The sequence below is a fragment of the Columba livia genome, chromosome 2 (assembly GCF_036013475.1).
Source record: "Columba livia isolate bColLiv1 breed racing homer chromosome 2, bColLiv1.pat.W.v2, whole genome shotgun sequence".
NCBI lineage: Eukaryota > Metazoa > Chordata > Aves > Columbiformes > Columbidae > Columba > Columba livia.
Genome location: NC_088603.1, coordinates 121,109,981 through 121,170,928, shown reverse-complemented (window position 1 = coordinate 121,170,928; position 60,948 = coordinate 121,109,981). Strand labels below are relative to the sequence as shown.

The 60,948-nt window shown below is 39.2% G+C and overlaps 1 protein-coding gene across 1 annotated transcript; it reads left to right on the top strand.

Moving 5' to 3' along the window:
- Positions 1 to 3,921: 3,921 nt before the first annotated feature.
- ATP6V1H (ATPase H+ transporting V1 subunit H) lies at positions 3,922 to 47,639 on the top strand. The gene is made up of 14 exons (XM_065053540.1): positions 3,922 to 4,159; positions 5,524 to 5,650; positions 13,603 to 13,705; positions 15,117 to 15,206; positions 18,986 to 19,099; positions 20,698 to 20,802; positions 23,776 to 23,829; positions 26,638 to 26,735; positions 28,232 to 28,424; positions 31,578 to 31,756; positions 32,585 to 32,710; positions 35,378 to 35,479; positions 39,831 to 39,944; positions 47,305 to 47,639. The coding sequence occupies exons 2-14, from the start codon at positions 5,547 to 5,549 to the stop codon at positions 47,363 to 47,365; spliced, it is 1,443 nt and encodes a 480-aa protein (XP_064909612.1). The 5' UTR covers positions 3,922 to 4,159; positions 5,524 to 5,546; the 3' UTR covers positions 47,366 to 47,639.
- Positions 47,640 to 60,948: the final 13,309 nt, after the last annotated feature.

Genomic DNA, 60,948 nt, shown 5'->3' with positions numbered 1-60,948 from the left:
AGATGTGGTCTCACCAGGGCGGAGTAGAGGGGAAGGAGGAGCTCTCTCGATCTACTAACCACCCCCCTTGTAATACACCCCAGGATGCCATTGGCCTTCCTGGCCACAAGGGCACAGTGCTGGCTCATGATCATCCTGTTGTCCACCAGGACCCCCAGGTCCCTTTCCCCTACACTGCTCCCTAATATGTAATTTCCCAACCTATACTGGAACGTGGGTTGTTCCTGCCCAGATGCAGGACTCTACACTTTCCCTTGTTAAATTTCATTAGGTTATTCCCCGCCCAACTCTCCAGCCTGTCCAGGTCCCACTGGATGGCAGCACAGCCCTCTGGCGTGTCAGCCACCCCTCCCAGCTTGGTGTCATCAGCAAACTTGCTGATAGTACACTCTATTCCCTCGTCCAAATCGTTAATGAATATATTGAATAATATTGGCCCCAGTACTGACCCCTAAGGCACTTCACTAGATACTGACCTCCAACTAGACTCCGCACCATTGACTACCACTCTCTGGCTTCTCTCCTTAAGTTCACCCAGAGTACTCGAGTACTGGTGCTTGGTAAAGCCAGAAGTGTGCTAAAGGGGTGGGGGAAATATGCTGTGCAAAGTAGACTGAAATTCGGTGTTTTTGGGTGGTTTCCTGGAAATAGGTGATCTCCAGCAGAAGAAACGGCTTTGCATGCCTAGGCAAGTATTATTTAATGCCAGGAAGATGTGCCAGGGGAGGTTTAAGTTGGACATAAGGAAAAGGTTCTTCACCCAGAGGGTGGTGGAGCACTGGAACAGGCTCCTCAGGGAGGCAGTCATGGCTCCAAGTCTGACAGTGTTCAAGAAGAGACTGGACAATGCCCTCAGACACATGGTGTGAAATGTGGAGTTGTCACATGCAGGGACAGGAATCCAACTTGATTATCCTTGTGGGTCCCTTCCAACTCAGGACATTCTATAATTCTATAATTTGGGCCATTACCCTGCTAGACACAGGGATGGGGAGAAACATTATTCGTGTTTGAAAACTGGTGGCTGGAACTGCACTTTTACAAGTGCTGATTCAGTTTCCATGGATTTACTAAACTCTGAGAACAGCTACTGGACTGAGCTTTGAAGGGTGAAGGTGGAAGAGTATCACATCTCTTTCAGGTAAGAGAAGGCAGCATTTTCAGTGTTGGGACATTTTGGGTTTCAGGCAGAAGTGTAATTTTGGACAACTGAGGACATTTAATGGAAGGAAAGCTTGAAGTGCCTCCAGGTGGGCTAAGGGCTGAAGGGTAGCTTGTAGCATCACTGTACAGGACTTGAATGCCATCATTCTGCAAGTCCCACTTTAAAAGCCTCAATCTTTGTTCAGATTAACTTGTAAACCCTTTGTGCTTTGGTTTCTTTATAAAATGGGTAGAATCATATGTATCATCATTGGTAATGTGATTTGGAATGATCGTAGAAAAAGTGACTACATTTATTCTAGGTGCCTGATGCCAGAACTCTAAAGATGAGCAGTGAGACATGCCATAAAAAGGACGAGCAGAAGCAGAAAATGCAGAATGCCATGGGACATGGGAGTGGAGAATCCCCCTTATGAGGAAAGGCTGAAGGAGTTGGGTCTCTTTAGCTTGCAGGAGACTGAGGGGTGGCCTCATTAATCTTTATAAATATGGAAAGGGTGAGTGTCATGAGGATGAAGCCAGGATCTTCTCGGTGACAACAAATGACAGGACAAGGGGCAGTGGGTACAAACTGGAACAAAGGAGGTTCCACTTAAATATGAGAAGAAACTTCTTGACAGTGAAGGTAACAGAGCACTGGAACAGGCTGCCCAGGGAGGTTGTGGAGTCTCCTTCTCTGGAGACATTCAAAACCCACCTAGACGCATTCCTGTGTAACTTCATCCGGGTGTTCCTGCTCCAGCAGGGGGATTGGACTAGATGATCTTTCGAGGTCCCTTCCAATCCCTAACATTCTGTGACTCTGTGACAGAAGTTAGCAACACTCATAAAAGAGGAACTGGTTAAATTAAGGCCTAATTATATTTCTCAGCTTTGAAACAAAAATCAGATTCAAATAAACTTTCAAACAAACAGATTTCTGTTCAGATTGTGTGGAGATTTCTATGCCAGTGATCAGGAGTTGTGCAAGCGTTTCTTGTCACTGTATGTAAGCAACCTGCAAGAATACAAATGTGTTAGACTAAACCTGAAAAACCCATGTGCTAGGTCATCTGCAGAATCACATTAACGGATGTGTTTCTTGCAGGCTAGACGACAGAGTGTGCACATGGCTTAGAGAGTTTCTTCTGATAAAGCATAAAGAAATGAAAATGCTGTTACTTGGACTGCGTCTGGGATTTCAGCTCAGTGGTCATGTTATTAAGAAATCAACAGTTTTATTGTGGTATGAAAAAGATCAATTTTAAAGGAAAAAAACTCTTATGGAGGAAGTATGATCAGTGGCACAGTAATGAAGACTCTCCTTGAGTTGAAAAACACTAACAGAGATACTGACCAGGTATCATTTAAAGAATAGTATATCCTCTAAATGGGAAATACAGAGACTCTAGAAAAATTAAAAGTTAACTGTAGACATATCTAAGCCAGCTTTAAATTGGCTGTTTTGATCTGCTCACACACAAAGTTCTCCAACCTATTCCTCTTTTCTCTGCCTTTACTCTTTATTTGTTAGCAGAATTCCTCCTCAGGGTCATTTCTGACTAGGAATGGTATGTCATCAAGTATGACTGGAAAACTTCACTCAGCAGCCAAAGAGAAGTTTTTTTCTCGGAAACATGGATATTTAAGCCTGTGGTTTCCAAAACACTTGAGTTTCCAGTCTGAAAACTTGCCTGCTCCTTTTGCTTATAGAGACAAAGCCCAACATGATACAGGCCATTTTTTTAAAAAAGTTGTGTAGTGTGTATCTCCCACCAAGATATGACTGGGAAGAACAAAATGTCATGCCCTCGGTGCACAGCCCAGAGCAGCTCACAAGGAGAGGGAAAGGTGTGACATGGCTGGCTGTGAGACCTGGCATAATGCAACGCGGCACAGGCAGTCAGACTTCTCCACCAGAACCCGGGGCCTAGGAACACCTTCCTGCTTTGCCTCTGTAGGAAAGAGTAAGCCTGAGCCACTGCCACAGGAGAGGCAGAAAGCGACAGAATGCTGGGCACTGGAAAAAAAACAGCATAGCTCACGGAGTCATTTCAACGCCAGGAGCACGGCCTGTTGTGTCCCTAGCCCTTTCCCCCGCCGGGGCTCTCTCCACAGCTTGGCAGTCTCTTGGCCTGGTGGGGCAGAAAGGGGAACCACAGGGGCTGCTCGGAGGCCTGGGTGGCCTTGCCCGGAGAGGGGCCTCTCAGCCCTTCCCAGCCAGGCTCCTGTTCTGGAAACGCTCTTGTCAGCAGACAGCATGGGTGGGCAACTACATGCTGTATGCTCCACTCGGTCTTCTCAGACGGGGTTAGATCCTCATAGAAAATCGTATCTCTGTGTGTTTATATATATTTCATAGAATCACAGAATCGTTTAGGTTGGAAGAGAGCTTTAAGATCACCAAGTCCAACCATAAACCTAACACTACCAAGTCCACCTCTACACCATGTCCGTAAGAACCTCGTATTTTAAACACCTCCAAGGAAGAAGATGCAACTGCTTCCCTGGGCAGCCTGTTCCAATGCCCGACAACCCTTTCTGTGAAGAATTTTTTCCTAATATCCAATCTAAACCTCCACGGCACAATTTGAGGCCATTTTTTCTCATCCTATTGCTTGTTACCTGAGGAAAAAGAACGGCGCCGCATATACAATTAAATACGTACAGCCACACGTATACGCAACTAACGTGTCCCTCAGCCCCGCCCCAACGGCCACCGGCTGCAACGGCCGCCGCGGCAGCCTCGCACTTGCCCCGCCCACCGCGCGGCGCTCGGTGGCGGCGGGGGCAGGGCGCGCTGGGGCTGACTTGTCCCTCGGAGGCCGCCGTCGCGCTCACGTGAGCGGCATCACATGACGGCGGCGGCAGCGGCTGTGGGGCTGTAGCGGAGAGCGGCGGAGCGGAGCGCAGCGCAGCGCTGGGGCCTTCGGGTGTGCGGGCTCCCCGGGGCTGCCGAGGGGCCTCCCGCAGCCCTCTGCCTCCCGCAGCCCTCGTCCGCCGGCGTGCCTGCGGGGTGAGTAAGAGCCGTTATGGGGATGGGGAGCTGGGAGGTCGCGGGGTGGGGTGGTTGTGCGGCCTGTCACGGGGGCTCTGTCGGGGCTGGGGGCGGCACGAAGGGCTCCACCAAAGCCACCGCCTGGCACTGCGGTTTCCCTGAGGGTTTGGGCGACCATGGCCCCCTCAGGAGGCGGCCGCGTCTGTGAGGCTGTGCGGGGAGTGGTAGGACGGCGTGTCTTCCTCTGTCCCAGGCGCCTCCCGGCTTCTTCCCTTGCTCTGTACAGCTGAAACCGCGGTCAGCGGGCCTGCCCTCCTCTGCGGCTCGAGGGGTGTTTGAATGGGGCTGGCTGGGTTATGAAACAGCGAGGGTATGTTCAGTGGTTGTTGGAGGACATTAGTAAACGATGCTATCTGTGTGGGTGTCTGCTCACAGAAGTATTTGCAAAAGGAGGATGGTTCTGCCGCTCTGCTTGGTCAGTTCCTTTTTTTTTTTTTTTTTTTTTGTTAGAATTACATTTTCGTTTAGTCATACAGCTGAGGTGTGCTTGTTAGGGATGGGGCAGAGTGTGCCAGTTTGTTCTTGCCTCTGTAAAGGGAGCCAGAAAAGTCCAGAAACGGGCTGCGTGGAGAGGCTCGATGCAGTTTAGTTTGTAAGGAATTCCTGCTGCAGACTCTGCAAACACACTTCTTGTTTTGGCATCAAAGTCAGGTGGAGATTAAACCATAAAGGAAGGACAAAGAAGTGGTGAAGGTCACTGTCTATGGTAACGTGGTATGTCTTGATGTAAGCTTCTGTTCATACTTATATTCATTTGCTTTCTGTACAGTGTTCATGTGAATTTTCTTGTTAGTGTATATAACATGTGTTTTAATTTATATAACTTTCTTTTTTTCTTAATTTGTAGCTTATGTATTTCTAATGTCTTTTAGACCAATACCTGAACTAAATTAGTCCTGAGGTGTGGAGGTGGAGAGGATACACACTGAATTTTAACCCTGATTTGGAAGGAAGACAGCTTCTGTTATCTGTAGGGCTATTTTGGCATTACAGAAGAGCAGTCTTTATTTAGATAACTTCATTTGACTGTTGAAGAATTTACAGGACTGGGAGTTATTTGGTAATGGCATATGTCTTTTATTTTAGCAAACTTGTGATTGGTTACAGTTTAGTGTGTAGGTATGACTTATTTTTGTTTGTTTCAGGGAAGTCACATTTTAGATGCTGTATAAAACTTTGATTTCTCAGAAGGTAGTGAGTGCAGTTGTAGGGAATGGAACACCTGTGAACAGATTTTCATTTTTATTTGTTTAAAATATCGGACAGATACTCTGTTCTGTAATACTTTAATAATATGTCTCAAATCTGACTTGTGTTTCTAGGTACGTTTTAATTATCACTTAAGATGGATATCCGAGGTGCTGTAGATGCTGCTGTCCCAACAAACATCATTGCTGCCAAAGCTGCTGAAGTTCGGGCAAACAAAGTAAACTGGCAGTCATATCTCCAGTAAGTAAAAACTGTCACACTTTTTTTTTTTTTTCTTTTCTTTCCCCTCTCTTAAGTGTTAGAACTATTGAGATTTTTGTATTACATTGGAACATTGAGTTACATTGGAACATTAGGTTACAGTGCGGAACGTTCTGTCTTGGTCCCATAGAAGTAGTTGGAAAAAGTCTGTGTTGAATGGAAGTGGTTGAGGAAAATTTTCTTATGACTTATTACCAGAAAGGGGACTCTACTTTTATGAATAAAAGTGGTAATAGCAGATAATGTAAGTTTGCACGAGTGTATGGTAAAACTATTTATTTTTTTTCTTGCCATTCAAATGCCATTCTCAATTTTAGCCTTATAAGAAAAGTTTACAGTAAGAAGAGTATTATATGTACGTATGTTATCTCTATTGCCGAAATGCCTTTTGCGTGAATGCAGATTGTACTAGCAAAACTGGACTGGACTGGTAGTCCAGGAAAATAAGCTGTACCTTAACTAAAGGAAGAACAGTGCTGGAGGGCAATTGAAGCAAGTAAATCGGGAAGTGAGCTGGAACAAATACTTCAGTCTTGGGAGAATTGTGCTGCTATTTCAGATAAGCTTAGTTGACTTTGGAACATTTATAATGGCACTAGAAGTAGTGGGAGCAATATTGTCCAAAGAGGGTACAGGAAAAGCTGAGGAAAATAGGTTTGTGAGTGAGGTGAGGAGCAGAGAGAGGAAACAGGCTTTTAGTAGTCCTCTGAAGTGAAATGAAAAATTGTTGAAGCCCTGGATTCCTCCTGACAAGTACCTATGAAGAATATTTGCAAAGCGTAAATTACTATTATCTCTTGATGGTCCGTGTATAATCGCAAATTACTTCCACGTTTGTTACTTAGTCACTGAAGCTGCAGAAATCTTGATGATGCTAGAACTATGAGCCATGCTGATGATGCTTTTTGATTATCAACATTACACCACTTTAGAAAAATAGCATTTTTCAAATTACTGAGATACATGCATAAATATATGCTATATATTAAAATGTTGCAAAACTGTACATGTGCAAGTGAGAAATGCTAACCCAGTAGAAGCTTATTAATGACTACCTGCTTTGCCTTTCTTTTTGTGGCTGCATGATAAATCTGGATTAAGGAACTGATCTGCTGAGGAAACTTCCTTTTTCTAGGCTGTTTTTCGATGAAGCAGTTCCTGATTCAGTGTATAGTGTGACGTTACCATGACTTTGCAGGTGAAAGAGGAAGGTTGATGTGTTAACTTGGTGGTGGCAACTACCAAGCACTTTTCAAACAGTCTAAGTGGATTTTGCTGTTACTGTGTGCCCTGTTGTCCATCCGATGGGAACTGTGCCCTGAGGAAGCCTGAGCAGCTGTTCCTGTGCTGTCCCAGTGGCAAGTGAACCACTTGTTTGCAGTTATTCTTCCCTTGCTGAAAGTGGGTGTACAATTGTTTGCTGTCATTGTAAGTGAATATGAGAATCTTTTTCACTGTTTCGCTAGTGGTTCAGACTACAGGGCTGGCGAGATTCGTCTTTTGCTTTTGTTAGTGTATGGGATGGTTCTGTTTGGCAATGAGTTGTATGTTGAATATGTGGGTAGTATTAATTGCTTGACTGTGCTTCGTGTGGTCTTCCACTTATAGTTTTCCTTCATTCCTGGGGTTCTCTGGTGCTAAGAAGGATGCGGGAGTTTTGTTTATCTATCCGTCAGCAAACTTCAATCAGTAACTTCTTCTGTCCAGGAGGCAGGGTTTTTTTGACTCTAGATGTAGAATTTGACTTTGTTTTGTTCTGGAATCTGTGAAAGAAGAATGTATGAGTTGTTTCATCTCTTTGGTGGATTAGCCAGTTTTTGGACGCTACTGTAGTGCATCTGGCTAGTGTTTGTAATCTGACTCTGAGACTCTTCAATGCTTGGTGCCCTCTGATGTCAATGACAGTGTGTCCTGTTTATTATTGCTCTGAAATAAATGTAATCTTTGTTTCTTGTCTTTACTGACAACAGCCTGGCTGTCTGGTTAAGGTAATATAGCTTTAAGGATGAATTTGAGTGGTGTCAGAGGGACTGTGGAACATTGAGAACTTAAATGTAGTTCCTTGGTTGAGTAGTTTGCTTATCATTAGTTGTTGGGAAATGCCAGCAGAAATTTTGGTGCTTCTAAAGAGGAAATAAAATTATACCTGGTTTTGGACATGTCCTTCCTATAATAGGCAGATTTGAACATGGTGTCTTTGAGGCTGATGCTTTAAGGGGTTTGTTGAAAAGTCTGCTAGTATAGCTTTGGTGACTAATTTATGGAATGAAGCACATTTAATAATGAGTGGAAGCTGCTTGCTTCTGGTGTATTTGTTAGAGGCAGGTTGGAGTGGTTTGTTCTGGTCTCTAGAGTAGAAGGAAGGTGGGTGCTGATGTTTTTTGAAGGACACTTCTCTTGCTTTCTTTTGAGCTCCTGTTCTGGCAGTCTGTGCATTTGGTGTGGTGAGTTTGCATATAAATATATGGAGGCGTACTTGAAGTCTTCAGGTGTTTTTACATTGGAGGAAAGATTTTTTGTTTGGTTTCTCCAAGTTAACATATCAACTCAGGCATGATATAATTTGTGTTATTTAATCTATAGATAGTATATAGTATGTATGTAGTTGGACTCTAAGAACTTCACCAGAAATTCTGATGAAGGTTTGTTTGTTTTAAACCTAGCTATGACAATTGTATGTGTATAAAGATGCTTTAAAGATTGCATCAGTTGCCACAACATTGAAGTCTGGATCAGATGGGAGTGCATTCTGAATGAAGTGTTTTTCTGCGCTCTCTGTTCTTCAGTGCAAAAGTAAAATGGCTTACCAATAGTTGGTTAGACTCTAGTAGCCTGACTTCTCTTGTACAGTCAGTTCAAGCTAAAGATTAACTGGTGTATTGTTTATTCCATCTCTGAAGGTTATAACTGTAAACTAAATGTCAAACTACACTAATATGCAGCTGCTGACTACTGATGTTTTCTCTATATACTGTTGGCACAAAAGTGAAATATTTAGGTATAACAACTGTACATATGACTGGTTTGCCATAGTGTTCACTGCTCACTTCAAAATTAGGCTGTAGAGAAAGAAATTTTTTTTTTTTTTTTTTTTTTAATGCTAGAATTTACACTTTCTTTGTGTTGAATTCTAGCTAGGATCTGTGTCTGAGGGAGAAGAAAGTAGCACAACTTGGAGCAGTGGAAGGTGATGTGCAGGTCTACCTACCTTCTGGAAACTAAATATAGTTGAGGTCTTTAGTTCTGTACAAACTTGCCTGCTGTTGGCTCTTGAGACTTGTAGCAGTTTAAACACATTGATGCTAGGTTGCTGTTGTGTGCTGTGTGGTTGCTTTCAGCATTTGCCTCAGGGTGTTGGAAAGCCTTTGGAGGGTGAGTTAGCTTGCTTGAAGCAAGTTTAATTTTTGTTTTCTAAGGGTAGTAAATGAGGTCTGTGGAAAAGTGAACTTGTTTCAGAGTTTAGCGTGCCTCTTACTAGATATACAGCATTTGGCAATACTTCATATTTAATAAGGTGAGATACTTGATGGCTGATTTGTACTCAGCTTCTCATGTGTCTTCAAGTACTTTATATATATGTTTGTGAATTCTTATGTTAAAATATCTATTTTATGTTCCTGAGAGTGGGATAACCTTCTAAAGAGTGTTAAGTATCTTGGACTTTAAAAGCCAGTCTTGTCTTAGAAGAAAGATAGAAGTTTCCTAACTTCTAGTGTGTCTGTGTGTGGTGTCTTTTTCGTTGGTTGTGTGGTGGTGTGGATTTTTTTTTCCTCTTTTTATTTTGTTTTAGATTTGGTCCTGTATCGTAAAGTACATTCAGCCTGTTTTACTGTTTTAATTTTGTACTGTTAAAACTGAGCAATTAAATTAAATGAATGTCCTTTACATACATGCAAAGTACTGTAGATACCTAGATAAAATAAACTATGCCCTGACATGATGGCTTCATATGAGTTTCATTTGGTGCAGATGTAATCAATTTTATTTATATGTATAAAAAGCAAACAAACAAAAAACCAAAACCAGAAAAACCAAACCCCACCACCACCCAAACAAAAACTCAACCAACCAAACCAAAAAAAAAACCAAGCACAAAATTAAAAACCAAACAAAACTTCCCTGAGCTCCGGAATGGCTTTTGTTAAATCATTGTAACAAAAAGAAGGAACAAGACCTGCTGGAGGAAATGTGTAATGAAAAGAAGGAATCACACGTTTCTGAATCATCTTGAGGCACCAAGAGGTTTTTAAAATCAAATTTTTGCTTTCTAAATCTCACACAGCTTCAGTTTTCTCTCCTGTAGCAAATGCTTTCCAAGACAGGCCTTAGTATCTCAAGCACAGAGCTTTAAAATGTGGCTACAGGACTCCTGGTCTAAACCTGACGTATATAACCAGACAGGTGAAGCTCAAAGTAACTTTTATCTTCTGACAAAAGACTGTGTAGACATATTGTGGAAAATCAGAAGTTAAATGGCTGTTAAGAAGAGAGAGGGAGGGAAGCTTCGGTTACTTACTTTGTTTGACTAAAGGTGCTGGGAAATTCCTGTCTCTTTGAAGAGGGGATGAAGAAAATGTGGTGGTAGCATCATGGTAGCTGGGACCAGCTGTTTGAGGCTGTTCTGTGTCTTTTCATGTTGTATTGTTTATATTTTTTTTTTCCACTTGTTGCTAAGGTTTACTACATAATTAGTTATTTCAGTTTTTAAATGAGATGGATGAAAATGGATGCATTTGAAATTACTAAAACTATTAATCAAATATATGGGATCCCTGATAATATATTAACTACTTGTTTACAAAGCTGTCAAATCCCTTGTACTATTTTGTATGGGTTAGAAAGTGTTGTGTGTTGTTGTTGTCGTGTTTTTTTTTTTATTGGTGTGTTGTGTGGTTTTTTTTTTTTTTTTTAATGAATGGCATTTACAGAGTAAACCCTAACATCTTTTCCTTTCAAGGCAATATCAATCCTCATACCTTTTAATTTTTTTTTTCTTTCGTCTTGTGTGGTCTAACGTAGGATGAAAGCAAAAGCTTGAAAGCTTTTTTCCTTGGCAGTTGGCAGACCTCTTCTAATAGCCTGGCTATAAAGAAGCATCTCTTCCCAGGCTGAGGCTTCTTTAAGCATTAAAGCTAAAAATTAAGGGTTCATTTTGTCATCTTTGAAGTGCTTCCTAAATGGCAATATCATCCAGGAGTCCCATGCTTAGCCAGCATTGATTGAAACATGAGAGGCTTCTAGATATGGGTTCTTGAGTCTGGTATTTGAGGCAGATGAATTGTCCTCATCTTTCAAGAACTATTCAAATCCATCCTAAAGAGGCAAGACAGAAAATTTTAGTAATATTTGAAGCAACAGAATCTCAGTCTTGAAGTCTGAGGTTCTAGCAGACAGTGTCAAACATCAGTCTAAAAGGCATGTGGTAGCAGCATGGTCTTCACTGCCTGGTTACTTTTTCATCTATAATTAGTTAAGTTTTAGTAGAAACTAGTCAAGGACTGCCACCAGCTTTATGAATCTTCCATCAAGTAAGCCTTAATTGCCTTTCCTCTGTGCCTATGAGGATATTTCTTACAAAGCGGCTGGAATACAGGAATAATGCATGTGGTACTGGGCTACTTACGTTCTTTGCTTGAAAACTGAATAGGTGAAAGAGAGCTGTGTGATGAGGCCATCTTCAAGACGTAACCATTTAAGTAAGAAGACGTAGGTCGTATTTATGTATTTATGTTTCTGTGTTTCACAAGTGCAGGTGAGCCAATTAAAAAAAAAAAAAAAAAAGATTTCCTGTAAGTTTACAAGGATTTTAATGTAACTGCTGATCATGGAACATCAAAAGTGGAAAAGATGGATTAGAAGAATCCATGCTAGGAAATTTGCAAAGTGGAAGAGGTGTTTGACTCAGTGGGCATGTAAGAGGAGATGATTCTTGGAAATAACTGAAACTGAGCAATCTCTAATACTTTCATCCCCTGTGACTTTTGTATTGATGGTGATGTGCACAATTTTCTTATTTCCTAAGTACTCCTGGTATTAACTAGTAAAGCTTGTCACCTCTTAAAGTCTTGGATATTTTCATGACTGCTTGATTTAAAATTAGTTTTCCTGTAATACCTGAAGAGTACCTGACTGTACTATTTTGACAAGTTTGTTATTTGTTGTGTTGGTAAGTTTGGTGTTATTACAAAAACCCCAACAGTGTTCTGCCAACTCTTCAGCTGAGTCACCAGCTTTCTGAAATAGCAGTGGTGATGGCAGTAACCCCTTGAATATTAAGTAAAAGAGAAGATCAAGTTGAGTTCTGCTATCTCATAGGTGTCCACAACAGTTGTTATAGCAAGCCCTCTTGCTTTTTGTTTGAGTGAGCTTCCATGTATATCAGTTTTTAAACTACCAGGAAAAGCTGGAATGTAGTGATTAGTGAAAGCTAAAAATACATTAGGAACCAAGTTATCTGTACTCCTTAAAATTTTCTTCAGTGCTTATGGCACACCTAAAATAACAATTATTTTTGTTTGTCAGCACTTATTTCAGGTTGGGTTAGACTAATATTTAGGTTATGTATTATAATTTTGGCATAATATGCTAGCAGTGCATATTTCAGTTCTTACAACTATTTCCACTGATGGTTGCATTCAGCCTCTGAAAGTTTTAGAATTATTTAGATAATGTTATTGAGCAGAGGTGATGCATAGGGAAGGCTTTATAGAGATTATTCTGTCATGAGTCGTAAATTCACTGGATGTGAGACCTTTTGCAGAACAGAGCTCTTCACATTCTACTGTGGAATATAGGATTGGTAAAGTGATACTGTTGATATCTCAAGTGGAATAAAATAGGGTTTTGGTGAGTTGACTTTGACTGGTCACCAGGTGCTCAGCAGGCTGCCCTATTACTCTTCCTCCATCAAAAGAACAGGGGAGAAAACATGACAGAAAACTCTTGGGTTGAGATAAGGACAGGAAGATCATTCATCAATTATTGTCACGGGCAAAGCTGACTCTACTTGGAGACATGCATTTATTTCCGATTAAATGGATTAGGATAATGAGGAATAGGAATAAATCTGTAAAGCACCTTCTCCCCACCCCTCCCTTCTTTCCAGACTCAGTTTCACTCCCAACTTCTCTACCTCCTTAGCATGAGTGGTGCAGGGGGTTGGGGGTTGTGGTCAGTTCATAACACTTTGTCTCTGCTGCTCCTTCCTTCTCACACTCTTCCCGTGCTCCAGCCTGGGGTCCCACCCATGGGTTATGGTTCTTTATGAACTGTTCGGTGTGTGCCCCTTCCATGGTCTGCAGCCCTTCAGGAACAGACTGCTCCAGCGTGGGTCCCCCATGGAGTCACGGGTCCTGCAAGAAAATCTGTTCCAGCCTGGGCTCCTCTCCATAGGGCTACAGCTCCTGCCAGGAGCCTGCTCTAGTGTGGGCTTTCCGAGGGCTGTAGTTTTCTTCAGGACATAACTACCTGCTCTGGTGTGGAGTCCTCCCCAGGCTGCAAGTGAACCTCCATGGGCTGAAGGGGGACAGCCGACCTCACCATGATCTGTACCACGGACTGCAGGGGAATCTCTGCTCTAGTGCCTGGAGCAACTCTTCCCCTCCTCCACCCACCTTGGTGTCTGCGGAGTTGTTTCTGTCACATGTTCTCACTCCTCCCTCCTGGCTGCTGTTATGCAGCAGGTTTTACTCCTTCTAAAATATGTTATCACAGAGGTGCTACCATTGTCACCGAGTGGCTCAGCTTTGGCCAGAGGCTGGTCTGTCCTGGAGCTGTCTGGAACTGGCTTTGTCTGACCTGGGAGCATCTTCTGGTGTCTTCTTATAGAAGTCACCCCTGCAGCCCCTTCTACTACCTTGCAACGTAAACCCAGTACAGTTTGAAACAACTTATTGCTAATGATACTTATGGTTTAATATTTTGCTTTTCAGAGGGCAGATGATTTCAGGTGAAGACTGTGAATTTATTCAAAGATTTGAACAGAAAAGAAATCCAGAAGAAAAACAGGAGTTGTTGCAAACAGAAGGCAATCAAGTAACTTTCTTTTCTTTTAATAATATACCTTTTGGGGAGGAGGGTGGAAATTTTTATGCCAACTCTATTTTATTGTATACAGTTAATGTGTTATAGGAGAAGTATAAAACTTGCTGTTGTGATTTTTTTTTTTTTTTATTTTCATAGATTTAGGTTGAACATTAATTATTAAATATCATCTGACTTTGACTATTGTGGGACAAGCTAGCTTAAGTCTTTCCTCATCCCAGTTTACTTAGTCATGCACACTTGTACTTGAGTCACTTTTTTTTTGAGTTTTTTTTTCCTTATAGTTTATTGATGAGAGCTACTATTACTGAGATTTCTGCTTAGCCAGCTGAACAATTACAATGTAGTTCCAGCAACAGAGTCTAGTGATTGCTAAGGTGGATTCTGTTAAACATGTATGTCTTTGTCATTTTGGGCATTGTGAGATATGAGATATCTGCATTGGACAGAGCTGATGTAAGATTGATAGGTGACCCTTGCCATTTGGCTCATGGAGTCCAGGCAGGCTGCCCAAAGACACTTTATTGATGTTTGAAGTTAATAGAATCTCAACCTTGAAGCCTGAGGTTCTTGCAGACAATGTCAGATGTCAAGAGGACTAGGGGAGGTGGGGAGAAGGTGAAGAGTAGGAGATGTACTCAAGGCACAAAATTTTCCAGTCGTATTTTGCTAGTTTAATTTGAGGCTGTTCTATGGTGTGTTTTCCCCTCCCCAGCCCCCAAATTGTATTGGGAGTGCTAAGTAATGGACAATAATTTGCACAGTGACAAAAGCATATATGGTGAGCATTATATGCCACTATATAATTATGCTGTAGCAGTTCAGAGTTCCATTTTCCTTTCAGTTTTAGTTGAATGTGGTGCAGAGGAAGGAGAAAGTGTAAAAAATAGTGTTGTGACTGTTTCAGCCTATTATATCTGTTGCTGAAGTTGTATAGTTGTTCAGGAGTTGGAAAAGAGCTCAAATACGAATACAGATTTGTCTACAAGGTATAGAAAGTGAAGAGGGACCTGTCTTCTCTCCCTCCTATTCAAGTTGCTGAAACTTTCTTGTACCATGTCTGAGTTTGTTGCTGTTTTATCAATTTACTTGGTTCTTCTCCTTACTGCCATTTTTCTAATTGGTCTTTCAACAAAGCACCTTGGCTTTCACTAGTGAGTACTTGTTTTTTCATTTGAAAGCCATAAAACAATTTGTAAAGGGTAATGATCAATGTGATAGAAAATTTTCTTTGTGATATAATGTCAAATGTATTCATCTCCTATTCCAATTGAACAAGATGTTGGGATGCTCAATGCTTATGTAAGACTTAACTGTGAATTAATGAGGTCCTGTTTTATATTATCAAAAGGAATGAAGACAATTGCTAATATTAATTTTAATGTCTCTTTTATTTTTCTAGTGTGCTAAAACATTTATAAACTTGATGACTCATATCTCCAAGGAACAGACAGTTCAGTACATTCTGACTATGGTTGATGATATGCTGCAAGTAGGTCAACAACCTGTCTTATTTTTAAGTCTTTAAATGCATGCTTGAGTGTTCCCTTAGCCTAATTCAGGTCTCTTCGGTATTTGTCATACTGTATTGAAAATATTATTTGAAATTTTCATATTTTAGGTCTGACATTTAATTCCTGAAGATAAAGTTGTATGGGTAATTTAGTCTTGTATGTATACAAGATATATAGATACTCTCTTTATACATATTTTGTATATATATGCTCATATTCTGGAACTAAAACATACCTGTGTGCTTTTCTGTCAGCTCTTAATCTCATTTGATGCAAAACTTGGATGTTAAGGAATGATTTGTGACTTCAGCTCTTTCCTGTTGTGTAGATACGATATGACTTCTAACTTGAAATTGTTGAAGCTTTTCATATGAAGGTGTTAATTTGACCACCTTCAGCAAGGTGTTGTGTCTGCAGCTTTGGGTTTGCAACATAAATTAGACTGTTTAGGACAAGATGTTCTGAAATTTGGCATAGTTTAATTATAAAACAGGAGGTTTTGATTCAATTAAATATATATATTAGCTCATGATATAGTGACTTATAAGAGTAGGCTTATAAGAGTAGTCTGCTGTGCTGACTGGGACAAGTAAAGAGGAGATTTTAGCCTATCAGATAATCCTGTTTTTGCATTTCTTTGCTCTCTAGTAGTTTGAGAGAAAGTGGTTGGAGTGATGGCATAACAAGATGGGTTGAGTTGTGTGAGGTTTTCTCCTGGTATTCACACAGAATATCTGGCTGTTTTACAGTTTCTCTTCTGCTAGTTTATATTACATTTAATAGAAGGTTACAGTGAAATGTGTCTAGTGATAATTTAATGGTTTACGGCATTACCCTAGGAGGTGAGTTTTAATTCCAGCTCTAAATATTCTATATTGTCAATAGGCAAGTAGAAAAGTGTGGACCTGCTCACAGTACATACAAAATGGGGATTATGGTGTTCTTTCAGGTGCCTGTCTGCACATCAGTGCCCTGATGGCTAGAATAATAGCTCGTGCTGGTGGCCACAGATTATTCACACCCATCTGCAGCTTTGTCACTCTAACCCTCTTCCTCTTTTGCTTAGATTTACTTTTTCTCAAGTGTGATGCAAACATCAAGAAGCAGAGAAGACAAAAGGGAGCTTCAGTGTCATTCCTTGATTAGGTCACAGAGTTGGGAGTACCTTGTTTTGGCTTATGCATTTGATGACAAACTTTGTCTTAGAGTATGAGAACTCTGTTTATCGTGGCTACTTTCATGAGGAATTGTTCTCATTTTATGTGTGAGGCATATCATTGACCACAGGAGTAATCATTTCACTTGCCCTTCTTTGGAACTTTTAGTGAATGTTAGTGGGTCTTGTTTTGCTTATGTGTTTTGACATAAGCATGTAGCCTATAGCTAAGATACGCAGTAGCTGATATGATCTCCTGTGCTGTTTAATTAATATCCCACAGTTAAAGGCTTTCACTGGTCCACTCTAAGTCCAACTGCATTACTTCTAGATGGTCACAGGAAGTACTTTTGAGTAATCTCTTATTTGCCATATGATTCTGTCGTGTGTCGAGATGAACGTGTTTTCTTGACTTTATGGTAATGTGCTGACATTTCTGTGTACAGGGCCTTACCTTGCCACAGAAGTGGCATGTGTGGAATTCCTTTTGCTAACACAGCTTTAAATTTTCCAGGCTTTATAGTGATACAGGAGCACAGAGTTGGTGTGCAGTATATATTTGCTTTTGTTTGAAACTGGATGCTGTTTTCAGTTGAGAAGCTCTGCTTCAGTGTCTGAAAGGCTGCGCTGGCTTTTGCAGTGCTCTGTGTGATTTTATTATTGAGGGACATCTTGCTGCAGGCATAGTGGGCTTGTGTGCAACCACCTGCATGGCATCATCCCAGGTCTTCCTAAGCCTCCATGTCTCCACTAGGCAAGACTGAAGCAGGACTTCTGTTTTCTTTTGGTCGTGCTCAGATGGTAGAACATACTGTCAGTGATGCTGAAGTGGAAGATTCTTGTCAGAAAGCAGCATATTGGCCATGAACTCTGTTGACTGAGTTTAGTGTAGGGTCTCTGCAGGCTACATGGACAGAAGAATCCACAACAGTGGTTATGAAGTCTGTCCTTGCCCAAGTAGTCTAAATTCAGTACATGCAAAGATTTTAAAGTGAGAAATTTTTCAAGGATGTGACCTGTCGTGATGCCACTGACTCTTTCAGTAAAATTGTTTTGAGCAAGGATGTTCACTGCAGTTTCATGAGACAAACAAGTAATATTTGAAAGCTGCTTTTGATAGCTGAAACTTCTAGAAGCTATTGTAGGTAACAGTATCCAGCTTTTGTCTCTGTGTTGATAATGACTGTGGTTCTTCTGTTGTCTTTCTATGCTTTTCTTGTGAGGTTGTAAAAGTCTTATTGACTATTTTGAGCACACCAAAAGCCTACCTGGGTGTCTAGGATTGTTCCAGCAGTTCTGCTTACAGATTTGATCATCATTCTAAGAAAGATTTCTTTTAGAGGCTGGCAGAAGTAAAATTATTGTGGTGATTTCCTTACAAGAATATCACCATTCTGTTTATTTCTAAGATGGAGAGTATTAGCATATTGGAGCCCCTGAGGAAACATTTCTTATTCTAATCATATGCTAAATACTTGGAACAATTTCTCTGGATTAGTGACCGTGTCACATTGCACAGTCTGCTGCTTCTGAAATCTTTAAGAACCTGCACTGTAGTTGGTGCAGGTAGCAACGCCACCCAAGTGAGCTTCATCATGCATCTTCAGAAGTGACAGATGCTAAATTATTCAACTGCTGATGCGAGAGCTTCAGGATTTCCATTTTATCGGTGCAGTCAGTATCTGCCTAGGAAGGTGCAGCACTACATATTTCAGGGCCATAGATATTTCTCCACTCCTTCCCTCTTGTCTTTACTCTGCATCTTAACAGCAGAATAGACAAGCCTTCTGATTGACAGCAAGTTGAAGTTATTTCAGTTTTTATGCTTCTGGACTTGTCTGTCTCCTCCTTCAGTTATAAACTGAACTCATTGATCTAGTTATTTTTGATCTTTTTAGCTGGACTCTGCATAGAACAAGTATAGATGCTGACAGTGATTTATGCCATTTTTAATCAAACTGTCTCTCTGAGTGGAGGCTTTCCACCAAGGTGCTGTGTTCCTGAGAACTTACTATTTTTTTTTAATTTCATAATTTGAACAACAAATTATGGGAGGGGTTTTGAGTGCTTATACGTACCGCATAGAACATTAATCACTGTGAGATGATTTAGGAACGGAGAGAAAAGACTAGCTTATGTCTCTGAAATTTCACTTATAGTACATGCAGCCAAGCTGAACAATAGACTTTTGTGTGGAAGTAGCAATATGTGGAAGGCTTTGTATGGACTTTATTGAAGCATAACTGATTGGATGAAGACTAGTGTTCCTCTGGAAAATGACAGTATTTAGCTTGTGTCTGATTTCTCTCCTTCTGCTTGCTTGATCAAAAAGATACATCCATTTTTACTCAAGCAGGTGTTGGAGTACTGAGGTATAACTGGGGTTTCAAAGTTCATTTCACCCCACTCTGACTCTCTAGCCTCAATGCTGAAGTGCTCATATGAACTGCATCCACAAATAACTTTCAAACTGAGAAGTTCCCATGGACTGTTACAAGACAGGACACACTCTGTATAACAACATGATGAGAAGCAAATATCTGCTTTATGTTGAATGCTTTTATAAGTCTCTCATCTTTTCCCTTCTCCCAATTTTTGCAGGAAAATCATCAGCGTGTTTGTATCTTCTTTGACTATGCAAAGCGTGGTAAAAACACTGCATGGTCCTATTTTCTGCCAATGTTGAATCGACAAGATCTTTTCACTGTGCATATGGTAAGTTTTAAATGAACCTGTCTCTGAAAATGGTAGAGAAAAATGCTGCTTTTATTTTCCTTTAGGAGATTTTGGAGTTTGAAGCCTAACTACTGCTTAGATTGGAAAGTTTTCTTGCAGTCTAGATGAGTCATTCTTAACACAGGCTTCATTGACCACATTTTAGAAAGAAAAATTACATTGTTTATTGACATAGTTGTGTTTGGTTTTTTTTTTCTGGGAGACAAAAACAGGTTTTAAAGGCTCAGAAAAGCCAAGATTGTAGAATGAATTAGGGACAGTAAGACATAACTAGAAAAATAACTTTTGTCACAACTGCCAGTCAAAGCTTCTCATGTGGTACAATATTAGAATTTGAGTTCTCATCCTGTGAAAAGGAAATATATTTGAAAATTACTCTCATATGCTCAAATTACTATATTGCTGCTTGAAATCTGCTTAAAATGGTTTGTAAGCATACTGGAGAAGAAATAATGTCTGCTGTTTGGTGGGTGGACCCTGGCTGATAGGAAAGCTCCCACCCAGTTGCTTATGTCATCTCCCACAGTGGGACTGAGTGGAGAATCAGGAGGGCAGAAGCAAGAAAACTGATGGGTCTCTCATTCAGGGCCAGGGAGCAGTTTTTAATCAGGAGCACAGTAAGCTGAAGATCTAATATCTCATGTTTTAAAACAAGGGATTTTGTAGTATCACTTGGCTGATTTTGGAAGTGAATTTGATGCATTTCAGTGTAGAGATCATTGTTGCAGGCTCTCACTTGTAATCCCTCTAGAAATCAGTGGTGGTGGTGCTGCACATCTGAATGCAGCAAAGGTGCCTGGAATAGATTCCTCGCTGCATCATGGAGCTGTATGTGGGCAAATGAACCTCTGCTTCAGTAGTTTCTTGGTTAGAGTGCCTCCTCATGTATAAGCTGACTCAAATGTTTCCAGAAATAAGTGGTGGGCTGCAACGTAGAGTAATTTCAAAGATAATTTGGAAAGGCTGATGTAGAAATATACTCTGGCTATGTGTATTCTTGTGCCATAGGCATAATGAAAACTTTTCCCTGACCACATTTTCATGCCTCAACTTGATTCTTAAATTCTACCTTCGCTTTTGGTTTTCTGCTCTTCTTTTTTTGGGCTTGAAACTTCTGTCTTCTTGAAGATTACTTGTCTCAGTTTAAGGACAAAAAAAAACTTACATGCTTTGCCATCATTTGGCATATGCCATAGTCACGGAAGGTAAGCGTGCTCATGTATGTGTTAGGTCATCAAGTGTCTTGGTGGTGATGGATTTCTGACTGTAACGGTGTCCTACAGCAGTAGCCCATTGACAACTCACCCTCCAGCCCTTCTGAGTTCTTCAGTGATCCCTTGTGAACTTCATCAGCTTTACCTGATAATGTTGTAAAAATATATCAGTTGCTAGGAAGTAGAAGCAACAGAAAGCTGAAGAATCAAAGTTTCTCGACAGGAGTCTTCTACATAGAAAACAGGGAGATTTCGGTAGGAGGTCATCTTTTACCTAAGCTTGTTTTCCAGAGCTTGTAGGATTTTTCACTGAATCCTGAAATTACTGGCTTTGAAAAATCTGTTTATTGCATTTTCTTTCAGGCAGCAAGAATTATTGCCAAACTGGCTGCTTGGGGGAGGGAACTTATGGAAGGCAGTGACTTGAATTACTATTTCAACTGGATTAAAACTCAGCTCAGTTCACAGGTAAAAAGCTACTTCTGTTTAAACATTAGTGACTTGGGAAACTTTTAAAAAGCATATGAATACATAAAGTGCAAAAAAGAGTTATTTTTTTTTTCTCTTTTTAAAACAAAATTATACTTGGTCATTTTTAAAGCTAAATCTCCTTTATTCAGAGAATCACATAGTTTTTAACTTTATATTTTATATATTTCATTGCAGTCCTTAAAATGTAAATTAAAAATAATAAAAAAAGGCTTTTTACCTTTTCTGTTGGCTAACATTGACTTTTTTTTTTTTCTTCTGGACACTGAGCCAGGCATGGTGGTGGAGTTGCTCTTTACATGAGAGAGCAACTGCAATGTATTGAGTATTGTCCAGGCACAGATGAGGAGCGAGTTGAGAGTCTATGGGTCAGAATTAAGGGGCAGGCTGGCAGGGGTGATACTGTTGTGGGTATCTAGTACAGGCCACCAGATCAGGGTGAGGAAGTCGATGAAGCCTTCTACAGACAGCTGAGAGCAGCCTCACAGTCACAGGCCCTGGTTGTTGTGGGGGATTTTAACTTCCCTGATGTTTGCTGGAAGGGCTACTCAGCCAGACACAGTCTAGAAGATTCCTCCAGTGCCTTGACGATAACTTTCTGATGCAGATGGTGGAGGAGCCGACTAGGAGAGGTGCACTGCTGGACCTCATCCTCTCTAACAAGGAGGGTCTGGTTGAAGCAGTAAAGGTTGATGGCTGCCTTGGTTGCAGCGACCATGAAATGGTGGAGTTCAGGATCTCATGTGGCAGGAACAGAATAGCAAGCAGAATTGGATCCCTGGACTTCAGCAGGGCAAACTTCGGCCTTTTCAGACCAATGCTAGGGGAAATTCCATGGGCAAGGTTGCTTGAAGGTAAAGGGGCGCAAGATAGTTGGTTAGTGTTCAGGGACTGCTTCTACCAAGCTCAAGATCCCGACACGTAGGAAGTCAAGGAAGGGAGCCAGGAGACCTGCGTGGTTGAATAGGGAACTGCTGGGTAAGCTCAAGTGGAAGAGGAGAGTTTATAGATCATGGAAGGAGGGGCTGGCCACCTGGGAAGAATATAAGGCTGTTGTCAGAGGGTGTAGGGAGGCAACTAGGAAAGCTAAGGCCTCCTTAGAATTAAACCTGGCAAGAGGGATCAATGACAACAGAAAGAGCTTTTTCGAATATGTGGCAGATAAAATTAACACCAGAGGCAATGAAGGCCCACTGATGACCGAGGTGGGTGCCCTGGTGACAGAAGATACAGAGAAGGCAGAGTTACTGAACACCTTCTTTGTCTCTGTCTACTCTGCCAGAGGCTGTACTGAGGGGCCCTGTACCCCTGAGGCCCCAGAGGAAGTCAGGACAATGGAGGAGTCTGCCTTAGTGAATGAGGACTGGGTTAGGGAGCAATTAGGCAGTCTGGACACCCATAAATGCGTGGGTCCGGATGGGATGCACCCATGGGTGCTGAGGGAGCTGGCTGAGGTCATTGCTAGACCGTTCTCCATTATCTTTGCCAAGTCTTGGGAAATGGGAGAGGTGCCTGAGGACTGGAGGAAAGCAAATGTCACTCCAGTCTTCAAAAAGGGCAAGAAGGAGGACCCAGGTAACTATAGACCAGTCAGCCTCACCTCCATCCCTGGGAAAGTGATGGAACAACTTACCCTTGGTACCATCTCAAGGCATATCAAGGAAAAGAGGAACAGGGAACAGGGGACTGCTGGAGAAAGCCCAGCACAGGGCAACAAAGATTATTAAGGGAGTGAAGGATCTCCCTTATGAGGAAAGGCTGAGGGAGCTGTGTCTCTTTAGCTTGGAGGAGACTGAGGGGTGACTTTATTAATATTTACAAATATATAAAGGGTGAGGGTCATGAGGATGGAGCCAGGCTCTTCTTGGTGACAACCAACAGTAGGACAAGGGGTAATGGGTTCAAACTGGAACACAAGAGGTTCCACTTTAATATGAGAAGAAACTTCTTCTCAGTGAGGGTGACAGAACACTGGAACAGGCTGCCCAGGGAGCAGCCTGTTGTTGTGGAGTCTCCTACTCGGGAGACATTCAAAACCCGCCTGGACACATCCCTGTGTAACCTCATCTAGGTGTTCCTGCTCCGGCAGGGGGATTGGACTAGAGGATCTTTTGAGGTCCCTTCCAGTCCCTAATGTTCTGTGATTCTGTGAAAACATGAAGAGTTTTTGTCTCCCTATTTTGTTTCTCAGAACTCTTTGCTGGAAAGAAAAATCCCATGGTAGCAGGAAGTGAATATCGAAGTCTTTTTCCAGTTTACTGTAGTACAAAGCTTTTATTTTTAGTCAGCTTCTTGAAATTAAGTAAATCTTGATGTATTTGGACAGTATTTTTATGGCATTAGCTCAATATAAATGGGTTACTGCTGGCTTGACCATCAAAGATAAATTTTTCTCCTTTGTATTAATTTTTGGAGATTTTCCCTTCAATCTTTATCAAAACCCAGTGATTTGTCATTCTCTAAGGTAGTGTTGTAGCAGAAGTGGATTCTGGAGAGCAGAGAAGCATTCAGTAGTTTTAGTAACGGTATATTTTTCATAGTTTTCCAAACTGGGTTTGTTAAAAAAAGATATTTGTTTTTCCTCTCAGAGAAGCGTCTTAAAATTGGAATTGCCTTCAGAAAGATTCAAGAGAATGGTTTTCCAATTCTAAGATGAAGATGGATAAAAGTATTGAGTAAAATTGCACTTAAAAATATGAATAATAATAAAAAACTAAGTCTTGATATACCAGAATCAGCTCCGAGCATATTCTTCTAGACATCATGGTGTGTGTGTGTGGGGAAATAGATATGGTGCATTATTATGATATATTGAGCAGAAAAAGTATTGAATAGATTCTTACTATTTTCTTTTTCTGACTAGAGAGGTTGGCAAATTGAAAGAAGTGGGCTAACAACTGCTCTGTAAGGTTGAAGACCAGCTCTGATTTTAAACTTTTATTTTTTCGCTAGAAACTACGTGGTACAGGGACTTCTGTGGAAACAGGAGCAGTCTCCACAAGTGATGTGAGTATATCTTTGAAATCTGTCAATTTGCTATTTTGGGCAGATGATATCTGTTCCTTCGATTAAGACGCAGACCTGTTCTGGTGTCAGTAACAGAAAGTTCTCAGAATCAGAACTGTACGACAACAGAGTGCCAGGTGATGGCATCAAGAAACAAAAGTATTTTTAAAACACCGATTTCACAGAAAATGCTGGCAGTGGAAGTATGTATTTTACACGTTGGTTTTGGTTGTGAAAACTGTAGATGTAGCTAGTGTTCTACTTGTTAACACACTTAAAAAAATACATGCAATTAATATTCGAACAATATTATCTGTTTAGCACTGAACTATCTGACTTGTAGAAGAAACCTGAGAATCAGAAGCTTTTGGCTCTTGTGACGTGCACAACTTAGGGCACGTCAGACATATAAAGCAAATATTACCCCTCAACCTCTGTAGCATGAAATTACAAGAGTGCTTTCAAAGCTGTAAGCTTTTAATATTTGAATAGCTTGAATTCAGGGCAAAATAGATTGTTGGATTGTCCTTTTTTCATCAGTGTTTATTTATATCTTATTTTATGTAGCTATAATGGCTGTTGAGCTTGGAGACGAACTGGGGCAGTATAGCAAATGCAAGTTATCATAACTGGATTTTCTGTTTTGTTGTGGCACAATGAGGCAGTTTATTGTAGAGTTTGAATGTAAAGTAGCATTCAGTTTGGTCTTTTGTTCTTTTTGCGACCTCAAAGTGTTCATAGTTTTTCAGAAGACTTAAATAGGAATCTGGAGTTTTTCTTCCAAATGTAGTTCTTGCTTTAATGCATTAGCTTCCTGTAGAGAAAAGCCTCTTAAGTTACCACCTGACTGGGGTTCAAAATAGAAAAGATAAAAGACTGTAATGCATGACCATGGACAGGCGATAAAATTATGGCCTAAGTGTAGGAGTTGATGCATTTCAGTATTTCATGTTCGGTTCTGTGTGCCATACTGTTTCTGTTAGGCTGGCAGCCCTTGGGCAAATAACCTTAAAAATAATAGTTCTACAGCATGCAGCACTGCTTGTCATGGAGCTGTGAGATCATCTAACTTGCTTAGAAATTTGTATTTATTGTACTGTGGCACTGTATGGATCCACTCTAGCACTGCAGGGTCCCAAAGCAGCAGATCTTATAGTGCAAATATGTTCTAGGGTAATTACATTGGTAAGTGTTGTCTTGACTTTGTTACTGTTCTGATTTCAGATCTAGCTTGTGCAAGATTTCCAAGCAGGTCCTGATTAATTTATTTCAGGGTAAATTAGAGATACAGTTGTAAAATTTTACACAGGCAATTAGGACTGGGATCTGTTATGGAATTTCAATTATAATAGTGTTGCAAGAATGCTTTTATGACAGGCTCTTTAAAAACTCCAAGTTCATTAGTACACAGGTGGTGATGCAGATGAATTAATACATTATTTGGGGTGAGAGGGCTGTCTGTTTGTAGCTGTTTTATTTGCATTGTGTTTGAGAGTGAATACCTACCCAGGGAACTGAAGGTTCTGTACAACGATTTGGGCCTGGATGTTAGACTCGGTCTTTACATAAAGGTCTTAATCTCTGATGAGAAACGCAGAATGAATTAATCTTTAAGTTTTGTTGATTGTCTCCTTTTATTTTTCCTCTTTATATGGATTGCCTAACTTCTTTCCCCCATTAAATGTTTGAATAGCTTGCCCCTGTATTGTGTAAGTGATCTATCATGAGACTTTCAAGACACTTAGGTTTATAGGAAAAACAAAACGACAATATTTTATCAGCAGCATATCTGAGTATTAGTGAAGATAATGCCAGAAGCTGAGCAAGAAGAGAGGAAAAAAAAAATGCATTTTCTGTTGTACCTTGGGATCCTTGGGATCTTTCTATTGCTGTAGGTGGAGGGACAGTGGGTTGATCCAAACCTGTTTTTGAACTGCAGCCCATCTTATTTGTTACTGCACAGTAAATACATGCTTCTATAGAAGAAAAGCTTTTTAATTATTCTTTATTTGTGGCTGTTCATATAGGAGTCTGAATGAAAACAGAAGTCGGTGTTGCATCTCTCAGCACTTTACTGATGGGAAAGTTTTAGTCACTGTATTCTGTTCTTAGCACAGTATACTGTGCTGGGCTTTTAATGAAAAGAAAATTAAAATGCAAAGTTAAACTTGGAGGATGATTTTACATACTTGTTTTTAGATTTTTTTTGTATAAATATACATCTCCCTATGAGAAGCATGGTATTTACTGTGTGGCAAATGCATAGGAAAATATACAATTGTAATCATACCACTGCTTTTTTGAGTTGGAGAATGGAAGTGGGAAGAACCTGAGCTCAAGATGCTTTTTTCTACAATGACCTCTAGCAAACTTCTTCAAGCTTGGTAATCAGTTTGCTGATTTATTTCCCCAATTTTGGAATGGAATAGCAATTGACTCTGTGGATGAAAGGGCTCTGGCAGTATAATCAAAGAGAAGACAGCCTTCATTCATAGATGCTGAAAGAAGGCATGTTTAAATGGGCTATAAAAATCTGTTCTGGTAATTTAAAGTGGTATCACTTGCATAACACTTCTTTCCTATTCAAAACTATTTTCCATTTATATTTTGCTTCCCACACTTTCATTTGAGATTTTTTTTTTTAATAGTGGGATGTGAAGCATTATAAGAGTAAGCCTGTTTAACTCAGGAGTGCTGCTGAAGAAATGTGTGTTCAAGTATGCCAGTAAAGAGCCTAGTTTGGAAAACAGAGCTTCAGCACTTAGTACCTAACTCTTGTAAGAAGTCATGTGTTGTTCTTTTCACCAGAGTTCCCAGTATGTACAGTGTGTTGCTGGATGTCTGCAGCTGATGCTCAGGGTCAATGAATATCGCTTTGCGTGGGTAGAAGCAGATGGAGTAAATTGGTGAGCATTTATTTCAATTTATATGGATACACTTGCACTTACAGTAGCACGTTCCCTAGTGACCTCTTTTCGAATAGAGCTCTTTTGCAAAAGACAGCTGCTCTTTTTGAGTGACAAACCTATTTGTTTTCCAACAATAATACAGTCAAACAGACAAACTTTCAGATATAGGTACCAATGCTGATGCTTTAATGCTGCTTTACTCTTCTTGAAGAACAGCTTAAACAAATATCTGAAGCGGAATACAGCCATTTGTAGTTAGTTGAAGATTCTCTGCTTTTTATTTAAAAGAACAAGGACTAACAAAATGAGTTTGTGCTAATGATCCTCGTATTTTGGTTTGAAGTTGTTCAGTCTAAAAATATTAGTGAAAGGAGAGATGTTCTAGAGCTAAGCTGATTTTTTTCTTTTCCATGTATGGCTTCAGGTAGGTCTCTCTTTTATCCAGATTCTCTTCATAAATAGCTCTGCATGAGGCTACGATGTTGCCACTCGTCTTATTTAAAAAATTCCTGTTTGTAACTTTTCTGCTCAGTGTGTCTCTATTGGGAATGGTGACTATACAATTTGCACTTCAAGGCAAAATACCCCTGTACCCTGAAATGGAGAAAAATCAAAGTTGCCAGTGAAGTGAAAATTCAAAATATGTTCACGTGTGTCAAGATGACACTATTGAAACGATCTGTTTCACCAAGGAAACTGTTAAACAAACTATTAAAGCATTACAGTTAGCCCGTGTTTCAACAAGTTTTATTTTTGTCTTAATTTTGATAACAGTGATCTTGAAGGTAGTTTGGTGGTAGAGTGTGGGTTGTGATTTTTTTTGTTTGTTTGTTTTTTAAATTGGGTTAGCATTTTGGATGGACTTCTAAATTGTTTATTACATTTTCACAACTTCAGCTTAAGAAAGCTTCTGCATGATTTCTTCTTGGATATATTATCTTCTTGTGATATTATTTCTTGTCTAGCAGTGCTTTGAATATCTGTGATGTGTTATAAGCTACTTTCTGAGAACTCATTAAATAATGATTATTTCAGCTCATTTTGGACACTCCTATGGAGAGATACAATAAGAAACAAGGTCAATTTGTGTAGAATTTGTTCTGTCTGTTTACTCCTTCCTTTCTTAACTCTGAAGGAGCAGCTGTGTGTTTCTCTGTTTCTCCTAGAATGACAGATAATGCTATAAACATGTCAGTAAAAAAGAGTAGATGAACCCGAAGATTGGTACTGTACCACATCGGTTCACACGGGAAAAGTTTCTTCGCAGCTGTACAGCTAAGGAGGAAATAACTATGCCTTTAAAAGATGGCTTTCTGTTTGTACAGTCATAAATACTGGTGCAGGATACTGAGAAGTGTGTGTTGTATACTCATGCTCAGCAGCTCTTTCCAATAAGTTCCCGTTAACCATTTCTTTTAATGTTTTGGGGTGGAGCAGTACAATCTATGCGTTCATTATTTAAAAATCAAATGTATGCTATCGTAATTTTTCAGTATCATGGGGGTCTTGAGCAACAAATGCGGCTTCCAGCTCCAGTATCAGATGATTTTCTGTGTGTGGCTGCTGGCATTTAGCCCTCAAATGTGTGAATATCTCCGTCGGTACAATATTGTTCCAGTGCTGTCGGATATTCTTCAGGAATCTGTCAAAGAGAAAGTAACTAGAATCATCCTTGCAGCATTTCGGGTAAGTCTCTGTTGGTGAAAATTGCGCTGTGCTTCTTTCCGTGAGTACATCTCAAATGTTGCTGATGCACAGCTGTTTCTGCTAGATCTTATCAGTATCCTGGATTGAAAGCTTAGTTCTCCCTCTCTTTTTTTGAGCTGAATTTTGCTACATGTAATAGATGTGCTATTACAGGTAATAGGTGTCTGCTGTTCGATGTATTCCTAAAATAAGGTTGACTAAAAAAACCTGTTAACATGGGCACTAATGATTTCCCTTCTTTAGTTAAAGATTCCTTTTTTCTTCTGGTACTAGTGTGCAACACCAGGGTTACTAATAGCAGATACATTTTACTTTAATTAAAAAAAAATATTTTATACATTTATCTGTTTGTCCAACTGACTGACTTTTAAATTATTTTTATCTACTGTTTTGGAGTATTTTCCAAAATGTTTTCTTGATGGCTCTGTCAAGATGAACAGGGATATCTGTATAAGTGTTATCAGTTGCATTACTGTGTTCCTGTTACCCATACATCACTGGTCCTGCTTGAGATAGTTTGGAATAACTGAGCACAGAGGCTTGATGTTTTCATTGTGGAAGCACAGATTTGTGTTCACAGGTGCTGATTGTCCCTGTTCACTATTTGTTTTCCTGGGTACTAATTGTGTTCTAGTAGGAGGTGTTACAACTAACTTAAGGTGGGGAGAAGGGGCTTGTTGCTTATTGACGTATTGTTGAACGATAATGACCTGCGCAATGGCCCTTGCTCTGTGACTTACATGGTCTCTGTAGCCAAAAGCATCTGCTACTTTGAAAAGTTTCTGGATAAGGCAGATCATAAGAATATGCTGTTTATCCTGTTGAAGGAGGTCAGTGCATGAGGTATTTAGTAGGGGCTCTTCTTGCTGCATAGACCCCTGTAGGCGTTCAAGTGTTCTTTAGGATCTTAAGATTAAGCAGGGACGTACAGCTTAGAGACAAAAAGAGAGGTTGAGAAGCTCAGCAGTTTATATTCAACTTCTTCCAATTATGAAGTCATAAAAAGTAGGAGAAATAATTGCTAGTTCTTAGATTTAGTGTGTTTTTCAAGAGGAGAAAAAAATGAAGCTGAGTTCTTTTAATAAAGGTTAAGAAAGAATAAGATGGTTCTATTACAGGCTTTGGGGAAATTAATTTAGCTACATTCTTTCTCCAACATTAAAGACTAGTGTTGGCATGAAAATGAGGTTATAAACTGGCAGCCAGGAAATAAGAGATTGGAAATTGAACATTGGAGCTGTGAGTTCTGAAGCAAAACTAAAATAGGTAACAGAGGCAAAACAGCCCTCTCTCTCTGTGAGAGGCCACAGTTTATGGAAAAAAATAATAATAGGTGAAATGCATAAAGGACCAGGCTTGATGATTCCCTAAGTCATCACTGCTGCTTGTGCATTACTGAAGGTATGCAATCAGTCTTGACAGCTTGCATTACATCTTCTCTGCTACCCAGTATCTCCTAATTTGACCTGTTTCACCTCTTTGACAAGTTTGTTGCCTGGAGTGTGTAATTGTAATGTAATTTTTTTTCTATAAAGCAACAGATATTGGGTACTTCTGTCTACTTTCAATCAATTACTTTCTCTCCTTACCTACTAAAAGGTTTTACTAATTTTTTCATACTTTTTATTGTTCTTCATGTCTTGTTCTTACTTTAACTCATTTTGTACCTTAGGAGTTCTGTATCACTGAGTGATCCATTCTAGTTAGTCATGTGTTCCTGTTTGTATTTTCCGAACATATCCTTTCAATTTCACTATAAAAATCATGAATATCTCACTATGGTGTCAGATAGGTAATTGTATCAGCTTCCATGTCTGCCTGTAGTTCTCTTAACTGTGAGTTCTTTGGAAACTTTATCTACCCACTCTTTGAACTTGTTGAATTTTGTCCTGTAAGATTCATTATTTGTTCTTTTGTTCTCATTAGCACTTTTAAGTCCAAGTAATTTAGTATTATTTTCTGTAAATTACCTTTTTCTTCTCAGTTCTCTTACTGAAATAGAAATGCTTTTTTTTCACATTAAAGTCAATTGTATTAAAAAGCAGTAATATGACTTATTTTCCATATGCAAGTTGTAACTTCAATTTGCAGTGTTCGCCTTACTAACTAATGTGAAGTCTGATATATTAGGAACCTTAAGTGGTTCTTTAACATGAATGAGAGTGATGCAGTAAAATTCCTTCTATGTGGTTTCATTGCTTATTTCTGATAGATGCTAAGGCTTATTTATATGAACACATGTTCTATTAAGGACTCTTGTCTTTTATATGGAATTCATGTTTTCAGTTTATGAAAAAGGTCAGGTGGCTAGTTCTGATTGAATGACATAATTTAAAATTGGTTAAATTGACTAGAAATGTAATGAACAAGTGACATTGGAACTTGACTGTTACATTCCGTGCTTGTATTTCCAGCCTTACCAGCAAGCTTCTGTTTGAATAAAAATCTCTAGCTGGAAGACTCCCAAGTTCAAAAGAAGCTGATCTAATCCAGATAGTAACTCTTGAGTTGGGAAGATGATTTTAGATTTTTTTTTTGTTTTATTGTTTTAAAAACTTCTGTGGTTTATCCTATTGCTGCACAGAAAGCTAAAATGATAGTCCCAGGTAAAAGTAGTTGTTTGTGGCAGAGACTCAGGGATTTGGGATATAAGCCAGCCATTTTTCTTTGAATAGTCTTTGCAGACAGCATGATTTGATGTGGAAAATTATCAAAGCAGGTTAATTAATACTTTCTAATATTGAAGGCAGCATACTATCCAAGAGTAAAAATATTTAAGTGACCTAAACTTGTATGCAGTGATGTTTGTGCTTTTCAGCACATATGGCTGCATTACTTCTACTTTGCAAGACAGGACCACTTTTTTTTAAGTTCTTCTTCATCTGCTGTGATGACAGGTATGAATACTCCTGTGTAGTAAGGCCAGTCCTAGGCAATTTATGCTACTAAATATAAGTGTAAAGCAGCCACTGTGTGGTAGGCTCGTACTTTGGAGAGGCTATTTCAGGAAGTGGTTAGTTCTGTCACTTACTAAACTAAAAAGTGCCAGTCAGAGTTCCTTAGCAATACCGCTTGGTTTCAAAATAGCATGTTGTGAAAACAAACAAAATAAAAAAAATTTTATTTCCCTAGAATTTGTTAGAGAAATCTACTGAGAGAGAAACTCGCCAAGAATATGCTCTTGCCATGATTCAGTGTAAAGTTTTAAAGCAGCTAGAGAATTTGGATCAGCAGAAATATGATGATGAAGACATAAGTGAAGATATCAAATTTCTACTGGACAAGCTTGGTGAGAGTGTGCAAGACCTTAGGTATGCTTTGCAGTGTAAACTTTTAAAAAATTACATTATGCAAGCACTGGTAAAACCTTTTTTTTTCCTAAGGGTAAATAATATACAGAATTATGATACGTAGATGATAGCTGATAAGGTAAAATGTACAAAGATGCTGTTTGTATATACAAGGTTTCTGTTCTAAGTGAATATTTACAAGCTGAATAGAAAATAAATCATCACTTTGGATATGTGATCTACAGAACTGATGAACTGGTGAAGGACTTCAGAAGGAGGTTATAGAAGCTCCAGCCTAGAGATCAAGACTACCTGATAGAATATGTTTTGCTGTCCAGATTAACTCAAGTTTTTGGTAGAGTTTTCAAAGTTCTTGCTCTTGTGTGTAAATTGAACTGCATGTTGTAGTTCATGTCAAAGTTTTAATTGGAATAAAGGCAAGGACTGTGATTCTTGGTTGGGGAACTATAAACCTAGAAAACAGGCAAAATGGCCAATTCCCATATGCCATGGTTGTGTGTCATGGGTTTTTCCTCTTTTTTTTTTTTTTTTTTTTTTTTTTTTTTTTTTTTTTTTCCCCTTTCAGGAATTGTGTTTTGGGGTGGATGGAGGGGTATGTTTGAAAAAATATTTTTCTCTTGCCTTTCATGCCTTTCCCTATTTTTAAAGCATTGAACTGTGAGACAAAGAACAGTTCTCATGCTCTACGGGGAGCCCACTTCCAAATGTGTCATAGCAAGCTGTGCTCCAGTTTTGTCATTCTAGGGACATGGACAGGCTTGGGCATGTTATTCAAACTCTGCTCATAGGAGCTCAGCAAGTATTTAATTTAAAATTGTGGTATTGCAGTTCCTTCGATGAATATAGTTCTGAGCTCAAGTCAGGAAGGCTGGAGTGGAGTCCTGTACACAAGTCTGAGAAGTTTTGGCGGGAGAATGCTGTAAGACTAAATGAGAAGAATTATGAACTACTCAAGTAAGTTTTCAAGTCTTGAATAATATAATTCTTCAATATTTTCTGTGTTTAACTGAACCTGTAACTAATACAGGTTTTGCAATTCAACACAAAGTAATGTTTAGAATGAAAACAAGTCAGAACATCTTTCTATTTTTAGAATGTATGATCCTTGCTCACGTATGGTCTATTTTGTTTAAAAGCAGAATTGTTTATTTGCTCTTACTGGTCAAAATGTATTGATGATGAGAGAGGGAATATCTCTAGCTTAACTTGCATGAAAATTTGTGCAGTTGACCCTTTTAATGCTTTCACTTGAAAAACAGCTATACTAATTGTTGTAATTTAAAATGTTTATACCATACCTTAGTCTTAGTTTTGTGTTGTGGTGTTGATCCAAGTAATGAACTCCTTTCTTAATACTTGGGGGTTGAAAGTTGTGGTACTGTTCCACAGAAAATCCAAGTTGCTGCACTATGTTGCAGTCTGTCTGTTTTGTCTTGGGACTGTGTTTGGTGTTAATTAGGTTGTTAGCTGAAGTGCAGCTGAAGCTCATCTTTCCTTTTGGAGTCAAGGACTTACTGGCTTCTGAAAGTATGTACTCAAAAGATGGCTGGGTCTTAAATAGCTTGTAGGAGCTCTTAGTTACTTAACTGCATTGTGATTAACTGATAATATGTGGTGTTCTTCCTGTTCAGTATTTGCTAATATGTGCCAGACCTGACAGAAATCAGGAGGTCGAGTGGAGCATGTTGGAAGGCATGGCAAGAGCAAGCTGAGCCTGAGTTTTATGTGCATTTCAGTCTGCCCTGAAACCTCACCAAAACCAGTCTGATAAATTTCTCCCTGAGGGCATATAGCTAAGTATGTAGCATTATACACTTAGTTTTAGATGCTGCCAACTGCAGCATGAAGTTGATGTTGAGGCTTAGTATTTCCTGTAGCAATTACAATGTCTTGCTATGTTCATTTCTCCTGGTTTTGGGACCATTAGGTAAATTTATTGTGCTTGTGCTGCCACAAAGACACCGATCTACAAAAGTTTATTTAAAACAATAAAAACCAAAACAGCGGCAAACAAACAAAACCCCCTTAACCCCCACAAACAACAAACTACAATTTTATTTTCCTTTTTCTGCCAGCTTATTACTTGTTTTCTGACTGTAATATACTTAAGCTTACTGTTGAATTTGCTTTTTTCCCTGCCGTCTGCCCTTATTGACTTTTTAAGCAAGTGATGCTGGACTTATTCAACAATATTGTATGGATCTTCAGTGTCTTCTGATTAGAGTTATGGTTCAAGTTTCTGCACCTACTTCTTGTCCCTATAATGACATCTTTTTAGATGAAAAGTGTTTCATCTTTCTGGCCTCAAGGGAGGCAATGGCTGTGGTAATTTAATTTTACCAGAATGTTACTTTTTAATTCCAGGTGGAATTTTTAACCTACCTATTTCAACTTGTTACTAACTTTCTGTGATTAGAGCACATTTGTCATCTCCCTAAATAAAGATGAATCTAATTTTTGAGTGATCTCTATGGTTAACCTTTTAAACTTATTATTAGTGCCTAACTTTCATACTTGTCATTTTTTTCTCCTCACCCCTTCATTGCTGGCTAAACAACAGTGTTCCTGGTAGCTGTTTTCCACTAACACTGATTTAACTTAATTAAAAAATGCAGACAGTGTTAAGAGTTGAGAAGTTATTTTCTTATTCTTACAGACCTGTATTTCTGTTCATGCTAACAAAATAACTAATATATGAAACAGGAGCCAATGACAAGGTATAGCTTTCATAATCCCAGTCTTTGAGTTAGGGCAGAACTGCTTTTAAGACTGCAACAGTTGAGTGGATGAGTGATGTTTCTGAGATTAAGTTGATGGTCTTGAACAGAGAGAACTTCACAATTGCACAGACCAAAGAACTTGATGTTCTGCTTTGTTCTCAACTGCTACAGTGCCTTTTTGATTTTTAAATGACCCCATGTAACAGTGTTGGGCATAAAATTCTGCCCCTTTTGTTGCGCCTTGAGCAAGGCTACTGTTGGAAGGTAAGGGGAGAAACAGAGCTGAGGAACAGCTGGTAGAGAGCAGGCTTATCACGGCCCCTTGCTGTGTCACGGGCAACATGACCTTACTGCTTTCTGTGTCTATAGTCCGGGATCCTGAGTGCAGGAGCTGGGAACAGCATCCAAGCATGGCAGGGATCTGTTTTATAACAGAAGCATCTATTGGCCTTGTGTAGGCTTTGTGTTTGTGTCCCACCCCTGTCCAAGTCTATAAATATTTATATATTTGGTTACTACCGCTTATCCTGATCACGAATTTGTTGGTCTTGAAGCCAATGTGTTTAAAAAAAAAAAAAAGACGACATTTTAAAAACATAGTTATTTGTAGATGCAGCTCACTAAACTCATTGTAGTGATTCCTTTTAATAATTCTGTTAATTAGGGTGGAATCTCCATTGTTTTAAGTGCAACTGCATGTTTGGAAAAAGTTCTGTTCTAGCTTTGCTATTTACGTGGCTTGTGAAGCATTTTTATACTTGCAGGCTTTGTTATTTCAAGTTATCTGATTTAAAAACAAACAAACCAACCAACCAGAAAACCAACAAAGAAAACCCCGAACAAACAGAAAGACCCATGGCCTAAACCTGGAACTTGATTTTTTTTTCAAATCCTTTCCCAGAATCCTGACAAAACTTCTGGAGGTTTCGGATGACCCACAAGTGCTTGCTGTAGCTGCTCATGATGTGGGAGAATATGTACGACACTATCCCCGTGGGAAACGGTAAGAAAAATGCCAATATGCTGTTATTCAAGAGACTAGCCAGAGTGTATACTTTGCCTGTGGCCTTTTTGCTTATTTGTATTAAAATACGCTACATAGGGGTTGCAAGTTATGCTAAAGTTCAGTTCACTGGGAAGATGGAAAAACAAACCCAGATCAGGTGAAAAAATACGAACTCTATTTTTGACTGAATGCATTTCAGTATCTCTTAACAGTGAAGGGAACCTCCGTCTGAAGAAGTCTTGAATAAGTTGTTTACACTAAAGCAGAAGACATGCACCAGATGAGACTAGGAGAGCTACCAAGAATTTAATTATCATATAATTTTCCATCCTCTGTTATAATTATTGGACTATAATTTGACTTACAGTAGGGATGGCCTATTTCAGCAATGTTTAAGTCTATTTTGTCACTAAAGACTACAGAGGCAAGATTTTCTTACAAACAGCTGCTATAGCAGTTTCAGTGATGTTAACACAGATTGAGTTATCACCCTTCTATTTTAGCATGTTTTCTTTTAGCTACACAAATAGACATTTTGGTGAAAATGTTAATGTTTATTGTAAACCTGAGTTCCTGTCAAAATATACAGACAGACATTGCTGTATTTTCTTGCTTTGTTTTGTTTTAAAAACCTCAGAGCAAAGATGTTTGTTTGAATAATTGCATCTCTGAGGTAAAGAGACCACTGGAGCATGAAGAGGCCTTTGGTTTTTGTAGAAATTGTGCTCATTAGTCACCCATAGGGATATGTGACTTAATTTTGGTAGCAAAGCAGTGATCTGTTTCTGGTTTCTGCATAAGCTTTAATGATGAGAATGGTCCTCTAGGCTTGTTGGGAATTTTGTGAACACTTCTTGTGCAGGCTGCTGTCTTGACAGTAGTAGAATCATCAGCGACAGACTGAAGCTTCGTGCTGTATATATACTGGAAAGATTTGTTCACTTTAGAAAGAATCACAACCCTTGTAGTCTTGTAAGCGATTTGAACTGAATATATTTTTGGATTACTGGAACAAACAAACTGTTTTCCAGGCCCACTGTGAAAGGTCAGAGGCGTTCTGTGTGTACTGCTTGTACTGAGCAATGCTGTGTGTTTGTTGATTAGCTCTTGTGTCTTCCAAAAGAGATTTGTGACAACTGGTGTTTGGAGGGGAGGCAAGATATCCTCCGATGAGATGGCAACTCGTACTGCTGCCTGCAAGCGCCAAAACTGAACGGCTTCACGCTTGCTGCTCCTGCTTTGAGCTGCTCTTTGTCTGAAATTATTTTGTTAGGCATTTGCCATAATCTTTACACAGTTTGCGCACGTCTGCTCAAGTGTGGCATATGCTTGGGCTGGTACGGCCATGCAGTTGCTGGACCAAAGCTCTGAAGCTGGATGAGTGGATAAACAGGACCTGTGTCTCTGTCTGTAGCTGAGAAAAGGTACTGCTGGTGGGACCGTAACTCCACTCAGCTCCCAGGGTGTTAAACCTAATCACAAGTGCGCCAGCCTTCTGAAGGAGTGGTCATCAGCAAATTACACTTGTCCTGGATAATATTCTAACCCACATTCTTATGTCAAATTCTAATACTTTAGCTGATTTCTGCTTATGGACTTGGCTTGTTTAGCTTTATGTTCCAATGGACGAACTAAAAGGCTGCAATCTTTTTCTTTTAAAGAATTACCTTTGTAAACCAGGGTATTCTTAATATGACTTGGACAATTTTAGGACTAAAAGCTTGAAATACTTAAGGACTGTGTGTCAGTCTCTCTGTAATAGTCCGTTTCTTACCAGGTTGTTTTTTGATATATAGCTGTTTACTGCTCCCACGCCTGGTTGGCATTTCTCACTCATTGTATGGCTCACTTTGAGAATGGATGCCATTTGTTGGTTTAGAGGAATAAAAGAATTCAAATGTCTCAAATATTTTTGTTTAAGTGTTTATCCTCAACTCTTAACTGGATTGTCCTTCAGCCTTCAAAGGCTGCAGAACCTAAAACTTCTTGAGCTTACCTGCTGTTCAAAGCAGAGGCCTAAAGTTATAGTTCTGGCTAATCTTTCCCTTTGTCTGACAAAAGACGTTTGTTTAACTAAATACTGCATTTTTGTTTGGCTGTTCTCTAGTACTGTCAGCTTAACTAATTCTAACTTACCTTTAAAATTGTACATTTTGGACCAAATTCTTAAGGCAATAGCACTGTGGGCTTCTATTGAGGCTCACCAACATGTATTTTCTGGCCATATAACAGCAGAAATAGTCACTGAAAATAAATGAAAACCGAACATCAGGCTCCAGTACAGCTCCCATGTTGTCCAAGGGTTACTGCTATATAACATCAATACTTTCAGTCACCTGAATGCCATGAACATGTGTTTTGTTTTGCATGTGTGAGAGATTGACACTGGGAACTATTCCTTAGCTCATGATTCAGAAACAGTTTAATTGCATTCCCTTTTTCACCTTGGTCTGCTTCAGATATGTAGTGTTGATTTTATATTAATATTTTCTGCTATAACAGTCTAAACTGCTCTCATTTGTCTTCATTTTGTTTCCTCTTTCTCCCTTTAAGTGTGTCATGTTAACATCTGGCTTTTCAGCATCCAGAAATTTATTTGATTTGCCACTATCTTGGCTTAGTGCACTGTTACAGGGTACAGTACCTGCAGAAGATGTGCATGTATTTTAACTGGCCCACTGAGCTCTATTACTGCTGTAAAGTAAGCAGAAATTGAGGAGAGGGAAAACAGAACTAAAAATAGTGTTTTGAGCTGGTTTGGAACTTGAAGGAATGGAGTTCATGGGGAATCTTCCTCACAGTTTCTTGCCTTTTGGTCTGAAACGTACAGCTGGAAGTCATTTGTACCTGTGGGCACTGTTATGCAGGAATGGTAACGCTGTTCGTTGAGTCTTCATATTCTCAGACGTAATTTCAGTGATGTACTGTCATCTGAAACATTCCATTTCCATTTGTGATGATAGGATTTTAACTTCTCATTTTGATTCTTGTGTGCTCCTAATGTAAGGAAGCTTTGGAGTTTAATGCCTTTTTTTACCTCTTTTTGGTTCCTGAAAATTCAGTGTTTTGAGTCAGTCCTGTAATGAGGAAAAAATTGTTTGTGTTTCATAGTCTTGTCTTTGTGTGCAGTGGATTTATATTTAACTCATGATTAAAAATGTGAGGCAGCCTAAGGCAGGCATAAAGGTTTTTTTGAATCTGTTACATTATTAGTAACTTGAATTCTTGGCAAGGATTTTCTAGCTTAAAACAATTGAACTTTCCTGAATGCATTCCTTTTGTATGAAACATCCTTAAATGTTTTAATACTGTTGGGAAATAATATTCCCTGTGGTCTCCAGAATGGTTTTGTCTGATTTATAAAATGAAATGAGAAATTCTTTTTAATCTCTGCGCTATGTCTTTATACTGTTCTGCAGTTTACAAAATCGTGTGTTATGTAGCAGAAATGCATTAATTTGGCCATGAAAAGAACAGTAATAAAAGCAGACAGCTAATGCAAGCTCAGAATGGCAGGAGAGCTTTGAGTTAAGCATAATAATGCAAATGATATCCTCTTCACAGGATATTACATTTTTAACTACTCAGTGACCTGTGAGAGAACTGATGTAAAAAGCCATATGCAAGTCAGTGAGTGATCAGTTTATATATTCCTTGCAAATTGTCTCCAGACTTTCTTTATGACAGACTAAAATGTTGCATGTAGGGAAATGGTAAGTTAGCAGCCAGTTCTGCATCTTGTACAAGAATAGTTGAGGCTCTAGTACGGTTTGAATGGCAAAAGGCACTATGATGAGTACCAGGTGGCTGGTGTAATAGGTGTTGGTGTGATTACAAGCATTTTTTTCTGGATTAGGCAGTGCTGGACTGTACTGGGGCTTTGTTCTTGCAAAAAATTGAGTGACCTGATTATCATCAGTTTATGGAGGGGAGGGCACTACCTCCTCCTAAATAATAATAGATAGCTCTATACCCTGCCAACCATCTCAAGCCACTGTTGAGTTCTTTAGCAAGCTAAGTAAAGTAAGTAATGCTTTCTGAAATGTTGTCCTTCCTTGATTGTTGTTTATTTCAAAATTTATGCAAATAAGTAGTGGGTAACAAACAGAGGAGTCTGGTACAAAAATTTTCAGATGTTGTTAATTGTTATAAAAAAAAAATTGGTAGTATGAGGGATCTGCATATGCAACATATCAAATAAGACTTACATGTAAGGAAATAAATACTTCTAATAAAATAAATATTATGTGTCTTAACCTCTTAATGCCTTGAACATGAAGTGGATGGATAGATAGCTACCCAAAAGCTGAAGTCATGTCAAAAAAACTGTTCCACTCTTCTCTTTCAGAGTGATTGAACAACTTGGTGGTAAACAGCTGGTGATGAACCACATGCATCATGAAGACCAACAAGTTCGTTATAATGCGCTACTGGCTGTGCAGAAGCTGATGGTTCACAACTGGTATGTGAAGATTATTTAACATATTACTAATAGTAAGAAATATTGGGCCGTGGAGAGATGATTCAAGACAGTAGATTTCTTTAAGGGGTGAATAACATTTTTATGTGTGTTTTTTTTATAGTTTGGTTGCAGTTGAGTTGAGTAGCATCACCTTACATGATTGAATGTCGCACAAGTAATTCACTCGAAAGATATCTTTGAAGTTATTTAGGCTGAAGTCTTCAAAATATTGAGGATGTGTGTAGGTATTTTAGCAAGTTTACTTAATTTCTGCTGAAAGAATCAGCAGCCTGGTGTAGTTGTAAGAGTTGCTGTTTCAAGTGCTTAATTGGCAGATGCTTTGCAAATTCCATGCCTGACCATTCTTTTCACTGTTGTTCTTTGCTCTAGTACTTTCCCCTACTCTACACTGTTATTTTTCTGTTGCCTTTTTAAAGGGTGTAAGTACAATTTTTCTTCAGCTCCTGGAGCAGCAGAAGCTTGTGGGCTGTTTGATTAGATGAAGTTGAAAGTCAGTAGCTGGCGTCTCTTTCATTAATTACTGAGATTGGCATTTGAAATGAGTTGTTTCTTTTGTTGTTTCTTAACTAGTTCTCTAACTATTCCTCTAAAAAAACTCCAAAAATCCTGAAGTCCTGGCATGTTCTGCCACAGAGGTTGCTGGCGGATGATGCTGCCTTTCCTGCAGAGCACGGAACTTTTATAGTGAGACACTGAAGGGCTGAAGTTCTGAAAAACTTCAGTGTTCATGTAACAACTTTGTATAACTTGCCAAACTAATTAGGTATGGTAAGCATAAAGCAGGGAGATACTAATTAGGAGTTCTTAATCTGATTATTAATTATGAGTTAATATTTCCAATTTGGCATTGCCTTAGAGAAACATAAAATCTATCAGTACATCTGAGTACATTGGGACATAGACGTTGAGATACAAACAATTAATTTAATTTTGAACTTAAAACAACCCTTTATGTCTGAAAAGCTTGGTATTTGGAAGTACATCAAAATGTTATTTTTTTGACAGAATGTGATCTTTTAAAAAGGTTGAGCAGTGATGATTCTAATAGTGTGAAAGTCATAGGGCAACAAGGGTCTATCAAATACATTCTTCCGTGTTCTTTAAGTAGAAGACAGGCTGTTGTCCCCTCTCCCTGCAGTGTATCTTCTGTAAAACAAAGCTAGTTTTCCCCCTTTTCTTCTGAAGAATATGGGTTTTAACTCTTGTGCATGTTATAATACTATTTTTATCCTGCTTCTTCCCTCACTTGTGGGAGCAGAGGAAAAACTTACACATTTAAATAACCTACTAGGACAAATCCAGATTTAACATTCTCTACCTCTGAGGAGGATTTTAGTAAATAATGTGGAATTTCTGAGTGTGTGGAGATGGAAACTAAATGTGTGGTTATGTGCAACCTAATTTTGAGGTAGTATTGTATATTGTGCTCCACTCTGCTTTTCAGTTTGGTGATGTGTGTTTTTTTTATCACAGTGCTGTTTTGATGTATTTGAAGCATTCTGAGTTTTATAAACCAGCTAAATAGAGATCATAGTGTGGAAGGATTAGTTACTGAATTTTGCTTTTGCAAGTGGGGAATGCATCCTTATTTTGTATGTGTTTTGATGAAAATCTAGTAATAAAAATATAAAACTCTGGTCTTTCTGCAACGTAAACCTCATGGCTAGTAAAAGTTCTCCTGGATGCCTAACCTGGCTTTTTCATGTATTCATCTTAAGAATGCTATTTTCAAAAAACATCACGCCAGTCATCTAATTTGTCTTGTTTTTAATGGCACAAACATTTCTCTGCCTGCTTTGCACATTTTGTGAACCTTTAGACTTGAGATTGAGAGAGATTGCAGTTACATCTGGTTCCAGATCTTCAGAGGTGTCAATAAAAGGGATCCATTTAAGTTAGTGCCATCTTCAGATTCATGTTGTCATTTCTATAGAGAATATACTCTTGTTTAATTCTTATTGGTACAAGCTTCTGGGACACATTGTCCTTGGCTCATGTTTGCCAAAGTGGAGTTCCCTTTGGAATGGACATTGGGTAGCTTGAGCTAATGAAATGACACACAGTTTGTATGTGGGAAGCTGCATCTCTTTTTGTATAGATCTGGCTTTTGATTTCAGGAACTCTTGTTTCATAGTTTGTGTGGGGAGAAGAGAAAGCAGAGTCCCCTGGCTGCTGCACAGTGCAGTTCAAGTGCCTGCTTATTTAGCTTTGCTTTCTCATAAAACGAATTGATTATTCAGCAACTTCAGGGTTTTGCTTACCTTGCTCTTCAGAGCCAGGGAAGCAACAATCATTTTTCTCCTTGGTTCCATGTGCTTTGGAATTCCAGTTATTTCATTCAATACAATTTTTTTCCTTTAATATAGTTGGTGTGGAATAACTCTTCATTATTATCTATGACACCCATGACAGAGGTAGCCAGGCTCTTCCTACATCTGCAGGCTGATGGAGAGAAGGGTGAGAAAATAAGGGTTTGCTGTGCCAGGCTGAGGCTCCGGAAAACTTGTGGTACTTAAAGTGAGGGAGTGTCGTGGGGCAGCTGAAGTGGAATTCTGCTTGAAATGCAGCTCTGTCATTAGTCTGCTGATAACTGAACTTGGAGACAATTAACTCGTAAGTAATTTGAGTAGTTCATTGCAGGCTACTCAACGGGCTTTTCCTTAGGGGTTTTTAAGTTGGGGATAAATGGGAGGAAATTGGGCTGTCGGGGTTCTGTTTAATGGTGAAACTGAGTTTGCGAAAGCAGTAACTGCTGTCAGCTTTTCAGATGAGATAAGTTGAGGTGAAATATTCCAGTTATATTTGCATGTTAAATGACGATGCACTTGATGAAGCAGGGAGCAGAGGTATCTTTAGCATCACTTAATGTCTTTAAATGGCAATTATCATGTGTCTTAATCTCAATGGAACTAATTGTGTTAGTCGTGGCACCCCATGCTGATGATAAAAACCTGTTGTTGGCAGATGAGAGAGTTTGGTATGGCAATGATGATGTGGATTTTTTTGTGTGTTCTGTTCAGTTTGTGCTTTAACTATGTGTGAGAAACATCATCTCCTTATTCCTTGTCTTTGCTGGCATTCAGAGGCAATACCCAACTTGACCATTTTAGTATTAAAAACTGGTTTTGGCAACCTAATGCTGGTCAGAGCAATGTTTTTAATGATGCAGACTTCAAAAGCGTAAAATAATGAAGTTATAAACTGACAGCACCTACATATGTCACTTTAAAGAAACACATATTAATCTGTACAGATGAAGCAGGGATGGGACGATGTGACTCAAAGCACATACAGTTAAAAGCCCAAGTCCCTCTATAAACAACAGAGAAGCAGATTCTTTTTCAGGGCATTGCAGAACTACTTCAATGCCCAAATTTGAGCAGCGAGAATAATCTTCTGTCTTTAAGATTTGTGAACCTATGATCTTGTGGCTTCATTCTAAAGGGGTTAGTTCTAGCCTTCTATTACTTCACTAAAATAAGAGCTAGGTGTATTCTAGATGTTCTGTATTTAATGTGTAACTTATGACCTTACTGGTCATCTAGAACATAGTGCATTTATTTCCACCAGTTGCTAGTTTTCTAGCTGGGTTAGGCCCAAGGACGTTTGCTCATGATTTGTGTAGTAAGTGCAATTTATTACTTTTTTCTTGCTCTGTCAGCAACAGTGCTGTTGGGAGTTGGGCCCCAAAGGTCAGAAACAAGAGGTGGATGTTGTTACAATATCCAGTCCAGCTGAGATGTGCAGAGATGGATCACGTTTGCTATTTAATCATACAAATGTAAAGTCAAATGGCAGTGGTTTAACCTCTATTGTTCATTTTTGTGTGCTACGATGAAAAAGTATGTCACCAAAGAAGTAACTTTTTGATAGTTTCATTTCTAATTAGTGTTACTTCAAAGACTTTATTTCTTGGTAGGAAAATTCAGTTAAACATTTTATGTCAGTCATTTTAAAATATTCTGTGCAAGCTTAAAGCTCTTCAGTGTTGAGGGCATTTTGCTTACTGTTCGTTGTGGCAGCTAAATCTTCTGATTAAGTATAAACCAACTTTCAAACCAAGTTGCGTGGTTTAGTCAAGTTGTTTCTTTTTACTTCACAGAGCGTCTCTCTGTGTTAGCTCATAGCACATCTTAAAAGTGAAAAATTACTTTCAGGCATTTGTTGCAATTACCACAACACGTAAGTATATCTCAGCTTGAGGATGTCAGAGTACCTCGTGCCAACAAAACCAATTGAAGTAACCTGAAGGCAGCAACAAATGGTAATGAGCATTTGACATGCAGCAAATTTATGTATTGACCTCTGTTTCCTTTTATTGGAAAAAGCACTTTGGATACCTCAGAAGACATGCGTGTAAAGACTAGACCTGTAAAAGAGGAAATTTCCAGGCTGGAAGGAATCTCAGTTATTCTAATATTAATGAAAATATTAATTTGCAAATGGAAATGACTTACGCCTCACCATCAGACCTCTGAATGACCAAGGAAGTGAGAGAATGAGGCATTTCAAGTTTTGTTGATCTGAAAAATGGAATATTCAGAGAGTAACTTCAAAGTGATGTGCTATGCCTGCATGTTTTGATGCTTTTCTGCAGTACAGAGATAATGTTTCACACTCTTGAAATTTATACTGAGTCAGTTATTTCATGTTTGAATACAGTTAACTGCAAGTGCAAGCTTGTCTACACAGGTCTGATCTGCTTTGTAATAAGGATGGTTATATGTAGAAGAAAGTCAAAAGGGACTAAAACTGACCCTTGTAAAGGCCTTTCTGTACCAGTGTGAGGAAAACACTCAAAGCAGACCTTTTCGTTCCAAAGAGCTAAACTGGCAAATTTGAGCTTCTAAGGTACTTGGGCTTTTGCTCAATGAACTTTACATTGTGGTTATTAATGCTGGAGGACAAATTTCCTCCTTGTTCCTTGTTGCGTGGTTTCTAGCGCTGATTCCAAGTTCGTGCTACTCGGAACTGTTGCAAGGTACCTTAAAAATTTCCATGGAGTTCACCTCTGCCTAAATCCCTCCTGTCAGTCTCTTATCAATCCATTCCATCATCTGGCATAGACCACACAAGAATTAGTCCTAGGTTAACCAGTGACACTCAACTTGAAATGATAACCAAATAGAAAATCAACTGGTACTTGTAACAGCAGGTGGGACAAGTTTTTTTGCACTTCAGCAGCCCCTGGTGGTGGCTTAAAGAAGTGATCGGCTAGGGACAGTGTGGGGTTTTCACCTGGGTTTGCAGCATAGTGCAGGAACTGCAGGTACTCATTCTGCATGAGGAGATGGGGTAAGAGCTTTTCCTTCTCCGAACTTAAACGTCACATCTGCAAATGAACAACTAAAATAAAAGGGCTTGTAGGCAAGATACTGTGCTATCTACTGTATGTCCTCAAAAGTTGAATATTTCTGTTAAGGCACTGAATACCCACAATATACGCTACCTCTCTGCCTTCTCAGAGATTTTTGCTGAATATGCTGCACTGTGGCCGGATTTAGTAATCCTTGAGCAAGTATCTGAACCAGTGTAAGCTGTGCAATAGTTATACTGTTGCAGATTGTTAGCTTAATGGATTTTTTTTTTTCTGACTTCTAAGTAATTGCAAAAGAATTTCACATTCAAAATAACTCATGTGTGCTGTAAGAATAAATAACTTTGCAAGCTTGCGATGCTGTGAGCAGAGCCATGTATGCAGCGTCAGTTGCTTTCAAGGCTGGATGTCAGAAGAAATACTAGAATAAGTACATGTATATAGGCGTCAAACAAAAAAGAAAAAACACTGCAGGAACAGAAGGAGGTTTGGTGAGTTTGGAAGCCCTGTCATAGTTGCCGGCTGTGTTTTTGAATGGCTGCCAAATGTGTTTGTTTTGGTGGTACAACTCTGAGTCCTGAAAAACCACAAGAGAGCAGCTCATTTCCTTATTTGCTGTCAGTAGTCTCTACTTTAAGGGTGGTAACCTACCTGTTATAATCAAGAGCCCTATCTATTGACTGCAGTCCAAGCATAAAAATACTGCGATCCTGCAGCAACACCTGGTAAAGCTGTGAAGGAAGGTGCTAAATCATAATGTATGACTCAGCATATAAACTATGTGTTATTTTTTTTGCTAGTGGAGTTTGAAGTTAACATTATGGGAATTTTACTGTTCTAGGTACTTAACTTTAAAACTGAGAAAAGTGCTGCTTGGTGATAGTTCTGATGCTAAATTTCATTCTGTGATGGGAATTTTAATGCATAGGGAATAGATATTCAACAGGACACAGGCTGAAAATTGGGTTTTGAAATGTGCAATAAGATCTGAACGTTTTGCTTTTTTTTAATAAAGCAATAGTGCATGCTTTTAAGGGTTTGTTTTTTTTTTTTTAAAGACTTCATTCTGACCATTGTTTCTCTGAACTACAGAGTTTAACCTGTGTAGGTTGAAAAACCTGTGTAGTGGAAAAAAACCTGTGCTGCTAAGTGTATGATCAGCAATAGAAAAAGAACACCTACGTTTCACAGGTCCTGAAATATCTCTTTCAGCTGATACAGTGGTACAATTATTGAAGTTTATTTTCTGTAACAAGCAACAATGTAGATATTAAAGACCTCTTTCAGCTTCTTTGTGGTTCTGTGAAGTGTTGAGCTGCTTTCACAGGAGACAGTGACAGATGGGAACATTCAGAAGAATTGTGCAGTATTTTTCCATAGAATGTAGATGTTATTGCTCAAGGCTAATGCTAAGAATTGGAAGGTGGTGCTGTTCCAGCATTGAGATGGCAGGTATAATATAAGTGACTTGGTGCAATTTAAAATACAGGTGATAACACTTTAAAAAAGTGTTGGTATACAGTGGCCTTGGCTGGGATATATTTTCTTTCTTCGAACTTGAACATGTAGTACTTCAGTCAGTGCCTGTTTTGTAGCCTATGGGTTAAGTTGCCAGTATGTCCATTGGTGCTACTTGTGCTCATTCAGCTGGTTTATGGGAAGAGATACTTTTAAATACTTTGCCACAGTTCTAATAGGTATATTCAGCAAGTAAAATCTGTGGGCTTTGTGGATGTTCTGTAGCAGTTGCCAGGACTTCTAAGAATTACCTGTGGCTTTTTTCCAGACTGTTTTGTTGATGTTGGGTTCCTACCTTATTTTCAGAGGGATAAATGATGGATACCTAAAGCTTAGGCACTCATAGCAGCTCCAGTTGACTATTGAATATTATTAGATGTTATTTGAAAGAATAATTCTAAACTTAAAGCTTTTTCTTCTTTCTCTGCTTCACTCTTTCCACTACTATCCTGCTCCCCACTCTCCAGAATGTTTCTCAATCTAATTTTTTTTGTTTTATTTCAGGGAATACCTTGGAAAGCAGTTGCAATCAGAACAACCTCAAACAGCCACTGCACGGAGCTAAACACTTCTGTCAGTCCATGCTTATAACTACAGAATGTTCGTCTTTAAATTAATACCAAGGAAACACTGAAATCACATGTTCTTTGCCTGCTGCTAGTGCATAAACTTTCCAGCTTTCCTTCAGTGTTGTTGGCTTAGTAAAAATTGGTTTGTTCAACTAGTTCTGATGATTATGCCTGTTAGCGTCCTGTTATATTCTGAATGTATATGAGGAAATGTGGCTAATATATTGTGTTTATGTATTTATTCTCATAATAAAGAATGTTATTAAAGGATATTCATTTCATGTTATAATTAGTCTAGAAAAATTGTTGTCTTCTTTTAGTGGGTTATCAGTGTTGCTACTTTCCAAGAAACTCAAGTAGTCCATGTATGTCTCCAGACAAATTAATAAGGCTTTGACTTGGTGCTCTGTAAAAATGCAATAGCCTGGTAAATGTTGAGTATCAGTACTAAAATATATACTAAGTCTCAAAATAGTGTTAAAATTGTACATAAACCCAAACGTATGGGTTTTGGGGGGGGCAGTACTTTCCTCTTGTTACGGACTACATTAAAAAATCTGAGGAAAAGAAAACAAACTCTTCTAATGAAAATTGTTGCACTTCAGATAGTCAAGCTGTATAACGTTAGTGTTAAGGCTGTAGATCAGAGATCAAGTGGTGGGTTTTTTAATAACAAATGTGCAGTAACTGATGGAGTTTCATGGAGTGTTTTTGTTATTGAAAATGTTTGTAAATGTTAGGGGTCTGGTGTAATTCTAAAATGTGTTACATTTGCTTTATATTAGCCAAATAAGTTGGCTATCAGTCTTTTCTTTTTCTCTTTTTTTTTTTTTTTGTATCTCCTGATAATAAAACAGATGTAAGCATCAATAAATCGAAGATGGAATTGGATTGGCATTTGAAAACAGTCTGGTTGCATATATATAGGAGCCTGGCTCCAGGCACTTGCAACACTAAGCAGTTAATATTCCTGTGGTTCACTTTTAGAATGGGGTGAAAAAAAAAGATGAGAGAACATGACTTAATCTCATCAGTAGTCCCATGTGATGCAAGTTGCTGAGGAAGCTTTGGGTACTTTGTCATCAAGTTTAAAAAAAAGGGAGGGGGGCAGGAAATTGGAATTTTCACTGTGTGTGACTAAAATTTGACCACTGTTGCAATGAAGAGAGATTTTTAGGGGATGAGAGTTTGTGATTAGGGGTTGACCTGCTGGAAAGCAGTATTGCAGAGAAGGACCTGGAAGTTCTGGTTGACAACAGGTTGACCATGAGCTGACCTTGTGGCCAAGAAGGCCAATGGTATCCTGGGGTGCATTAGGGAAAGTGTGACCAGCAGGTTGAGGGAGGTTCTTCTCCCCCTCAGCTCTGCACTGGTGAGGCCACATCTGGAGTATTGTGTCCAGTTCTGGGCTCCCCAGTTCAAGAAGGACAAGGAATTACTGGAGGGAGTCCAGTGGAGGGCTATAAAGATGATTAGGGGTCTGGAGCATCTTTCTTATGAGGAGAGACAGAGAGCTGGGTCTCTTCAGCCTGGAGAAGAGAAGGCTGAGTGGGGATCTTATCAGTGCTTCCTGTTCAGTGACGCCCAGCAATAGGATGAGGGGCAACGGGCACATACTGAAGCATGGGAGGTTCCATCTGAATATGAGGAAAAGTTTCTTTAAGAGTGCAAGAATTTCATTTCCTATAATGAAAGAAACTGAGTCTTCGAAATCTTTATAAGCTGACTCTTAAGTTTTGCATTTGAGGTTTCATTTGCTTTTTATGATGCGTCTTCTGAAAGGATTTTCTTTAAACTTTTATCTCAGTCTGAAACCTATATGGAATTACATTTGAGTAAGTTTGCAAGATGCAGCAACTGTGAAAAGAATTTAAATCTGTCACAATTCAATGCAGGAGGCATGAAGGGGAAGCAGGATGAAGAACAGTACTGACATCTAGATCTAAGTCAGGAAAATGCTCTAATTGTATGCTTAGTGCATGTTTATTATTCCCATAAGCTATCTGAGATCCAAAGGCCTGCAGCTGGATGAAGAAGAGGCCAGATCTTGGTCTTGGCCAGTGTGAGCTACTTTGCTAGAAACAAGCCCAGGCTGAGGAGGAGATGGGCTGCCCGGGCCCTGGATGTACCACACTGCATCAAACCTCCCTTCAATAGCTCATCAGAATCGCAAAAATGGCTTTGTGCACCTGAACAAATGAAGGTTGTCAACAATTTCAAATACTTGTTCTACTGGGTCAATGTTTTCTTGGTGAATGTTAGTTTTAGACCAGTAGTGATGGGGGTCAGAAGAAAACCTGTTGATTCATCTCTATCCAAAAGCTTTTGCTTTTTCCTTTGGCAGCTTCTGCAGATTAGTTGTGAGTTGTCTTTTTAGGACCACAAGCTGTGTCGGAGTTGAGAACAGAGCTTGTGCTCTCATGATGCGCAGGTATGTAATGTATGAATTAATTTAGTCATAAAATACCAAGTAGGAAAATAACCTTTAGAAACGTGTTCTTTTTTGTGTGGTTTCCCCCCACCCCCTCCAAGATTTTTCAGTGTTCCAACTTCCTTCTTTTTTAAATTTGGCCAGGAGATCACAGGATATTTTAATCTTAAAGCATTTACAGAGAATCCTTTGTATCAGGCTTCCTCAGGTAGCACACTTGAACTGAGGTGGTCCTTTCCTATCCAAATCTATGGGTATGAGAGCACTGGTGAAATGCTGAGACACATCTGGGAGGTCTTCAATTGGTGAAGTCCTTTTATCGGGGAAATTCTTAGTCCAAAGTGCACAAATTGCACCTTCTGTTGTATTTCTGGATGTCACTCCTCTTAGTATTCCAGTTCCTAGTGCCATCTAGTTCTTTATTATATTCTAATCCCTTTTAGAATTAGGAGTGCTTCTCAATTTAACTAAATGCATCATGGTATGATGTCAAGCAGATCATGGATCAAACCTAGAATAAGGGAAATATTTCAGAAAAAAATAGTTGTATTTCTTTGGTAAGAAAGGGTTATTTATGCCCCTTCTGTATTGTAGCATTTTACCTGTTTTCTTTTTATGTTCCAGTTTGAATTCTGTCCAATACTGTTTCTAAAGGAAGGGTCAAGATTTTTATCTTATTGCTCTTAATCCAGCAAGTCTGTTTAAGTCCAGATAACTACTTTTTTTTTTTCCACTTATAGACATTAACTGTCCTAAATTTTCTTATCCTCAATTTAATATGTATTGTGCTGACTTTTTTTTTTTTTCCAAAAAAATCTGTAATGGGATGGAATCTTCCCCTAACAAGATAGTAAAAAGCTCCCTAGATTTTTGTTTCCATGGAAGTTTCCATTTCCTTGCCTTAATTTTATTAGTCCATCTGAATAGCCTTTAGCCTGGGGCAAAGCCGAGCCTATTCTTCATGGCCTTGATTGCCCTGCAGGGACTAGTCACTGTAACTTCTTCAGAGCAGCCTATATATCCTGTCATGCTTCGATGCCCTTTCTGGAGATGAAAGGAAGATTGCTGGAATCTTCCTTTTTTTGTCTCTGTTTCCTAACCCAGTGTAGTAATTGATGATTTTGATGAGAATCCTGTGATGCGGCTCGGCATGGAGGATAAGGAGTGGATTATTCCATCAAACAGATCTTTTTTCATCCTCGGTTCTGAGTCCTGTGTCTCTGCTCTCAACAGAATCTGAATTTCCCATTAGCTACTTCGTTTTGTGAGAAGAAAGTCCTCGGTCATGTACAGTTCCATCTCTTACACAGAGGTGAATCTCTGGTCTTCTCTGACTTTTACATAATCTTTAGTGTATTTTTCCCCTCCCACCTCATCCCTTCCTTTCTTTCTGCCTGTTTTTCCCTTGTTCTGAAGTATTCCAGGGCTACTCTTTTTCTCCTTAACTCTTTGGTCACATAATTAAAGACTTTTTTTTTTTTTTTTTTTTTTTTTTTTTTTTTTGGGTGTTTTTATTTAATATGTAGATGCTGAGTTAGCTGTTCTTCATTTCTTCAAAATTACATATGAACTCCATTTCTAGATTCAACTTTAGTCTCCAGCTACTCAGTGCCTTATGTAGGGGAAAAAAGTCTTTTGAGTACCGGTTTGAAACTATTAAGTGGAGCTTCTCTTTAGTCATCTTTATTGGGTCTTTTTCAGTGCTGCCGCAGTTACCATCACAACCCATGCTCCTTTTTTAAACAAAAAAAATTACTGAGCAATATGGACCATTCACCCCTTGTTCTGTAAAGTCATTGGCAAATTTTTGTGTTGTGTAAGCAAATTTTTCTAGAGCAATGGGCATGCAAACATCTCTCACTGGCTGAGACTACAGCTTTGTGTTAGTGTAGCTTAATTTTTTTTGTAGGCAGATATGGCAAATCACAATTTGGGTTAAAAAAGCTAATTCATACTATACGCTAATCCTAGATAAGCAGACACAATGAATATAATACTTGAAATAAATAGCTTTTTTAATATATTCCTCTCTATCTCCTGCCTTAAGAAGGTTTGAAAAACAGATATTGGAAAATGATGATTCTGAAGAGCGTATTCTTGAAGATCTTTTTCATGTAATGCTTGTAATAGAAGTATTTCGTGTCCACTCTGGTCTTATCTCACAAGATCCAGGCTCTGCTGTATCAGCAGCATGATACTTGAAATTTAATCTGTGTTCCTTGGACTCCATAGCCTCACAGCATTAGTTAATGTATTGTCAATTTAAGATAAAATCATGAAATCAAGTAATTAAAAAAAAAAAAAACATAACACAACACCCCAAACAAACAAAACAACTCTGCTCTGAAACGAAAATCTTAGTGTTTGTCAAAATAGGCTGCTCTGCAGCTTCTGCTCCTTCCTCTGCTCAGTGTCTCAAACTGTCTCTCATATGAAATGCCTGCAATGCAACATCTCTGGCTGTTTGCTTCTCTCTTGTGCCCAATCTGGATTCCACAGAAGTAACTGAATTGGGGATGTTTGTCAGGTAAATGGATTCCAAAAAGAGATCAGTAAATGAAGGATGATTTCTCAAGCCACGTTGCAGCTGTCAATAGCTTCTATGGCCTTGCAAGAGCTGTAAAAAAAAAAAATATATATACATATATATGTGTGTGTATATATATATATATATATATGTATTTAGAGAGAGAGAGGGATATAGCTTTTTTGCCTCTCTATAAACAGACAACTACCATCAGCATAGATGAGGTTTTCGGTGCCATGGTTTAGAGATGGACTTGACTGTGGTGGGTTAGCAGTTGAACTCGATCTTAAAGGTCCTTTCCAACCAATGCGATTCTATGATTCTATCTTGTGTACCTTAGGAAAAACAACAAGCAAACAAACAAACAAAATAAAAACCAAACAAACAAGAAACCAAACCCCTTAAGAGTATATGAGTACCGCACATGTAGCATTTTTGCTCTTCTGGATGCAGGTAACCATACTTACATGCTGTGTCTTGATATGAATGCTGAATTTTAGGGTGGTGAAGAACTGCTTGCCGTTCCTGCCTAACCTTTTGACTTTGTGGGAGGCTGGCAAAACAGCAGAAGCAGTTGCATGGCTTGTGCTGAATATACTTCATTGCTGCCAACTTGTTTCCTTCCGTAAGCAGGTTTACAGCTTCATTTTTCTCTCTTCCAACATGACCGCAGGAAAACCTGCTCCCCATGAGCATAAACACTAGGAAAGCCGGGAGAGGTAATATTTCCTTCTAGTATAGTTACGACTAAAGAGCTCCACACAGCTTTTCCAGGGGTGAGAGTTGTTTGTACTTCTTTTAAAGCTGCTTTAAAATATCTCTATTATGTTTTTCCGGTTATGTGAAGCTGTTAGAAATTGCAGATAAAACTTGTCATTTTATGAAATGGTAGGCAAGCTGTTTCCTACCTGAAGTGCCTGGGGAGTGAGTGAAATAGAGCCAGACCTGATCAAATGATGCTTCTGAGACTTACTGATAATGGTCTTGTGGCTTTCTACCTTTAGGCTGATGTGTGTGCCATGCCTGAGAGGGCATCATTCACCTACACGGGGCCAGGAGGAGCTGATTGGGTTACGCAGGTAAAAATACCTGGCAGCCAAGAATCTGTGCGACTAAAGGGTACTGATGTGTTTCCATAGCCTGGCCTGGGAGCTGCAGCAGGGAGACGTGAGGCTGAAAGTGCCTCAGGAATAACCCAGGTCCATGTGATGCTGAGGTCTGGGCACTGGGAGGTCTTGGTGGTGGGAAATGTAGTACAGCTGCCTCTAGATTCCACCTGGATTCTTGTTTTGGTAAGTCTACCTTCCCTAAGCCCCAATGTCTTGGTTGAATTCCTGGTATTTTTATTTGACAAGTTAAACTGATGCCTTATGCACCTGAAACAGCATGCAGTAATAAATTCTGTTTTATTTTCAGAAGGGCTCCTCACTGATGACCAAAGGCTAAATAAACACTTAATGTTTTCACTGACTTTTCTGAGCTTTTAGAAACTCTGCTTCCAGACCAGGTAGCAGCTCGTCTGTCCATTTAAAATACCTTTTGGCTACAGTATTTTGAATACAACAATTGCCATGAAAGGCCTTTGTGATGGAGTCTGCATAAAGCTTCTCTAAATTTTGGGGAATTTGCTTATAGTAAACATTACTTTGGCAAAAGTGCATGCCCTTCTCTTAGCATTTTTGAAATGGCAGAATGAAAATGAGTGTCTGGTGAATACTAACAGGGATGACCCAAGTAGAAGACAGATGGTGCTTTTCTCAGTGTAACTTTGCAGTAAAGGAGTTAAAAATGAAGATTGCAGTATTATCAGGAGCTCCTGTCTAGCATAAACAACAGAGTGACACTGCTTAATTAAACCAGTGCTTGGAAATGCTATTTAATCACCACTGTTGCAGCACAGGATTTGTAGTAAGCCAAAGAGACTAAACAAAAGCAATCTGTGTTCTGATGCAATTTGTTATGAAAATGGTTATATGGCATGTGGACAGAGCAGGCTCCACAGTTAACTTGCTGTGTAGCCTCCCTTCTGAGGTATGGCATCAACTATTAACCGTGTTGTATTAAACAAGAAAGTTTTCATGAGAAGGGCACAGCTTTATGTATGAGCTATGAGCAGTGTGGGACCTTGGTTGGTAACCCCATGCTCACCAGACCACTATGGTAGCTTGAGCAGAGCATCAGTGAGGGACCTGCTCTGTGTAACTGCATAGGTGGATGGCCCAAGCATATTCTTGATATCATCCCTTTTGAAGGCTGTGCAGTGATCTGGTTTGCCTGGGCAGATCTTCGCAGTGACCTCTCCTGAGCCAGAGGGTTCAGGCCATCCCCAAAGTCTGCTGTTGCAGCAGGGGATGGAGAAGGTTTGTGCTGGGAGAGGGGAGGGAAACTCCAAAGTAAGGCCACTCCTGAGTTTCTGCACACATTTTTTTCCTAGGGCTTAACTGGTATCCCTGAAGGGCTGTGAATCCTTGAATTTGTGGAAGCAGAGCATTGCCTTGTGATTGTAGGAACGGCTCAAGAAAGATCTATGAAGGCCTGACTTCTTGGTTCTCCAGTCCCCCATTCTCAGAGGCTGCAATATTAATTACCTTTGTCTTAGCATCAGTTGTGTTTCTTGCTTCTAGTCTTCCTGTTAGGAGACTGGACCAGAAACCCACTCCTCTGATGGCTTTAAACCCTCTTCCTTCCAGATTCACTGAAGCCATGGTAAGCATATTATAACTTATTCTTGTGCTGGTGTTTTCCTATAGCTACTTGATCTTCAGTGGCAGTAACTTTGCCCCCTGACACCTACTGAAGTCACTTAGAGAGAAATCACTCAGAAACACTTATGCCTGTCTCTAGTGGGACTCAATAGTGTTGCAAAGTCTGCTTTCTTCCTTGAGTAAAAATTAAGAGCACCATGAAGCTTAATGCTTTAGAGGTGTTAGAAAGTCCTGACACCTGTGTTAGAGGGAAGCGGTTTATGGGCCATAGGCTGTCTGTATGTTATCTGTAATGGAGCTGATACCTCATCACACAAACAAATCTTAAGTGTGAGGAGCACAGGCAGAACTAATGAGCTGATGTATAAATGGAGCCTTAATAACTGAACTGATATGCTGTGTTTCTATTGTCTTTGCCGGGTCAGACTTGTGGCTTTCTGGTGAAGGCTGCAGTACTAGATCTAAATTAAAAAATGCCTTAATTAATCTGTTTATGCTCACAGCTATTTTTTGTTTGCTGTTGTAGGGGAGCAAAACAGCTTTTGTAAATGTACTTCAATAATTATCTTGTGACAGAGACTGCTGCTTTGACTTGTTTTTCCACATAGAATTAAGTACGCTGTGGTACGACAATATACTTCTTGTGTGTTGTTACCTGAATTTGTTTTTTTTTCTTACATCCAAATAACTGTGGTCAAATATGTCAATCTTCACTTCAGGTATTATTTACTATTCCATTACTCCATTCCTATGGTAATGTTCTCTGGAAGATAATAGGGAAAGTCACTTCTGTTTCTGCCTGTTTCTGTTGTCCATTCTGTTTGGTCTTCCCTGGCTGGTGTCTCCAATCACGGGCCAATATAACCTAACTCTTGGCTGCAGCAAATGAGCACCATCTGTGCTCCTGATGGGGATAACTAGTATAACCCTGTAAAAGCTTGTAAGGCTTTGGAAGATTACTGAATGTAAGGGTAAAAATTTTTGTGTGTATGTTGTGAGCTCTGTTAGCAGAGACGATGAAGCTTTCCTCCTTTCTCTAGCTCTGGAGCGAAGAAGTTAACCCCTGCTTCTGTGTGCAAGACAAAAGTCTTACATGTTTTCCTGAAATGCAGAGCAGGTTTTGCATGCGTGTAGCTACATAACAAGTTCTAATTAAGAGGATTTGTAGTCTTCTTGCTGAGCTAAATTGCCCTGATGTATTTCCAAAGTTTAACAGGCTGATTGTTAGTGCAGCACAATTTTTTTCTTTTCTTGGTATCTTTATAAAACTTGTTTAGGTGATCAGCGGTTAGTGATTTGTTTACTTTAACTAAATTGCTTAGGTATTATTGTATTGGTAACTATTCTGAGCATGATAGCAACTCTGCTGTACACTTATCTTAAAAGGATATAATTAATAGCTGTTGCTATTAATGCAAATGAGGCACATTTGAGGCTCTCCAAGAGAATGAACTGGAGGCCAGAGGTTTCACAGATTGATGTTGTTGTCGTCATCTTTGCATGGTTCTAGTTTGTATCCAGCTCTAAGTGGATAGTGGAGATGATGCTGGAAAGAAATTCTCTTGATGCGTCACTCTGTACCTTGCATAGAAAGTTAAATATTGGGGCAGAGAATGGAATAGAGTAGCCTAAGCACTCGTTATAGATACAGAAGACAGAACTTTTCTCTGTCTTGGTGAATCAGCCATAAAAAATGGATCTGCTGCAGTGAAGCAGATGGAGAAATGTCCCAAGAACGTGAGGCTGGAGGTCACAACACCCTTCTGGAGAGAGATACCTGGTTTCAAATTGATATTTCAGTTTAGGCAGATGGGATATTTGAACATGAGTATTAACAATCGGAATGCGTACTCAAACCATTATTTTTAGGCTTGCAGATTTTTCCATTCAGACTTAAGGTCCTAAATAGGGACCTTAAATGCTTTTGAGAGTTAATGGAGACTCTCCATAAACAGAACAGAAATTAAATCCAGCCAGGCAAACTTGTTTTCATCTTATATGGCATTATAAGTTGTTCCACTTAACACCTGGGTAGGAGATAGCTCTCATGTGCACAGAAGAGCTGATACAATATTGTGTGGATTTTTAATGTAACAGTTTATTGTTTCTCTGTAAAATTCACTGTAAAATTTCATCCACTTTGATAGAAGCAGTATTGAGTGGATAACAACAGAATTTATTTGACTTATTGAGATGAAGTTTGCTCATAAAATGCCTATGAGCAGGTTGTGATTCCATCAGGGATATTTGTTCTTTAATTTATTTAATTTTCTGTTTAGAACTGTGTTTTGTTCCTCTCTATTATTGTTGGCAGTAACTGCCTGATTAACTGAGTTTGAGCTAGATGAGCTGCTGTAATTACATAAGTCACAATCTAGCACTTATATATCTTGACTGGAGGAAAACAGCTTTGTAATTATGAGAAAAAGTGAAGGCCACAGGATAGGGAGAAGGATTTGACTCTTGGGGAGCAACAGTAAATTAAGAGGATCAGGAAACTTTCCTTGACCTAAGCAGTATCTAAAATGTCAATCCCAGACTGCAACAGCCTATTTTGATCTCTGTTCTGCGTTCAGGTATGAAATAATATCTTCTTATGCAAATTATTTGTATTAGAGTAGTTTCTCCCTGCGCTGCTGGGGGCTGTTGCCCTTTTCACTAAGCATTGTGCATGATACAGCATCTTGCTTGTTCACCTGAAATAGGGCCCATCATCCCATATGTGCTGTACTAGCTTCAGAGTTGCGGTGGTTTAAATGTTGAACACCTTTATTTATAATTATAATTTGAGTATGTGCAGTGAGTTTTTTTCTTGTTCTGGAAAGCAACCGTAAAAAAAAAAATGGGATCACATTCAAGACATTAATTTACTACTGAGTTTCCTTCTTTAGGTGTATAAAATACAGCATAAGATGTCATCTGTTTGGTTCCTTGTGGGAAGAGACATCAGTTCTGCAGCTGTTCTGCTGACCACATTACAATAATTTGTAAGCAGAAATCCTTAATGTGCTTTGTTGCAAATCTGCAAGGTTATGAAACAACAGCTTCCCCCTTGTTCCACGGCCTCTGACTGAATGTGATTCAAGTCCTGACAGACAGACTTGTATGCTCAGCTCCTGAGTTTTGCTGTGAACCTTCATGAGCTAAGACAAAGCCAACTGAGAGAATAAAAAAATGTTTTGGGTTGCAAAGCACCTCTAAAGATCACCTAGTCCACCCCGCCGCCGTGGTCAGGGTCATCTTTCACTAGGTCAGGTTGCTCAAAGCGCCATCCAACCTGACCTTGAGCACTTTCAGGGATGGGGTATCCACAAGTTCTATGGGCAGCCTGTTCAAGGGTCTCGATCCCCTCATAATAAAAAATGTCTTCCTTATGTCCAACATAAATCTACCCTCCTTCCATTTAAAAACATTACGCCTTGTCCTGTCACTACAGGCCCTGGTGAAAAGTCTCTCTCCATCTTCCTTATAAGCCTCCTTTAAGTATGGAAAGGCTGAAATAAGGTCTCCCTGGAGCCTTTTTTTGCTTTTGATTCTGAAATTTCTACATTATTTTATGACCTGAATTGCAAAGATAGGGGAATAAAGGTTTTACTAGTGTTCTGCAAGCTTTGCTGTGCCTGGTTTATCCCATCCTTCTGAGGTTACATTACTTGGCTTTGGAAAGGGAATAAGCTCCGACTGTCCAAGAAAATGGGTGACTGCAGCATCCTAAATCCTTAGATTCTTTGAAAAAGCTGTTGGAGCAGAGCTCCTGTTCAGCTGCAGAAAGATTAACACCTGTGGAAAGAGCAGGTGTTTTTCACTGGCTGAGGAACAAGTATTTGAGATAAGGCAGGCAACTGGCTTGTAAGAGTTAAGGTCAAAAGGATAATTGAATCCTCTGCACATATCCTTAGCAGTGGCTGCATTTGCATCTGTACAATAAGCTGTATAATCTTCTTGTTACTGGGGGACTGTGTGTTTTTTTTATTTTAAGGCTGAGGCCACGCCCTCTCTGGACATCTCTTCGGTGATATAGAAAATCAGTAATGACATAGGTGAAATGAGCGACTTTCTATGGTGCTTGAGCATTGTAATATTTACTTAGTTCCCAGTAGCCATCCCAGTAGTTTCCAGTAGTTCTGGAAAGGAAAATTTTGGTTCTTCAGTTTACTCATTTGCCTATCAACACCTAGATGCTTATCATAAAGGATACCAAAGTTCCCTATAGCTCTTCACAGAATTGTCTTTCCTTATGCTCTATATCAGGGATGTCAAACTCATTTTCACTGAGGGCCATATCAGCCTCGCGGTTGCCTTCTAAGGGCCGAATGTAATTTTAGGACTGTATACATGTAGAAGTAGTTACATGTATACAGTCCTAAAATTACATTCGGCCCTTAGAAGGCAACCGCGAGGCTGATGTGGCCCCCGACGAAAAAGAGTTTGACACCTCTGCTCTAGATCATGGGGAGTCCAGTGTTACAGAGCAATATTTATTTCAAGCTATTTGTTTTTTGTTGGAGTTCCAGTCCTTTTCAAAAAGGGACATTTATGTGGGGTTTTTTCTTCTTTTTTTTTTTCAGATCACTCATATTTACAGATGAATACCCTAAAGCTTTAAACTTCCTTCTCTGAAGGCTGACTGAAGTGATAGAAGGAAGTGGATAAATTATTTGTAAGAACAGCAATCCGTTCTAATGTAAGAGACTATAATTTTCTTGCATTAATTTTTTTTCCTGTGGAATTAGTTAAAGTAAAAACTAGTAGCTGATAGTCAACGTAAAGTCATCCTCAAGTATACTCTGGAAATAATTGCTGGGTGGCAGAGTTTTGATGAAACACTACCACTTTGTTACTCATTTTCAAATACAGACAGAAAAGAGATGCTGGCACATGCTTTTACCTCATCAGCCCCCAAGTATTCTGTTTATTGGAATGAGAGAATATGAATAAAAAGGTTGTTTTGTTTTTTTCTTAAGTGAATCCTGCTGAAGATACAGGAACAATGATGAATAAGCCATTTGAGAATTTGGAAGAATAGGTTTATCCAAACAAGGTGGTGTTTTTTTTGTTTTGTTTTGTTTGTCTGTTTGTCTGTTTTTACTATGTAAACGTAGAAATTTTAAATTTAGAGACATAACTTCTCATTTCCTTGCTTTACATGGACTCTAAATTATGTGGAAATGGGAGAGTGAAAAACATATCACCTCTTTCATAAGGTCAGGTTGGAAGAAATGTCCGTAACACCAGAATAATTGTACTTCAAAGGAGAGATTTAGTGAATGTCTGCTAGGCTTCTCTTCATAGATGTGGTAGGAGACAGTTAGCATAATGAGACTTGTGTGCTTGTTAAACGATGAAAGGGAATGTTTGTGATTGAGCAACTGTCAATTATTTTGAAGACTAAAAGAAGGCATATTAAGAAAAATGAAATTTTAAAACAAAACAAAACTAAAGAAACAAAAAAACAGGAATACTGACATTTAAAGAGATTTTAGCTTTCTGTGTTCGATAATGCATCAGTGGTTCGTAATCCTTTGTAAGGTGAAATAAATACAGTAGCAATTAGATAACCTATAAATAAATACAGTAACAGTTGGATCATGATTCTTTTGCTTGATAGATGGACAACAAGTGAAGCATCTTCAGGACCTTCCTGTGGATAACAGCACCAAAATAATGTATGATGAATTGAACCTGAAATGATAGCAATTTATTTGGCCAATTTAGTTTGAAACTATTTAAAAATCCCATCCCTACGGCACTTAAAGCTGATAAACATTATGTTAAACATACATGGGAAAAACCTCAGGGAATGTAAACCATCAGATTTGGATAACAGCTTCATAAGCATGCACTGTGCAGAGAGTGTCTGCCAGGGTGCAATGAACAGTGAGCTTGTGAAACCAAATCAGTTTATATGCAATCATT

What these genes read in the sequence shown, in the direction of transcription:
- ATP6V1H (XM_065053540.1), top strand. Translation starts at nt 5,547, where the DNA reads ATGGATATCCGAGGTGCTGTAGATGCTGCTGTCCCAACAAACATCATT. An exon ending in TGGTTGATGATATGCTGCAA is followed by an intron (nt 15,207 to 18,985) that starts GTAGGTCAACAA and finishes CAATTTTTGCAG; the next exon opens with GAAAATCATCAGCGTGTTTG. An exon ending in AAGAATTATGAACTACTCAA is followed by an intron (nt 32,711 to 35,377) that starts GTAAGTTTTCAA and finishes ATCCTTTCCCAG; the next exon opens with AATCCTGACAAAACTTCTGG.